At 43.1% G+C, this 72089-nt stretch overlaps 1 protein-coding gene across 3 annotated transcripts; it reads left to right on the forward strand.

Annotated features, from left to right (window-relative positions):
* Positions 1 to 4995: 4995 nt before the first annotated feature.
* LOC115400416 (zinc finger protein OZF-like) lies at positions 4996 to 29438 on the forward strand. Of its 3 annotated transcripts, none has more exons than XM_030108280.1 (4): positions 4996 to 5332; positions 12016 to 12312; positions 28178 to 28764; positions 29185 to 29438. In XM_030108280.1, the coding sequence occupies exons 1-4, from the start codon at positions 5161 to 5163 to the stop codon at positions 29284 to 29286; spliced, it is 1158 nt and encodes a 385-aa protein (XP_029964140.1). In that variant the 5' UTR covers positions 4996 to 5160; the 3' UTR covers positions 29287 to 29438. The 3 variants fall into 3 exon arrangements, with proteins under 3 accessions (XP_029964140.1, XP_029964138.1, XP_029964137.1); XM_030108278.1 differs by having other exon boundaries at positions 28178 to 28637; positions 28806 to 29438; XM_030108277.1 differs by having other exon boundaries at positions 28178 to 29438.
* The last annotated feature ends 42651 nt before the right edge of the window (positions 29439 to 72089 follow it).

Consider the following 72089-nt stretch of genomic DNA (forward strand, 5'->3'; position numbering starts at 1 on the left):
GGTCACTCCCCTTTATAAAAACTCAGACATGCACCTCTTCACAAACTATCGTCCTATAGCTCTTTTATCACAATTTTCAAAAATATTAGAAAAGCTATTCGATGCCAGACTGGAGTCCTTTATTCAAAAATATAATATATTAACCGACGGCCAATACGGTTTTAGGAAAAATCGGTCAACATCCATGGCAATAATTGATACAACTGAAGAAATAACAAACGCTATTGACAATAAAAAATACACGGCTGGAATATTCATTGACTTAAAAAAAGCTTTTGATACCATTTACCACAATATTTTAACAATCAAACTGGAAAGATATGGTATTAGAGGAGTTACTTTGAATTGGGTCAAAAGTTACCTCAGCAACAGACAGCAGTTTGTGAAGATGGGCAACTTCAAATCTTCATGCTTGAACATTTCTCACGGAGTCCCCCAGGGGTCAGTATTGGGCCCGAAATTGTTTAACCTTTATATTAATGATCTGTGCAAAGCTTCAAGGCTTTTAAAAATGGTATTTTTTGCTGATGACACAAATATGTTTTGCTCAGGCGAAAACCTGGAGGACTTGTTACATTTAATGAATATGGAAATGAAAAAAATTAAATTCTGGTTTGACTCTAATAAATTGACACTTAATCTGAGTAAAACCAAACTTATGATTTTTGGTAAGCGTAACAAACAAACTAATGTCCAAGTACAAATAGACGGAATTTTAATTGAAAGAATACACAAAACAAAATTTCTGGGTGTAATTATTGATCAGCAGATAAGTTGGAAAGAGCATATTAAATATATTGAAAATAAACTTGCAAAAAATATCTCAATTATGTATAAGGTAAAGTATCTTCTCGACCACAAATCGTTACATATATTGTATTGTTCCTTGGTGTTACCATATCTGAGCTATTGTGCTGAGATATGGGGAAGCAACTATAAAAGCTCAACATTGCAAATCTCGCTTTTGCAAAAGAAGGCCATAAGAATAATTCATAAAGCTGGTTATTTTGACCATACAAATATACTGTTTCTTAAATCCAAAACACTAAAGTTTCAGGACATTGTAGAATTTCAAATAGCTCAACTCATGTACAGAGCACAGCAAAACTCCTTGCCAGAAAACATTCAAAAGCACTTTCATCATCCATATAATGTTTATCATCTCAGAGACATTGGTTGCAAATTTCTTATTCCCAAACACAGATCGACAATGAAAAGCTTTTGTGTCTCCGTTTCAGGTGTAATACTTTGGAACAACTTAAGTCCAGATCTGAAAAAATGTTCAAGCATGAGGATATTTAAGAAAAAAATAAAAGAATCGATACTAAAGAATTACGACCTTAATGAAATCAACTAATTTGAAGATGTTTTCTTTGTCTTTGGAATTTATGATATGTTACTGATCTGACACAGGAAACTGATAATGATAAGTTTCAATTGGGAGAGGGGGTGGGATTAAATAAGCTCTGCTTCTTCCCACTCCTTTTCAGACATGTAGGATGGCATCTATGTTCTTTATGTTTGGTATATTTTGTTTGAATTGATGTCTGTTTTGATTGATGTCTGCTTTACAAAGTCGCTATTTAGATGACTTTTCAATTTTGAATTATGGTTTGCATGTTTGAAACAAATAAATTCATTCATTCATTCATTCATTCATTCATGTTTGAAGGTTCCATGCAGTCTTTTTCAACTTATTCTTGCCGTTAATTATATGCACGCACACCTAGCTCTCACATTGTGTAGTGATGAGGGCTGTTTTGGAGCTAATAATTACCTCCTGATGTATTTCTAACATACCTGTTTTGGGGTTGTTGTTTTTTTAAGAGCAGCTCCAACAAGATCTGCCACCAGAGAAGACAGCTGGAGCTTCTCCCACGCTGCACTGCGGGTCTGGATCACCATGGAAACCAAGACGCGGTTCTGCGGTCATCTGAAAGTGATTGCAACATTATCGTTCTTCACTGTTGTTTATTTCTGATAAAATAAACGTGTATTTACTCTCACAGCGGTCTGCATGCTCCTCGTTACTTCCACCTTACGACAAGTCCCAATATGAAACGACCACATGGCTCATTTATGATCCAAATATTAATTCATGATCCAAGTTATGACCAAGATCTATATTTTAAAATCAAGTATCTCCTATTGGTCATGTAAATATTATCACGGAGAATCACGGACTGAAGGAGTGTTTTTTTTTTTTTTTAAATTTAACAGATCGCGTTGCTCCGAGAAGTTTGAGCACAAATACAATTCTCTGCATTAAATAATGACTTCAGGTAGACTTTCAAAACATAACAAAATCACTAAAATAGTTTCTGAAACAGATCAGAAGCCACAATATGAAACATTTAAAAAAAAAATGACTATCGAACGGAGAAGTCTCTAAATTATAATCTACACAATGCTTCTCTAGCAATAAATGTACATTTTATCTTCATATTTTCCACTCGGTTTATGGATGTGATCTGCAGTGTTTTTGTTTAAATGCGCAATCTGTCTGTTTTGTCTTCTAAAATGCCGCCCCGCTGGTTGCTAGGCTGTTGCTATGGACTCTGAACTCTGACCCGGAAGTACGTCACGGACTGATTTTTTTTTTAAACGGAGCGAGTTTTTGATCTTAAACTAATTATATTTGTCTACAAATACGCTTCTGTGCATTATATAACAAGTTCTGTTTAATTTTAAGAGTAATATTTATTTTGAATCAGATGTGTGTTTTCATCTTCATACATTTGCTGAAACAAGTTTGTTATAAATCAAGCAATCATTAAATCGATCACTCTGTCTGCATTTATGTGTTATAACATTAAGATCAAACTTTTTAAACTGTTTTAATAGTATTCCAGTAGATTATGAAGTATTGACGTAACGACAACAAAGAAGAAAAGGGTGACAAATCGACTGATTTCTTTAAGATAGATAGAACTTTATTCATACCTTTGGTGGGACCTGACGATAAAAGTCGATCTAAAAGCAGCACAACACCAGCGTCACGTGCGCGTGTGCAGAGGAGAAGGAGCCCAATCCTGAAAAATGGACTTTTAGATAGATACTTTTATTAATCCCCACATGGGGAAATTCAAGGGTCATTTAGTAGCAACACATAAAACAGGACAGAATCATAAAAAATAGCATTTAAAAAAAACAGAAAAAAAAGAAGAATCCCGTGTACAAACCCCAGCACATACTGTTACATTAACAGTGCTCTTTATAAAATCGAATGGCAGCAGGAATGAATGATCTCCTAAAGCGCTCCGTCCTACAGCGCTGAGAGGAGACGGTCTGATCTGTGGCTCCTCTGAGCAGACAGAGTCTCATGTAGAGGCTGCCTGGTGTTACTGAGGATGGATGGACGGATGGACTGTTATGAGCTGTTAACATGGTTAGTGTGTGATTGGCTCACTAAAACTTCTTTTTGGCTGATGTTTCTCTTCATTCATGCATATTTGAGTATTCTGTAAGAATAATTAGTGCAAACTCTAGCTCCCTTCACACGACTGATGTGCAGCATGGTGGCGTACTTCAGCATGAAGGAGAACCTCTCAACACAGATGTGCTGCACTAGATCCACCAGACGGAGCTGCAGAGGCCTTCTCTCCAACTTCAGTGTAAAATACACACTGCAAGGCCTGTTTCTTTCTTTCTTCATGCTGTGAGAGCTGGATTATTGTCAGACAGTCCTCTAGAGGTGCCCCACAAGGTCATTAAACCCTCTGAGGCCTCGCTGAGACATGAAGCCTGTTATGACCTTTGACCTCTGTTGCTCTATTGCTCTTATTTGACCTCCACAGCAGATACAGACCTAAAACTTGAACTGCGAGGCCTCTGGGAGCTATAAAATCATGAACTGTTGGACTTTTTTCATAAGCTCCTCCCAAACAGGAAGTAGCTTCAGGAAGGAAGTGGGGCTTCCAAATTCTACATATGACTTTCTGGCAGAGGTGTGAACACATCCCACAAATCTCAGCTTATTTGGAGCAAATCTGACCAAATGATGATGCTTTATTGATTCTTTTAACTGGACACTGCGGCGCCCTGTATGGGCAGCAGAAAGGACTTGATGGAGTTAAACCACTGCAGATGTGATCCTGAGGGAAGACAGAACAACATACTAACATTTCAACTTCCTAAGTTGAATGGAAATGACGTTATCAGCTGATGACACTGGGGGAATCAGAGTCTGTGACCTTTACCCTCTCAGAGCCTTTGTGAGCAGTCTGGAGGATCAAATCCAGGTTCTGATATAAAATGTTGCCTGTCTACCCAGAAAATTGAAATTGTAGGAGGGGAGTTTAGGAGAACACTTTGCCAGGGTTTGAGGAGCTGCTTTTTGACGCATGAATTAACGACCACTGTGGTCGTTTGAGTTGGAGGACTTGTTGAAAATTATAGCATGTTTTTGGTGCTGGAGTCAGGATTGAGTATTACTTAGGGTTAGTTCTGCTTTAGAAACAATTTCAACAAAGAACGTAACGCATTAATATAATTTATAATAATTTAGTTTAATAATATATTTTTATTTATTCTTCAATTATTAGAAACATGACAAGGAAAATAAAATGCAGAATAGGTGCACATAAAAGCCGGTGCGTGTGGTTACTATGGTACCGGCCGAGGGTCACGTGATCAGCGCTGAGGGAAAAAGTAAGTGGGTGAGTGTCCGAATCGCCAAGGGATTCAGGGCATTATATAGTGTCTATGTAGTCCACTGTATACTATTCCCTATGTAGTGAGTAGGGAATAGGGAATAGGGGGTGATTTCTGACACAGCAAGACACTCTTTATTATGTCCAAGTAGAAGAAGAAGAAGAAGAAGAAGAAGAAGAAGAAGAAGAAGAAGAAGAAGAAGAAGAAGAAGAAGAAGAAGAAGAAGAAGAAGAAGAAGAAGAAGAAGAAGAAGTTTGTCCAAGTAGTGTTGCCGTATTGAGCTTTCGCCCTGATGCGGCGCATGCGCAGAACCAATTCATGTTACGGGGTGCGGATCAGGAAGTGGCAACAGTAAGCGCGTGTTGAGAAACTCTTTCTGAACTGGATCAGTTCTTCTCCTACTGAGGAGGTTTCAAGAGTCCGTGAGTTCACAGAGAAGAAGGAGTGTTGAGAACCGGCCTGAGTGTTTGAGTCTCCAGAGGAAACGTTTCACCTCCTGCAGCAGCAATGACTCCAGCTGAGGCTCTGAGAGAGTTTATTCAGCAGCGACTCACTGCTGCTGCTGCAGAAATCTTCACCGCGTTTCAACAAACTATCATCCAGTACGAGAAGGAGATGAACGTTCAGGACAGACTGCTGGAAATCACAGGAGAACTTCCAGCCCCGCTCTCCACAACAGGTACGTTAAAGCGTGGATGAACTGAGTCTGACTGCTGGAGGCTCCTTCCTTTTCTTCTGAAGCAGCAGACAGAAACGAGGCTGCAGCTGCTCTTCTGGCTCCAGGAGAAACAACAGGAGTGATTTTAGCTTCAGGGTCAAACAACATGTGTGTCAGAAACGCTGTTTGCAGACAGAAGCAGTGGTTTATTGAGCCTCAGTCTGAGCTAACATGCTAACTTCACTGAGGTTTCTGCAGCTTCTACAGTGAATGTTTAGAATAGAGACATGAGCAGGTCTGCTGGTGGGGGACAGACCGCTGGAGGAGGGGAGGTCCGGGCTTTAGCCTGCTCCAGTCCAGGACCAGGTCCAGGTTTTAGCCTGCTCCAGACCAGGACCAGGTCCAGGGTTTAGCCTGCTCCAGACCAGGACCAGGTCCAGGGTTTAGCCTGCTCCAGACCAGGACCAGGTCCAGGGTTTAGCCTGCTCCAGACCAGGACCAGGTCCAGGGTTTAGCCTGCTCCAGACCAGGACCAGGTCCAGGATTTAGCCTGCTCCAGACCAGGACCAGGTCCAGGGTTTAGCCTGCTCCAGACCAGGACCAGGTCCAGGGTTTAGCCTGCTCCAGACCAGGATCAGGTCCAGGATTTATTCAGTCTCAACCCTTTTTTCAGTCAGAAGTTCCCACAAGCAGAAACCAAGATTCCTTCTGTTGCTCACCACACATTGTTATCACATTCAGACATTCAGTGAGGTCCACTGCCAGCATTTAAACACCTGTCATATCAGTTATTTCAATCATTTTAGATTATGACCTTATCCTTACATAAGAGTTATCTGCTGATAGTGTTAGAGTGTGTGTGTGTGTGTGTGTGTGTGTGTGTGTGTGTGTGTGTGTGTGTGTGTGTGTGTAAAAATAAAAAAATACTGCTGCCTGGTAACTCGCCTGGCATGCCAGACTGACTTCATGTGTTACACACAAGACAAGACAAGATGTTTCCCCATATATCCCTGAGCATGGAGACAGTCTGGCATGCCAGGCTGCCTGGTAACCAGGCTGCGGTTAATTGATAAATACATCAGTCAAAGTTTGATGAATGAATTAATTTTTTGTTTTGACTTAAAACCAGTGTGTTGTGAGTCAGCCAGAGGTGAAGGTCATACAGTGACCTTTGAACTTCCCACTCTTTTCTGCTGACTGTCATAAAACAGGGAGGCTTTTTGATCAGATGTCCACATTTGGAACTGACTGAAGCCTTTGGATAACAGAGGAAACCAGAGGAACAGAGAGGTGGGGGTGGGGGGTTGGGACTGGAGAGGTCCAGGATCCTCTAATGCTTCCATGAGGACTCGGAATCAACTGATCATCAACCAGGCCCATCATCGGGCCGATATTCTGCATTTGGTGACATCGGCCTTTTATTTCTTAATCCATCAGCCGATAACAGATCAGTATGAAACGGAATTATTTTGGCAGCTGCCTCTCTGCCTGGACTCACTGCTCAGCTTCCAGCATCGTCCCGCCCACAGTACCATCTGATTGGTTACACTCGGAGCCGGCAGGGCTAACAGCCAATCAGCAGTGGAAGCTGAATGCACAGTGCCTGCAGAGCCTCAGATGTCTATGACAGTTTGTAAAAATGGGTGAGCATGAATCTCGTTGTAGGAAAATCTCATGTGGTGTACCCCAAGGTTCTATTCTGGGTGCTGAGTTGTTCAATGTTTATATTAATGACATTTTCAACGAGTCTTATCTTTTAAAATTGATCTTGTTTTCAGACGATACCAATATATTTTGCTCGGATGATAGTTATGCTTAATACTGTTAATAAGGAGCTAGGCAAAATAAAAGCTTGGATGGATAAAACCAAATTATCACTGAATTTAAACAAAACTAAAGCGTTGTTTTTTTGGGAATAGCAAAATAAATCCTGAATTAATCTTAAACATAGAAGGCGTTAAAATCCAAATGGTGTCTGAAGACGAGTTCTCAGGCGTAATGATTGATATCAGACTCAGTTGGAAGCCACATATAAGACACATGCAATCTAAAATCTCCAAAAGTATTGCAGTTATAAACAAAGTAAAATTTTTTCTTGATCAAGATGTGTTCAGAACTCTGTACTGTTCACTAATATCACCCTACCTCACTAACTGTATAACAATCGGGGCAATACTTACAAAAGTTCGCTGCATCCCCTTGCTATAGTCCAAAAACGAGCAGTAAGGGTGATACATTGTGCAGGTTATGATGATCACACTAATTATTTCTGAAGTCGAAGCTTTTAAAACTGAATGATTTGATTGACTTTTGTACTGTCTTACTTGTATATAAAGCAAGTAAAAATGTACTTCCTCTGAATATTCAAAAAGTATTTACACAGAGGGAAAGTGGATATAATCTAAGGGGTTTCAGAACTTTAAGGTCCAACCAGTGAGAACTACCAGAAAGAGTTCTTGTGTTTCTATCAGAGGCGTTAAGCTTTGGGACCGATTGAGTTTAGAGCTCAAGCAGTGTCCTAATATTCATCGGTTCAAATCAAGGTGCAAAAAAATGATGTTCACTCGGTACATATGTGAAAACAGTATATAACTCAAGTGTGTATGACTGTGGACTATTCTTGTTTGAATTTAAGGTGTGTTCAGTATATAATGTCATCCAATTTTGTTTTATGATTTTTTTGAATCACCACTGTTTGGGTCACAACAAGGGATCATGAAGGTATTACTGCATTAGAATGGGGGGCACGACTCAGTAAATAATGTGGTAAACTACTGGAATTAATTAATTGTCTTCGCTTAAGAGTACAACAACTACTTAGAAAAATTGTGAAAGTTACACCTTTTCTTCTTTCCCATTTGTACTGCTGGCGCAGTGGCGCTGGCGCCCCCTGATGGACGGCGCCCTGAGCATCTGCCTATACTGCCTATGCCACGGGCCGGCTCTGGCTGTGAGCTCCAGCGTCTGCTCCAGTGATGCAGCTCCACACAAACCTCCCCGTCCTCCTCTGATCCACCGAGACCAGGGACGGCTCAGGGACAGGGTTTGGCGCAAGTGCAGGATTTTACTCATATTCGCTGTGTTTTGTGTTGTTCAAAAGGACACATTGGTAGCTACGTGTTAGCTCTGTGATGCTAAGTTGCTACATGCTACTTTCTGCGTGAGGAGGGGGCGGTCCTCCGGAGAGAGCAGGGGAGGAGGGGGTGTGGGTCACGCATGCGCAGCATTTCAAAAAGGACTGTCACTGGATTTCTCTCTCCATGGAAAATCCTCTATACAACCTTTAAAAAAAAAATAAACATAAGTGACTTTTAACCAGCAGGGGGAGCCATGACACGAGCAGTGGTGATGGGCCCATTTGCATAGGGTGGGATCCAAAAAAAAAAAAAAAGGAAAATAAATATTTGAAATGACTGAGGGTGTGGCAGCATCGGCGTGGCCAGCGGGGGTCGCTGTGCTGTCTGCAGGGTCGCGCTGCGGTTCGCTCACTTGTAGTTGCATGCGGCGCTGCGGCATCAGGTATTAAGGATCGACCAATTATTGGCCTGGCCGATAAAGTCGACCGATATTGGGCATTTTTCTAATAATCAGCATTGGCCTTTTTTTCCACCAATATCCGATAAAAATTTTTTTTTACCGTATTTCCTGCACTATAAGGCGCACCTAAAAGCCTCTAATTGTCTCAAAGCCCAACTGTCTGCCTTATATTTCGGTGCACCTTTTTTTTTCAGAAAATACGGTAATAAAGACCACCCGGTTGTCAGTCAGTCAGTTGTCTTGACTACGGCTCCCATAATGCATTGTGATGTGATCACATGAGCAAACAACTTCTGCTTGCTTGTAGCTAAGCTAGCCAGTTCCAAAGAACGGCAAATATGAGGCAGATTCTCCGCCTCTGACCCGTCAGTCACCAGAATCACACAGTTTGTTCTCAAGTCTCCCAACCGGAGAGCACGGCACGCGGCTGCACAGCCGCGAGGAGCGGCCCGACGCCGGCGGACAGCCCGCTCGCTGGGACGCCAGGAGCGGTCGGCCGGCAGCGGTCAACCGGCAGCGGATTACAGTCAAGTCGGCCCCACGCACGCCACACATTGAAAACTGAAAAAAAATGACCGGTAAATGTGTCTGGTGCTGCTGTGGAACCGGGAGGAATCAAACACACGCCTGTCACAGACCGACCGCTGATTTTTTTTTTTCCAGTCTTCAATGTGTGGCGTGAGTGCGTGACAGAAGACGCGTGGGGCCGAGTCGGTCGGGGCGACCGGGGGTCGACTGGTTACCGTGCCGAGAACAGACTGCCTGCCGAAAAATGACTCCCCCCACGGGGGCGCGCCTCGATTAGTGATAACATTGATTTTAACATATTTTTTAGCGTTACAGTAGCTACAACTTTAGTTCAACCAGGATTCTCCATTGTTTATTTTATTATTATTTTTTATTCCTACAGTACAGGACATACAGGGGACAACATACAAGAAAATGAAGGAAAGAGTTGTGTTATCAGCAGCGACAGATAGTTGAATATTGGAGTTTTGGGGAAGTTATGGATGAGATGTAGAGCTGGGCGATATGGCCTCAAATCAATATCACGATAATATTGAGCAGTTCACCTCGATAACGATAAATGGACGATAACTACTTGGCTACTTGGGGGGGGGGGGCAATTTAATCACAGCTTTTTATTGTACTGGATTAAACTTATGACAGTTTACTGTGGGCTCAGGTGGTGCAAACATTATTATTTTATTTCTCATGATATGGGGTCAATTTTCTTGAAATCCTATTAGATTTATCAATATTAGGGTACAAAACATATCTATGTATCCTAACTTTCACAGCAACAGACGTCCAAATCCGACAGAACTCTGCTGGTAATGTAAATGTCTTCTCTGTGGGCTTTAGGGAAAATCCCATGACTGGAAGACTCTGGGAAATTATTAATGTTCCGTGGTTCCAGATGTTTCCAGTGTGATGTGGTGTTATGAGCAGCTGAGAATGGAACACAACTGGACGTCTACCTGTCCCTGAATTACAAATGAGCCCAACTTGTTTGTTTATAATCTCCTTCTCAGTTTCCTGTCCATACAGCATCGCTTCAGGAAATATCTACATCCACGCAACATAACAAGGACTCAAAACGATGTAGTTCACCCGCCAGGCCTTCAGATGGCGCTGTTACTCTGACACAGAAGCTCCAAAATAGAGAAGAAGACACGGAGCAGGACTCAGAGCTGCACATGCAGCGTGATATAAACAAACACACCAGAACATACAGCCTGTTCAATAAAAGAGCACGAGGAGCTTCTGCAGGAAATATCAGCCAATCAGCTGATGAGGAGTTTTACTGTCCCGGACAGTCGACCAGCATTAATCTGCAGCCCTGCAGGCTGTTAGCCTGTAGCCGCTAGCGGCTAAATTAGCATGTCGCCATGCTAGGTGTCCAGAGATCATGTCTGCTGGTTGGGATGTTCAGAGGGTAGAACAGCGTCGGTCTGCTCTGCTTCAGCTTCTCCTGCTGGCTGCTGTGATTTTAAACAGGAGTTGGTGGAGTCGCGTAGTGCAGCGTCTTAAAGGGACATGAACACAACCCACCTACACAGCCAAGGCGGACTTTTTTTAAATACCGAATTTACCGCCATGGGAAAAATGACGTCGGTTATCGTGATAAATCTCGGTAACGATAAATTTTCGGTATATCACCCAGGCCTAATGAGATGACTGCATTATTGTGTGTGTGTGTGTGTGTGTGTGTGTGTGTGTGTGTGTGTGTGATAAATATAATTACATGTATCAGTAATAATAATAATAACAATAATAATAAAGTAATCACACAATTATAAACTGAAAGAAAACAAAAGGCCTGAGTATAATGAATGTAGAAGTGTTTTCCACTGAGCACATCACATCTCTCTTCACTAGTCACTTCATTACTAAGTCACTGCTCTGGGCTGTGGAACAATGTCCCACCCACAGCTACATTTTGATGCCAAAATGTTCATTTTTGCTGCAAATGAATATCGGTTCAACATATCGGTTATCGGTTTCCATAAGTACCAATAATTGGCATCGGCATCGGCCCTAAAAAAGCCATATCGGTCGATCCTTATCAGGTATCGACTGGACCTGAGCACTGCCGGGCTCTGGCAGCCGTTCAAAAGCATTATGATGTACATAACTTGAAGACCAATGTACTGTATGTACCATTGTTTAAGATACTTGATTCAAGGGTGATCGTATGTAAATATATCTGCACGTTTATTTGAATCAATAGTAATTGTACATATGTGAGTATAAACTGTTTCAGTATTTAAACGTCATAAGAATTGTATTATTATGGCAGTATTGGAAGCAATCGCACTGAAGCACTTGATGTATGAGGGGTGGGATAAAATAAGTTTTCTTCCTCCCACTCCTTTTCCAGCTTTATGTACTGTATTTCATGACTAACATATAAATTGTATTGTCTACTTCTGTAAATCGACTATTTTCAGAAAAATGTTATTTTGCAACAGCTCGAAATAAATCAAATAAAATCAAATCAAAAATTCTTCAAACCTCACAGCTGCTGTCAGGTTTCTATAAAGGAGCAGTTTAATCTGTTTTTAAATGTCTCTGTTTTAAATGCAGCCTGTCGTGTCTCCTCCGTCCCTCACTGTCAAACATTCACGTCCGTCTCATCAGGGACTTTGTCTCGTTTCCTCCAGAGAGTCCACAGCAGCACAGCAGGAACCAGAAGACCAGTTCCAGTGGTGAGCAGGAGGAACATGGAGCTCCACACCTGAAAGAGAAGGAGGGTGTTGTTGAGAGGAGCGTTCCTGATGGAGGAAGTGAGGATTCCCACCACTCTGTGAGAGACTCCACCAGCCGGAGACTCTCTGCTGCTGCTGTGGAAATCTTCAGCCTGTTTCAACAAACTATCGTCCAGTACCAGGAGAAGATCGATCGCCAACGCAGACTGCTGGACGTCATCTTCCAACCTCAAATCAAGCTACACAGAATCGGTATGTTAAAGGAAAACTGGAGGATCCTTAGAACCAATCAGAATTATATGGTTCCAAATCGTAATTGGGCAGTCATAATGCCAATCACTGTGGGAATGCGTTTGCATGATGACATATCATGTCGAGTCGCCGCCTCTGTGCACGTTCTGGTTTCGAGCCGCGCATACGCAGAGCATTGTTTACAAAGTGACATGCAGTGGGAGCGATCAAAGCACCATTCAGACGCGGCTTGCTCCTCCCGGCGCCTCCGAAGATGGCCAGCCACAAAACGGCAGAGGATAGAAGAAAGGCCATAGAAAAGAAGAGCAACACGCGTGTTTTACTGGGAGGTTCCTTTACGAGGCGGCGGACATTCAAAGCACAAAAGGGATTTAGGACTGATCACGACGTGGGGAAGTTTCTGCTGGACAGGTAACATGCTGCTGATTATCCCATTCAGACGTGTTTCTGTTGCATAAACACGTAAGAAACTACTTTACGGATCGTATTCTGATGTATGAGTGGAAGAAGAGTCCGACATGATTACAGATGTGTTTTAATCCTATGCGGAAAGACGATGCTCCAGCTGCGCGGGTGTTAACAAACTGACATGCGGCTGACGTGCACGCTCCCACAGTCTTCATGCGGAGGGAGCCGCGCATGCGCAGTGCTCCAAAAATGGCAAATCGGCCATGTTGTACGAAATGGGTGGAGAATCCACGAATATGCCTTTAAAGTGTGAACGAACAGTGAGAGTGACTGCTGGAGGATCTCTGTCGTTATGGCTGTTTGCTTCAACCTCCACAGACAGAAGCAGGATCTGTGTGTTTTGTTTTTAATATTTTACTTTATTCAGCAGACTGGTGACTCCAAATACTTTCACTCTTCTTCTCCTCTTTCTTCTTCACCTACAGCACACAGCGCTCCCTCCGGTGTGGGAGTTTAATACCAGCACCGTACTCCACTTTAGGAAACACAGCATGTCCTTTTTCCTCAAGGAAATATAAACCAGAGCTTTAACAATGAACATTTGCTGTGTAGCATGAAAGTGAAAGACTAAATGTCTTCACAGCATCTCTCTGATGGCTTTAAACAAGAATATAATGAGTGTAAACCGTCTTCACTGAGCTGCTATGTGTGGTTTCCCTGTGTCTTCTGAAGTCCACGACGAGCTCCTTCATCCTGCTGGTGTTCAGGAGGAAGTCACTGATCAGACACCAGGATGTGAGGACCTGGACCTCCTCTCTGCAGGCCGTCTCCTCATTGTTGGTGATCAGTCCCACCACGGCTGTGTCCTCTGCAGAGTAGCATGTATGGTTTGTGTAGTGAATGGGAGAGCAGCCATGTGTGAGAGGTGAGCATCAAGTGTCGTGAGGACGGAGCTCTGGGTGGAGTCAGGGTTGAGGACGGAGCTCTGGGTGGAGTCGGGGTTGAGGACGGAGCTCTGGGTGGAGTCGGTGTTGAGGACGGAGCTCTGGGTGGAGTCAGGGTTGAGGACGGAGCTCTGGGTGGAGTCAGGGTTGAGGACGGAGCTCTGGGTGGAGTCAGGGTTGAGGACGGAGCTCTGGGTGGAGTCGGTGTTGAGGACGGAGCTCTGGGTGGAGTCAGGGTTGAGGACGGAGCTCTGGGTGGAGTCGGTGTTGAGGACGGAGCTCTGGGTGGAGTCGGTGTTGAGGACGGAGCTCTGGGTGGAGTCAGGGTTGAGGACGGAGCTCTGGGTGGAGTCAGGGTTGAGGACGGAGCTCTGGGTGGAGTCAGGGTTGAGGACGGAGCTGGAGGAGCCCAGGTCTCCAGGTGTCACATGCTGTGGTCTGCTGGGAGGAAAGTCCTTCATCCTGCTGCACAGGATACAGTTTGAGCATCGTCGTTCCAGTGTCCGTGGTCTCTGTAGTCACATTGTAGATCCCTGCAGTTTTGGAGGCAAATGAACTCCACGTTCCTGACAAGGTTACCTGACAAACACTGTGTGCAGGAACCCACCAATCACAGTGGTTCTTGATCAGTTTTCCAGAGCAGACCACACCCCTGCTCATAGAGTGAGTTTCTGGAAACAACATTGAAAGAAGAGCAACAAACAGGTTAAGTGTATTGAGGATGGCAGGAGTGCTTGGTTGGCATCGTGTTTATGGAAATGCTCTTGTTTCACTTTAAAACGAAGCCCTGAGTTCTTCTGTTGTTTTTCATTGATGTGATTTCACCAAACTTTTCAGTGATCAGCGATCACAACCATTCGGAATTTTCTTCCGGCCACATTTCTTCCTTGAGGACGACGGGCTCCCACTCTCCACGAGGCAGTGTGTATGTATATCAGGATGAGAAACAAAATCACAATGTCAAGTGATTATGGAGCTGCTTCCTTCATCCAGCTGCAGAGGTGCTTGATGGAACTATGAGGACTTGGTTCCCTCACTGGCCTGAACAGGGAAGTTGTGGACATGGATGTTTTTTGAAGAGGCATTTCCTGAGAACATTTGAAAGCAGGACGTCTCGTCATCCCTCCGTCTCAGGTAGCGTGGTGAACAGTTAACAGAATGTTGTGAAAATGAGAGAATAGTAGAGCCGGTCAGTCACAGCCCTTGCAGTCTGTTTCACTCTGACATGTTTGTGACCAAGATGGCGCCGGTGTATGTGGCTTGCCGTCTGCTGCTCTCATTTAGTTTATTGTTTGAGTGTTTTCCTTACTTGTCACTTTACAGAGCGAGTCTCTGCTGGTGTATGATCGCCAGTTTCTCCTCGCTCTCCGGTTTAAAGTGGGAGATCTCGCTTCATGCGACTACGGTGGGCATAAAGCCTTACCTTCGCACCTATCGGGAATCCTGGCTCACCTGTACAGGGCCTCGACTCCTCAACTCTCCCTCCCTGGCGAAAGCGTCTCCGCCGCCGTGGTGAACGCCGTGGTCAGCTGGTGACACTGAAGGTCTGCCTGGCACGGCCTTTTTCCATCTCCGACAGGACATGGATTACCCCGCTCCTTCGTGATGCCCCAGCGCTTCCTGGACCGCATCGAAGTTGGGTTGTCCTGTGCACCAGTTTAAAGCTGCGTTCCTGCTCGGCGCTGTCGGACTTTTAACCCTTCCACCGCTGTTCCTCTCTCTGCTGCCTTCAACCAGCTCTGTTCCCCTTGAACTAACTGGTCCGGTGGAGTCCCTTAGATTAGATTAGTTTATTTGAGAGGGGACAGCGCAAATTCATAAAACACATGATTATACAAGGTTAAAAAAGCCAGAATTAATCAAAAGGCTATTTTTCATCTGTAGTCCCCTGACCATGATGTAAAAAAGTCATTTAAAAAAACATTTACACGAAGACAAACAGTTAATAGAACAAACTAGAAAAAATTTGCAGTTCCTGAAGAAACTGCAAGTGTGAATGCTGAGCTGAAAATTGTAAACTGTAATGCAAAAGAAGTTCAAGAAGAAAGGTTGAAAAGGAAGTTGAACAAGTTTTGAAAATAATTGAAAAAAGTTGAAATAGTTTGAAGAGACTGCAAAGAGTTGAAAGCGGTTGAAAAGGGTTGAAAAAGTTTGAAAACACTGCAAAAAGTTGAAAAAAGTTTGAAAAGTTTGAAAACACTGCTAAAAGTTGCAAAAGGTTGAACAAGGTTGAAAAGGTTAAAAAAAAAGCATAAAAAACTTGAAAAAGTTGAAAAAACTTGAAAAAGGTTAAAAAAGCGGAAAAAGTTGAGAAAGTTCGATTAAGTTGAAAAAAGGTGAAAAAACGTGAAAAAGTTTGAAAAACTTAAAAAAAAGTCATAAAAATCTGAAAATTTTTAAAAAAGGTTAATAGTTGACAAAGCAGAAGAGAGCAGTAAACAGCAGTGGAGTCAGTGTCAGAGTAACAGAGGATCAATAGAGCTCCAGTCTGAATGGAAAAATCCAGACTAATCAAGCAGCAGCAGCACAACAGGTGTGTCTGTTGCTATGGAGACCAGCTGCACAGCAGCCATGACAGTGAATCAGTGAATCAGCACTTTTTAATGGAGTGCGCATGGTTGAAGAAATGGCATTTCTCGGGGACCAAAAGGCGAAATTGAAAAAGATTTTCACACAGTCAGATTCAGAAGTCTTTCATGAATGTAATGGTGCAGGAATCATGTCTGTAGGATCATCCATTCAGCCACGGCGATGGTGCGAACACGAGTGAAGTTTTGGATTCAGGCGTCTCGAAAATGCATTGGAGCGGAAGGGAGAAAATTCTGCACTCTCCTCAAACAAATGCCTCTGGAGAGAGAACCGTTTGAGATAGAGACAAAGTGACTCAATTGTACGGGTCGCAAGAAAAATTCCTACATTTTGAGGGGTTATTGTGCAGATTGAGCCAGAAATGTGGCCGTATGGACGAGAAAAGAATTTTTTTGGGGGTTAAAATTCAGAGCCTCCCACACTCTAATTGCCACTCTCCCACTCTAGCTTCTCCAATACACACCCATTATAAACTCCAAAAATGGCTGAAATTCTCTCCATACTTGAAGGGTCACAGCTGAATTTTGGTGAAAGATTTTGCAATGATATTACATCGCTAAATAGAGGACAAAAATGCCTACGTTTTAAAGCTAAAATGACTTGTCTCCGTGAAAGTATGACAAAGTTGTAAGGTTTCAAATTTGAAGGAGTTGAAAGGTCAGTTGAAGGGTTTTCCCATTGACTTCAATGTTAAAAATAATTTTAAAATGTTGAAATATTTCAAAAAGTTGAACAAAGTTGAAAAAGTTTAAAAAGGTTGAAGAAAGAGTTTAAAAAGTTGAATATTTTAAAAGTTGAATGGTTAAAATCGGTTAAGATTTGAGGAAGTTATAAGGTTCCAAAGTTTGAAAAAATCTCCATCCGTTAACATGGGGAAAAAAGTTGCACAAAAGTTGAAATATTTCAAAAAGTTTAAAAGATATTAAAAAGCTAGAACATAGCAGGAATGTCCTTAAAAAGCTGCACATTTTGATATCTGAATGGTTCAAATCGGACAAACTTTGTAGGAGGAGAAGCGTGCCAAAAAACGGCGGAAGAAGTCAGAAGAGGAATGTAATCGTGTGAATGCCTTCAGCATTCACACAATGACAAAGTCTAACACGTAAAACACAACATACAAAGACAACCTGTAAAAAGGACAATTAAAAGCATGTTACAATAAGAGACATAGGTTCAAAACACACGACAAGTATCTTTCGTGCTGACAGGTGTCAGTGTTGAGTAGCCACAGTTTTCAGTGTTTTTTAAAGGTCTGGTAAGTGTTTTGTTGTTTAACCTCCTCAGGTATTGAGTTCCACTCACAGACCAGGCTGACTGACCCAAAGCACTCTGCAGAGGGAGGACACAGTCTCCTCTGACAGAGCCACGGGTGACAGTACAGGTCTTTTTCTCTGACAGATGAACTTTGCGAAGGGGCTGGAGCCAAACGTGCATTGTTTTATTGATTAAACATAAAGCTGAAAATTTTTGGAAACTGTCCCAGTTTAAAAGGTTATACTTTTTTAAGATTGCACAATGATGAGAATGTCTTGGTTTTTTTGTCCAGAACTTTAATGGCTTTTTTGTATAAAGTTTGCAATGGCCGTTTAGCACTTTGACTTGCCTGAGACCAACTTGTTAGGCAGTAGTTGAAATGACTGAAAATCATTGAATGTAAAAATATTTTTGGTGCCTCAGCTGACGAATTGAACAAAAGTTTGCAAGACTCATTTTCACTTTTTTCGAAACTCTTTCAATGTGACCTTTAAAGGAGAGCTGTGAGTCAGTCAGTAAACCCAGATATTTAAATTGGCTTACAATTTGCAGCTTTTCTCCTGCAACAAATATGTCCGGGTTGTTAGAGTTACTGTTGGCTTTACTAGAAAACATGCCAACAGTTTTAGAGACATTTAGTTGCAGACAAGACTCCTGCGCTCCTGGTGCAACTTGAGTGTGTGCATGGGGATGTGAGGCCGTATTCAACAGCTGAAATTGTGTTGACAGTGCAGGGTGAGACGTTGAAGCTTCAGGTGGGCGTGGTTGACAGGCTTCCATATGATGTGCTGGGAACTGATGTTCCAATGGTGGCTCACCTGTTGAGAGCAGCACAGCAGCAGTGTATGGTGGTGACACGCAGCCAGGCCAAGGGTTTGGTGCAGCCTCTTCCAGAGGAATGGTTGCGGGAGCTGCCATTTTGGGACGTCGGTATGGAGGGTGAGGATTTACCAAGCAGGGATCGTAAGTCGAAGCGTCAGCGGAGGGAGGCGAAACAGATGGGAACCGTGCGAAAGTTGGAGACCCTACTGCCTTCAGCAGAGTCACTGGGGAAGGATTTTGTGCAGCTCCAGAGTTAAGACTGCAGCTTAGCAGGACTGTTTGACAGAGTTGACAAGGGTCTGGAGAAAGGGACGAAGCAGGAGTTCGCAGTGATAGATCAGCGACTGTATAAGCTCGGGGGAGGTGTGAAGCAGTTGGTGGTGCCGAAGCAGTTTAGGACTTCTGTGATGGAGCTGGGCCACACTATTGCTATGACAGGTCATTTAGGATGGGAAAAGACCTTAGCACTCATCCAACAAAGGTTTTTCTGGCCTGGTATTACACAGGATGTGGCTGAGTTCTGTAGCTCCTGTCCAGAGTGCCAGGTAGGGGTGGGCGATATGGAAAAAATGTCATATCACGATTTTTTTTTAAATTAATATCACGATCACGATTTTATCACGATTCTTTTTTATATTGATTTTTCTAGACGAATTTGCAAGTTTGATCATTTCCCCCCTCAATGTTAAACATATAAAACGTATAAAATGTATTTAAACATGTAAAACCCTAACAGAAAAAAAGACAATTTAAGCTAAAGAAACGGGCTTTAATTTAAATAGTACAGGTTTTTTTCTAATCAAAATATGCAATGAACACAAACATAAAAAGTCATGAACAGCAATAGAGTGCACTTTTGCAACACAAAAACTAAGCACACCAAATAGATTATTAAAAAGGGTCAATAAAAATGCAAACTTAGCTGGTTACTACTTAAAGGGCAACAATTTAGAACAAAAACAATTTAACTTTAATATCTATAACCTGAGTAAATAATACAGCTGCTTGAGAACATTTTTTTTGTTCAGAGATCTAAGCTTGTATCTCCTTTTAAAAATGAGATAAAAGATAATGAACAATAAAGTACACATTTGTAACAAAAAACTAAACACATCAAATAGCTTTTTAGCAGTTTTAATGGAATATAGTTTTAATAGTTGCGCTATATGACCACTAGAGGGCTCTGTCTCCATTGAAATACAGCCCCTCATAATGCGATTAAATCAAAGACGTTCCACTAGTTTTCAGACTAAAGGTTCGTTTCAGCTGTTAACTTGATGAAATGTTCACTAAGTGTCTTTTCACATTTCTGTGATTTGTTGTACATCAAATCCCTCATGCTAGCTTGTGAACTGCTAGCGGTAGCTCGGTAGCTAGCGTTAGCATCGGTGATAGCTTCAGCGTGTATCTCTCTCCAGCTTGTTGGGGTGTTTCTATGGCGACTGATCTCTTGTAGATCCCGTACTGCTGCTGTAAACCAGCTCTGCCTGACACAGCCTCCACCCAGCAGCAGCTCCAGTCAGAAAAGCTCCACAGCGCTCCGCTCGCTGTTAGCTGCCTTTGCGTCCCGAACGCAGCGCTGGCTGTGGCTGCGTTTTTTTTTTTTTTTTTAAATCATCGTTAATGTTGCTCAGCATGTATCTATTGTGTCTGTGGATAACTGCACTGGAGGGAATATTTAGTTGATATTATCTGAAGCTTTCAGGTAACATCATCACTCCCAAAAATATTATATATAGGTGAAAAAATAACAATGAGAACGTGACATTTTAACGATCTTTCTGATTTATGAGATCGTCCAGACGTTATAATCCTTAACGATCTTATATCGTCATATCACACACCCCTAGTGCCAGGTCACTGCTGGTATCAGACTGTCAGACAGAGCACCTTTGTGTCCACTGCCAGTGATTGAGGAGCCTTTTTCTCGGGTTGCTATGGATATAGTGGGACCATTCCTACCTAGCAGTTCAGGAAACTGGTATATCTTAGTCATCTGTGACTATGTAACTCGATATCCTGAGGCATTTCCTCTTCGATCAATAAAGGCCAAACAGGTAGCTAAAGTGCTGGGGCAGCTCATCACATGAGTAGGCATTCCTAAGGAGATCATCACGGACCAGGGAACAAACTTCATGTCCACACTATTAAAACACACTTATAAGTTTCTGGGCATCAAGGCCATACGTAGTACTCCATATCATCCTCAAACAGATGGATTGGTGGAGCGGTTTAATCAGACCCTCAAACGAATGCTCCGAAGATTTGTCAGTGAAACTGGAAAGAACTGGGATGCCTGGCTTCCATATCTCCTCTTTGCTTACAGAGAAGTGCCACAAGCTTTCACAGGGTTTTCCCCATTTGAACTGTTATATGGCAAAGCGGTGAGGGGGCCCCTGGATGTATTGAAAGAGACGTGGGAGGAACCACTGACTGCCACCCCCAAAAATGTGATCTCTTATGTCCTGCAAATGAGAGATAAACTGGCCCAGTATGCAGTAATGGTGAAAGAAAACATGGTGGAAGCCCAAAAGGTCCAGAAAGGGTGGTATGACCGCCACAGCAGAGAGAAGGAGTATACACCTGGCCAGAAGGTGTTATTGCTACTGCCTTCCTCAGAACACAAGCTACTGGCGAAGTGGCAGGGCCTGTTTGAAGTGGTGAGTAAAGTGGGGCCTGTTACGTATTAAGTCAACATGGAGGAGAAGGGGAGAGCCAATCAGGTGTTCCATGTGAACCTCCTCCAGGCATGGAAACAGAGAAAGCAGACTGTGGGGTTGGTTTGCAAAGTGGGGGATGAGGAAATCATGGAGGGTTGTTTCCCTTCTGATGAAGAGGTGGAGTCTGTGCCGAGCCTGGATCATCTGTCGGAGGGGAGAAGAGCGTAGGTCGAGCAGGTGCTGAATAGGCCCGGATTGTTCACCAAGAAACCAGGACTGACTTCAGTGGTGGAGCATGACATACATCTGCAGGACTCCACACCAATCCGGCAACACATGTATCGTATTCCAGAACGTTTGTTGAGCACATTAAAAGAAGAGGTTGATGCTATGTTGCGATTGGGGGTGATACTGCCCTCAGAGAGTGCTTGGAGCAGTCCTCTGGTGCTTGTCCCAAAGAAAAACGGCGAGATGCGCCCTTGTGTGGACTTTAGAAAAGTGAACAGTGTTTCCCGCTTTGACTGTTACCCCCTTCCGCGCATTGATGACCTCTTGGACCGCCTCGGTCCTGCCAGATTCCTGTCTACATTGGACCTCTGCAAAGGTTATTGGCAGGTGCCGCTAGCCAAAGAAGCAAGACCGCTGACTGCCTTCAGGACCCCCTTTGGACTCTTTGAGTTTACAACGATGCCATTCGGCCTGCAGGGGGCGCCAGCAACATTCCAGAGAATGATGGACAAGGTGTTACGGGGCTGTGAGGAGTTTGCAGCAGCATACCTGGATGATGTGGTTATTTATAGCCGCTCGTGGGAGCAGCACCTGAAACACCTTGAGACTGTTCTGGATCGGATTCAACAAGCTGGACTAACAGTTAACGGTTCTAAATGTGCTGTTGCCCACAAGGAGATCCAGTATCTTGGCTACAGCATTGGTCCTGATGGTTTACAACCACAGGTGGACATGGTGGCGGCAGTTCAAAACTGTCCAGTCCCTCGTGCACGGAAGGCAGTGAGGTCTTTTCTGGGCCTCATTGGCTGGTACCGTCGGTTCGTGCCAGATTTTGCGGACATTGCCTACCCTTTGACCGAACTGACCAAAACAAAAGATCAGAAACCCTTCCGGTGGACCAAGGAGTGTGAGGTGGCATTCCACCGGCTCAAGAACGTGATATGCAGCCACCCAGTGTTGGCAAACCCGGACTTTTCAAAAGACTTTGTTGTGCAGACTACCTCACAGGCAGATCCTTCAGAGTGTCATGGCGAGGGGAGGTGTCAAGGTCACATGACCTATCAACAGGGGTCCCTCAGGGGTCGGTGCTTGGCCCCTTACTCTTCTCTCTGTACACCACTTCACTTGGTGCAGTGATTCGCTCCCATGGCTTCTCCTACCACTGTATGCTGACGACACTCAGCTCTTCCTCTCTTTTCCACCTGACGACACGACAGTCTCAGCTCGGATATCAGCATGTCTGGCTGATATCTCCACCTCGATGAAGGAACGCCACCTTCAGCTAAATCTGTCTAAGACTGAACTCATGGTCTGTCCAGCTTGTCCATCTGTCCAGCCTCAGATCAGTGTCCAACTTCACTCGAGCCTACTTGTGCCCACAAACTCAGCCAGAAACCTGGGTGTCATGATTGATGACCAGATGACCTTTAAGGTTCACATGGCCTCAGTTTCTCGGTCTTGTCATTATGCCCTCTACAACATCAGGAAGATCAGACCCTTCCTGACCCAACAGGCCCCCCAGCTTCTGGTTCAGGCTCTCGTGATATCACGCATTGACTACTGCAACTCTCTTTTGACGGGTCTCCCTGCATGTACAGTCAAACCTCTACAGAGGATCCAGAATGCAGCACGTCTGGTCTTCAACCAGCCCAAAAGAGCTCATGTCACTCCTCTGTTCATCTCCCTTCATTGACTTCCAGTTGCAGCCAGGATCAAATTCACATCTCTCCTCCTGGCTTACAAAATGCTTACAAGAACGGCTCCGGCCTACCTGGATTCCCTGATCCAGGTCTACTCTCCTTCACGCCCTCTTCGCTCTGCATGTGAGAGACGTCTGGGGCTTCCAGCCCAGCACGGCTCTGAACCTCCAGCCAGACTCTTCTCCTCTGTTGTTCCCAAATGGTGGAACAAACTTCCTAACTTGGTGCGTTCCGCCGAGTCTCTTTCTACTTTCAAGAGACAATTGAAGACTCAATTGTTCAGAGAACACCTTGGGACTTAATCCGACCCCATGTTTGGGGAAGAATAGATCAGGTGTTCTAAAAACCAGCACTTATGTACCACTGACTAAGATGACACACGCACACGCACGCACGCACACACACACACACACACACACACACACACACACACACACACACACACACACGCACGCACACGCACAGTCTCGTATTTCTATCCTTGTGGGGACCTTCCATTGACTCCCATTCATGTCTAGCCCCTAACCCTGACCCTTACCCTAACCCTAACCCACACCACAACAAAGCCTAACCCTAAAGAAATGTTTTTGCACTTTTACTTTTTTCAGTAACAACAACATGGTCAAGAAAACACTGTTTCTCCTACTTAGGACCGGAAAAAGGTCCCCACAAGGCACGTCGTTCCACGTTTTGCTATCCTTGTGGGGACATTTGGCCCCAACAAGGATAGAAATACGAGAACGCACACACACACACACACACACACAAAAGGGGTGGGGGGGTAGTGGCTCCTCTTCTGCAACTTGATGCCAACTCCCTTTACCAATCGCACTTGAAGTAATTGAAGCATTTACTAATGGTTTCTTTCTTTCTTATGTCTGTATTCTTGCTTGTGTTGTACGTCGCTTTGGACAAAATTGTCTGCTAAATGAAATTGTAGAATTGTAGAATTGATACAGAGTGGTGCTTGAAGGTTTGCGAAACAGCCGCTCCCGTAGGATCCATAGATACGCGTGCTTTCAACACTGTTGCTCTTGGTGAGCCATCGCCGCTCGGACGAGCAGTTTGTGGACAACTTGCTCTTTCTTTTGAGATATTTTCTGTCATTCACTGTGCGCAATAAACTCCGAAGAGACACTCCTCCGCTGTTTCCAGCGTAGGCGCCCTAGCCGAGACACCCAACCGGCGCTTGAGATATTCCACTCAGAGAAGCCACACACGGTGCAGCGGTGCAGGTAAGCACGTCACCAAAGCACGGTGAATCCACCCCGCCAGCTGCGACATCGACCCCGACCACAGGCAGCTCAGGAGCGCTCGCCAGAGAGATGGAAAAGTCGGGGTGAATGTTTTGCTCAGTCGTGTAGCATGTGCATAAAGTTATTACCTTTAAGTTTCCAGCGGTGCTCATGTTGTGGAGTGATGTGATGGTAGGGGGTCCCTCTGGAGATGTTCCAGTCGGTCCGGGGCATTGGTGGATGTCCCCAGAAAGTAGAAGTCCCATTGTGATTATAAGCGCAAGGCTCTGGTGTGGTTTTAGAACAGACTTGGCGCATTTCCTTTCGTTGCCAAACAGATGAGGATGAATGAAAGACGCTGCCAAGACGTAGGCCCAATCCCAATTCTCTGCTTAATCCTCACTCCTCAACCTTGATCCTCAATCTCAAATTAAGTGCCTCCTAATAACAAGTGTTAAGGAATGTAAAGTCACTTGGAAATGGGACAACCCTTAAAGTCAGTTACGTCCTTGGACCACAGGGGGCAGCACTGCGCAAGAGGGTAGAAGAAAGCTGGAAGTGCAGTGTGTCCTGCAGGAAAAAAACTTTGGCCAGGGGGGAGCGTGCGGCGGGGAGTTTTTGGACCGTCGGGAGGGTGCTAGCGGCTAGCGCGACGCTTTTTTGGACCATCCGAAGGAAAAAGAGAGCGCACACGCATGGACCGCTGTTTTTTTTTTTTTTTTTTTTCCCCTCTCCGTTGTCAAGGCGCTGCAGAATTTAGCGCGGTATCGGTGGTGGTGGTGGGGGGCTGGCAGCAGTAATAATTTTGGTCAATGATCCATAACAACGCCCTTTATAACTGTAAGTACTGCGCCCTGCATTAGAAATGTTGAACATTTTGCATGTGTGACCTTGTTAATAAATGCATTCAAATGAATTATCTCGATTTCTTTATAATAGCCTTTGTAAATATTATCTGTGATAGAAAGTTAATACAATTACTCCCAAAGTAATATACACAATTTTTTATTAATAAAATAACAGCAAAACAAACTATTTAACAAGCATTCTGGGTCATCCTTAACTCCAAGGGAGGTCTCATAGAATCTCAAAATTAAGGGAGATAACGTCCCTTAGTCTCGCTCCTTTCCTCAACTTGTTTAGGAATGGGACAGCACTTAACTTCACGGGAGCGCGCATTTTGAGGAATGAGGAGTAAGATTGAGGATTAAGCAGAGAATTGGGATTCGCCCGTACTTTCCGAGTCCAGGATGCTTAGTAGCTTTGATTGCCACAAAATCCAAGGATATCGATTTATAGAAGGGGTTGGTACAATAGCAGTCCTTAAGTATTTGATTGGTATCGGTGTAGAAGAGTATACTTGCCCCTACCCCTGCCACACCCGGCGCCACCATCTTTCAAACACACACCTCCAGAATTACATCAATTACATCCACGGTTCCATTCCTCCTACCAAACAATCCTGGACTCAGTGGCTCCATTAAAAACCAGGCAGCCTGAAGCCAAACCTGAGCCCTGGTTCAATGAGAGAACTCAGGCAGCAGGAGGGAGAACCACAGAGCTGAGCACAAGTGGAAGAAGGACAAGTTGCACATTTCATTCCAAATTTAAAAAGACTGGTGGCACAGATATCAGAACACCGTTAAAGGCGCTAAGACAGAATACTTGTCAAACATTATTATGGAGAACTGACACGATCCACATATGCTGTATAGAAATTTAGACTGTTCTTAATGTCCCACAGCCTGTCTGCTTAGAACCATCCTATGAAACCTGTGAGGACTTCCTTCGGTTTTTCATTGATAAGGTTTTTTCCACCAGGGCCTGATTCTGATCCCTGACCTCTGACCCCTCTGGCTCTGTTCATTGCTCTGGTGTGTTTCAGTTCGTACCAGTGACCTTATCATCCTGACAGGATGTGGTTGCCCACATTAAGCCCTCAGGTTCCCCCCGAGGTGCTGTTCCTCCCTCATCTTTTTAAAGACATGTTTCCCAGCAGTGGTCAGCTTGTCAGAATCAGAATAGACTTTATTGTCATTGCACAGGGGGGTACAACGAAATTTTGTGGGTGCTCATGTAAAGCTACAATTCACCTCGATAAAAAGATCAAGGACAGGAAGGCTAGAGACAAAACATAAGGGACAAAACAGAAAAACAACACAGGCATTTTGGTGAAAACAAAATACAAAGATAGTGAGACCAGAGAGCTTCTCCTGATCCGTGGGAAAGAGGAGATTCGTCTACAGGTAACGGGGACTGTGTTCCGCTGCATTGTTTACTTTGGTTTTGCTCCGTCGCGCTGATGATGTCATCAACGTGGGACACCATCAGCGTGGGAAAACGCAGCGACGCGGCTCGCCAGCAGGCGGCTAGACCCGGGTCTGCAGGCAGTGGGAAAGGAGTCTAAAAAGCCGGTATTTAGCGGGTCGAAAACACGGTTCCACCTGCTAGTTGCAGTGGGAGAGGGGTATTATTGACCTGTAGCGTCTCCCAGAGGGCAGAAGGTCAAACGGGGTGGGCAGGATGTGAGGGGTCTCCCGTGATGGCTTTGGTCCTTCTGAGGCAGCAGGATGTGGAGATGTGTTCCAGGCTGGGCGGGGGGCAGCCGATGATCTTTTGGGCAGTGTTAATGACCCTCTGCACCGCCTTCCTGTAATCAGCTGTGGAGCCTGCGCACCACACACTCTAACAGTATGTCAGTACGCTCTCCACAGAGGAGTGACAGAAGGCCAGCAGCAGCTTTGTGTCCAGGTCCTTGCTGTCATTAACAGCAGTTTGTCCTCTGCTGTTTTCCCTGTACAGTTTAAACATGCATGCAACCCCTTCTAAAGAAACCTGGCCTGGATCAGGCTGTCCTGGATCATTTTAGGCCCATCTCCAAGCTCTTCATTTCAACATTCCTGAAGAAGATTGTCGACCTGCAGCTGAAAAACCACCCAGACAATCATGACATCTTCCAGTCCAGTTTTAAGGTCTGCTGGACCTGCTGGATCTGACTGCTGCATTTGACACCGTGGACCACAACATCTTAATATGCCGACTGCAGCACCTGGTTGGCATCAGTGGTTCAGGTCCTACCAGACAGACAGAGCTATGTGTGTTTGAATCCTCCTCTACCCCTCTGTCTTATGGGATTCCACAGGGCTCAATCTTGGGGCCACTGCTTTTCTCTCTCTATTTATTACCACTGGGGTCCATCCTGAGAAGAGATCTCCTTTTTCCATTATGCGGAAGACAGTCAGTTATGTCCAATTAAAAAAGAAATAAGCTTCTCATTAACACCTCTTCTACGGTGCCTTGAGGACATTAAAGCCTGGACGGCCCTGAACTTTCTAAAGTTTAATGAGAGGAAAACAGAGGTGATTGTGTTTGTTCCCAGTGACTCCTGTGAACCTCCACCTGCTGACTTGGGCCCTTAACTCTACATGTGAAGGCGATTGTTTTAAATGTGGGTTTTAAAATGAACAGTGATCTTAAACTGGATTCACAGATTAACGCAGTGGTCCGGTCCAGCTTGTTCCACCTCAGGAAGTTGGCCACAGTGAAACCCATTCTTTCACATCAGCACTTTGAGACAGTAATCCATGCATTTATTACATCTCGGCTGGATTAGTGTAACGCACTTTATGTTGGAGTCAGCCAGTCGTCCCTCGCACATCTCCAGTTGGTCCAAAATGCTGCAGTGCGGCTACTGACTGGAGGACGTAAGAGGGACACATCCCCCCATGCATTTTATTCTTGCACTTGCACTTATATTTATGACTTTGTACAGCACTTTGTGACAGTAGTAGTTGTTTTAAAGTGCTATGAAGGTAAAATTGAGTTGAGAACGCTGAGAAAATGTTGATCAATTAAATGACTTGTTCAGCAGCTGAAGATGCTCATCAAGCAATATTATAACAACTTTATGCTATCTTTAAAATGTGGAAGTTTTCAGTTTGACCACCTCGTTCCAGTTTTTTTTAGGCTTGCACGGTAGAAGTAATGAAGCGGATCTTTCATCTTGTCTTTTCTTGTCCCTGCAGAGCTCCAACAGCGACGTGACTCTCGAGGGGAGCAGGAAACAAACTACTCTCTAGAAAAAAAGGAACCAGAACCTCTAGAGATTAAAGAGGAACGAGAAGAACAAAGACCTCCCCAGATAAAAGAGGAACCAGAAGAACCAGGACCTGCACAGGTTGAGCAACACGAGGATCTGGGTTCCAGCCAGATGGGGGCGCGGCCTGTTGTGACGTTTGAAAGTGAAACCTTGAAGGTTCCTTCTGTTGAGGAGCTGAGTGACCTGAGTGACCCAGAAGAAGAACCAGACCCTGAGCAGCTCCTCTCTCAGGACTCTGAAGTCCACCATGAGAATCACCTGATTGACTTTCCAGTTTCAGAGAAGCAGGCTGAATGTGAGGAAACGGTTGGTGAACCTGTCCGTAAAAAGCCAAAACTATGTAGGAAGGCAAGAACGGTCACTGATCAGAAGAAAACTTGTGAAATATGTGGAAAAAGCTTCAGTTTGAAGTGTCATTTGTTGGTCCATATGAGGATTCACACAGGTGAGAAGCCATATTCGTGTGAAGCATGTGGAACAAGTTTCAGTAAACAGAGTCATTTGTTGGTCCACATTAGAACTCACACAGGTGAGAAGCCGTACTCTTGTGAAACATGTGGAAAAAGTTTCACTCGACATAGTTCTTTGTTTGACCACATGTGGATTCACAAAGGTGAGAAGCCATATTCCTGTGGAACATGTGGGATGAGCTTCAAGTATAAAAGTCATTTGTCGCGTCACTTTAGAACTCACACAGGCGAGAAGCCGTATTCTTGTGGAACATGTGGAAAAAGTTTCAGTGTACAGGACAGTTTGTTACGACACGTGAGAACTCACACAGGCGAGAAGCCGTATTCTTGTGGAACATGTGGAAAAAGTTTCAGTGTACAGAACAGTTTGTTACGACACATGAGAACTCACACAGGTGAGAAGCCGTATTCTTGTGAAACATGTGGAAAAAGCTTCAGTTACCAGTCTTATTTGTCAATCCACATGAGGATTCACACAGGTGAGAAGCCGTGTTCTTGTGGAACATGTGGGATGAGATTTACTCATCGTAGTTCATTGCTGCACCACCTTAAAAGTCACAATTAGATGAAGCCATGAAAGGCTCTCTTGGAGAGCTCATTCAGGAAGTTCAGCTTGATCCCCAAACCACAAACTTCAGGAGTTTTTTCTTTGTGGTCCGTCACAATAATGTGAAATTTCAAGAAATGAAGATTAAATGTTGACATGAATTCAATGGCTTTTCTTCTTCAGTGTTTGTTTTTCAGTTAACGTGGCTGAGTGGTCATTGTGTGAATGCTGAGGCATTCACACCTTTACATTCCAAATCTTTATTATTCTTCTTCCGACTTCTGACTTCTTCCGCCGTTTTTTGGACCTCTTCTCCTCCTACAAACTTTGTCCGATTTGAACCATTCATATATCAAATTGTGCAGCTTTTTAAGGACATTCCGGCTATGTTCTGGCTTTTTAATATCTTTTACACTTTTTGAAATATTTCAACTTTTGTGCAACTTTTTGTCCCATGTTAACGGATGGAGATTTTTTCAAACTTTAGAACCTTATGACTTCTTCAAATCTTAACCGATTTTAACCATTCAACTTTTAAAATGTTCAACTTTTTAAACCCTTTCTTCAACCTTTTTAAACTTTTTCAACTTTCTTCAACTTTTTGAAATATTTCAACTTTTTAAAATTATTTTTAACATTGAAGTGGATGGGAAAACCCTTCAACTGACCTTTCAACTCCTTCAACTTTGAACCATTATAACTTTGTCATACTTTCACGTAGACAAGTCATTTTACTTTTAAAATGTAGGCATTTTTGTCCTCTATTCAGTTATGCAATATCATTTCAAGATCTTTTACCAAATTTCACCTGTGAGCCTTCAAGTACGGAGAGAATTTCAGCCGTTTTTGGAGTTCACAATGGGTGTGTATTGGAAAAGCTAGAGTGGGAGAATCAAATTTAGAGTGCGGGAGGCTCTGAATTTTAACCAAAAAAAAAATTATTTTCTCGTCCGTACGGCCACATTTCTGGCTCAATCTGCACAATAACCCCTCAAAACGTAGGAATTTTTCTTGTGACCCGTACAATTGAGTCACTTTGTCTCTATCTCAAACGGTTCTCTCTCCAGAGGCATTTGTTTGAGGAGAGCGCAGAATTTTCTCCCATCCGCTCCAATGCATTTTCGAGACGCCTGAATCCAAAACTTCACTCATGTTCGCACCATCGCCGTGGCTGAATGGATGATCCTACAGACATGATTCCTGCACCATTACATTCATGAAAGGCTTCTGAATCTGACTGTGTGAAAATCTTTTTCAATTTCTCCCTTCGGTCCCCGAGAAATGCCATTTCTTCAACCATGCGCTCTCCATTAAAAAGTGCTGATTCACTGTCATGGCTGCTGTGCAGCTGGTCTCCATAGCAACAGACACACCTGTTGTGCTGCTGCTGCTTGATTAGTCTGGATTTTTCCATTAAGACTGGAGCTCTATTGATCCTCTGTTACTCTGACACTGACTCTACTGCTCCTTCTACCTCTATCAACTTTTTTAAGTTTTTGTAGTGTTTTCAACCTTTTTCAAACTTTTTCAACTTTTTGCAGTGTTTTTAAACTTTTTCAATATTTTTCAACTTTTTGCAGTGTTTTCAACCTTTTTCAAACTTTTTCAACTTTTTGCAGTGTTTTCAACCTTTTTCAAAATTTTTCAACCTTTTTCAACTTTTTTCATCCCTTTTCAACTTTTTGCAGTGTTTTCAACCTTTTTCAAACTTTTTCAACTTTTTGCAGTGTTTTCAACCTTTTTCAAAATTTTTCAACCTTTTTCAACTTTTTTCATCCCTTTTCAACTTTTTGCAGTGTTTTCAACATTTTTCAACCTTTTTCAACTTTTTGCAGTGTTTTCAAACTTTTTCAATATTTTTCAACTTTTTGCAGTGTTTTCAACCTTTTTCACAATTTTTCAACCTTTTTCAACTTTTTTCATCCCTTTTCAACTTTTTGCAGTGTTTTCAACATTTTTCAACCTTTTTCAACTTTTTGCAGTGTTTTCAACCTTTTTCAACATTTTCAAGTTTTTTTTCAGTGTTTTCAACCTTTTTCAAGTTTTTGCAGTGTTTTTCTACCTTTTTCAACATTTTCAACTTTATTTCAGGGTTTTTCACCTTTTCTTATTCAGTTTTTCTGCATTACAGTTTAACATTTTCAGCTCAGCATTCACACTTGCAGTTTCTTCAGGAACTGCAAATTTTTTCTAGTTTAACTTTACACTTTTTTTAATGTTTCATGGGGAGAAAAGCCCTTGTGCTTCTATGCAACACATGACTGCTAACAAAAAAGATCTGGAAACTTGTGTGAGATATAATCTGTGCAGCATGTCTTCAAACTGATTGCATTTGTTTTGGTGTTCATCCAACACTGTAATACTTAAACAGTAGGCCTGTCACGATGGTCAATAAATCAATTAATCGCACAATAAAAAAAATGAGGTTGGTAAGTTTTCCAGGCGCGATAAATTTACATTTTCCAAAGACACTAGAAACGTCTCATACTGACTCCTTTCGGCTCTGTAGTGTAATGAGGAGTGATGCACCGAAAATTCGGCCACCGAAATTTTTCGGCCGAAAATGACTCAAAAGTGTATTTTCGGCTTTTGGCCGAAAGAAAAAAATCACCGAAACAACACAGCCGAAAATAATTGGTGATGACGTGGCGGTAATACTAAAGCAAACCTTTTAATGCCTCATGTCTGCTTTATTAATGCCTCAAATCAGGTTTTAAAATTTATTGAACTTTTTACAGTGCACATTTGCGCAGCGTCACCTCTCACACACACTCCGCGCACTCGTTTCCTTGATAAACACGCACATACACACCAATGCACACAAAATAGTTGTATCATTAACCGTCAATGATAATCAAGAACATATTAAAATTAGTAAAATAAGTCTCCCCGGCTGCCCCCCAGGACGGACACCTTCCCACACTGTCCGTCCTCACCCTGCTCATTTGATTCTGGGACTGCAGGCTCCACAGGACAAAGGTATTTATTCAGAAAAAATGTTCGTTCTAAAATTAATTTTTGGAAACGAAAAATACATGGTTTGCTGTACTTTGATGGAGGATATAATATTTTACCTGAATCTGTAATTGGCACCTATGGAGACGCTGCAGTGCCCCTGCTGTCAATACCGTGTTCACTGTTGTGTTGAAATTTATTACATTAGTTAATTTTTTTTTTTTTTTTTTTTTACACCATTTAATGTTATTATTATTTAGTTGTAAACTGACAGCAGCCTACAGTAATTCTCTATACCTGGAGGTGACGTGTGAGCGCTTCCATGCACCACTGCAGGTTCTGCCTGGACTGGACAGCAGCTGGAGGTCGATCCGGCATTTTTGGGGCAGGATTACATTTTTTTCACTGTTTGGCCCGTGGCTGTTCTGACTGTGATTCAGAACTTTCCTCCTCTTCACTCCTCTTCAAGATCGCTGATGTCCGACACGTCTCCGCCATCCGATTCCCCCTCACTGACCTCCTGTATCATTGCTAAAGCTTCTTTCACCTTATATCTCTTCATTATGCCTGTTTTTATTGTCTTTCTTTTGGGATTTGGTTGATATTTTTGGCTGTCTCTGATTGTCTGCTGTCAGAGCTAGCTCCCTGTTCAGATGCGGGCATATAAAACAAATCAATCGCAGAAAAAAAGCCCCGCCAAGTGCGTCTTTTTTTTTTTTTTTTTATAAATCAGCAGTCTGTGAGACCGCTGTTGGCCTTTGGAGGTATAAATGCTTTGTAATATTATGTGTGTCATTGTTAGGGCCTTATTTGCTTCAGAAAAACAGTTTCCTCATTTTTTTGGTTTCAGTTTCGCCAAGAATTTTCATTTCGGTGCATCCCTAATTGTTGCATTAATTAAAAAATTGCAACAAAAAAAACGGCAATATTATCGTTTATCGCAATAAATTCTGGGACAATTAATCGTCCAGCAAAATTCGTTATCGTGACAGGCCTATTAAACAGGAGAAAGTTCAATGAAAACACACCAAAATGGCGGTTAACAGGATGTCGCATCACACATTACATGTCATCCATTCCTCAAATCCAACTTACTGATTAGTTCAAGACCACTGTGGTCGTTTGAGTTGGAGGACTTGTCATTCATCCTCCTACTGCATTTTATATAATTTATTCCGACTCCACCATCTGTTTATCTGCTCATAGTCCAAAAAAGTTCATTTGGTCCGGAAGAGGACAGGAGGAGAGAAGAACAACACATCATTCAAGCGCTCAAACAATGCGGATACCCCAACTGGGCAATACAAAAAGGAAGAAAACAGGTCCAGGAGAAGACAAAGAAACCCAAACCAAAGGCAAACAACAGAGAGAGTATGGAGAGCACCACAATGGTAACCCTACCATACATCAGGGGCATCACAGAAAAAGTACAAAGAGCAATGAAAAAACATATCATCAATACTCCAGTAAAACCATATAGAAAACTCAGACAAATACTTGTACACCCCAAAGACAGAATACAACCGGAACAAAAACGCAATGTAATCTACGAAATTCCATGTAAGTTATGTAACGAAACATACATTGGAGAGACAGGGAGGACTCTCAGCACGCGAAAAAAGGAACGCAAGACAGAATGTGAGAAAGAAACCACAACAGCACTAACACGAGCAACAAAAAGAAAAGCTGAACAGGAACAACACAAGTCGGCCATCTCGGATCATTGTAAAAGAGACAAATCCCATTATGGATTGGGACGGAGCGAGAGTCATCGGAACAGAGGAGAATAAACTCCGACGCTGGGTAAAAGAGGCTATTGAAATCCGGAAACGTGCCCCCGGGACAGTTAACCAGGACGAGGGGGCTTTTTTGCCTTCACACACCTGGGATGCTGTACTGAAGAAGTCGGACTGCAGATGGCGCTGTTCTCCCGCTTCCACAAGTGGGAGAATAGCGCCAAAACCTGTATAAATCAGCTGACAAGTTACGTCACAGCAACATCACGTGACCAACACTCTAAGGAAGATAGCTGACAGCCTTCGAAACTGTCAGGTAAACAAACAAATACCACACTGGTCTGTTTAGAAGAACTTTCTCTTTTGTTTATCTGCTCTTTAATTGACAGATTATGTATGGAAAACGAAGCATATACATTGTTGGTTTATTTTCATTTAAGAGTTGTGTTATTCAGTTTCAGGTGGGTGGGGCAGCACTTTGGGTTTAATCAATAAGTAATCTATACACACATAGAATCAAGCCACCAGTGAGTGGTCTTCTATGGTACAAGACAATCTTTCATTTATGGGCATCAAAGCTCTGAACCACAAATGTGCAAAAGCACAAAGAAAGAAATAAGCTTCCGCCCCTCTGTGTGTCGTGACAGCAAAGCACAGCCTTCACGGCAAAACGGAGAAAAAGTATTGGATCATGTCTGTAGAATAAAAATTGAAATACAATAATATTTTGGTCAGAATTTGTTCTGAAATGCATGTTTTAGAAATCGACCCATCTGAGATGGACGCATAAATCACTGGTGATCACAATAAAAATGAGGGAAAATAAAAAGTATTTTTAGCGCTTTTGTGTTAATGGGTCTAAAGATCCAACAATTCTGCAAATAAATATACAATAAAGCAACATTTTGACCAGAATGGACGCATCCATCTGCAATCATATCTGTTTGTAACGTCTTTAAGTCCAGTAAAACTCCAGTACAACTCAGAGCTCTCTTGCCCTGTGAGAATTGGTACTGAGTGGCAGATGCAGGTTGGGGGTGGGGGGTGTTTACTTTTGACCAACTCGGCCCCTTGAGAGCCCTGTGAGAGTTTGCATGGGGCCGACTTGGCTATGGGCTGACTTGACTGTATCCCGGGGTCGGGGCCGAGTTGGATTTGGGCCGACTTTACTGGATCCCCTTGCCGAGCCATCGTTCCCTCTCCTGAGCGTAGCTTCAGCTAGGCCTTGTTGGCCCTGCCTTTGTGCGTATACTGTGTAGGCGGTGTATGACCCTTTCCTCAGCTTATCGCACTGAATTTGTCTTCTGACCCACTGAGCGACACTGTTGGTGTCAGCTCGGCTGTGTCCGCACCTGCCTCATTCCCAGCAGGTGACGTCTTGTAGGACAGATGGGAGTGGGTGGGCCACCATGCGGCTGTTACCTCTCCCAGATGTGGCTCTGCTACTTTGCTGGCATGGTGATGTTGCATCAGCTGTGCAGGTGGCATGCGCCCGCTTCCCTCAGCTTCTCGCACTGGCCCCGTCTTGTCCTACCGAGCCGCACTCTTGGTGTCGGCTCGGAGCCTTTATCTGGTGATGGCCATGCTGCGACCTTCTCCAGACTTTGTATGGACCCTGCCACTGTGGCGTTGTTGGGGTCAGTGGTCTCCGCGGGGGGTCCATCCCCCTCCTGGGTATACCTTCAGCCAGGCTTTGCGGGCAGGCTCGTCTGGTGGTTGGAGGCCTCACACTAGCGTTGCGGACTGTCGGCGACCTGTCTGGCCGGACTGCAGGTCAGGTACCTGCAGCGGCCTCAACGCGCTGTCGGACTCCCTCTCATGTTGGTATCCTCCACCAGGGGGGTGGTGCCTCCATAGGGGGGCTGTGCACTTGGGGTTGCTAAAGGAAGCGACCCACTGTCCGTTTGACCCCTCGAGGAGAGCCGCAAGCCTCTGGGCCAGGACGTGCTGCCGCACTCTTGTCTGTGGGTCCTTCTGTACGTTTTTCTGCCGACCCCTCTGCTTTTGCCGAAGCTCATCAGGGAACTTCAAGATGGGCACACACACTGCTGCTGGTTTCGACCTACTGGCCGGTATGGGCTTGGTTTCCTCTGCTACACAGGTTGTCCCGCGGCAGGTCATGGAGCCTTCTCAGCAGGAGGGATCTGCTGTTTCAGCGCGGAGGCCAGGTGGGACACCCCGCCCTCACGGTCTCTGTCTTTGTGCCTGGCTACTGAGGGGCCCGACTCGCTGCTGGGCAGTGGTTCGGCGCCTGTCAGACAGACCATCTTGAATGCGAGGGCACCATCTACCAGGCTGCTGTATGTCAACAGGTGAAAGTAGCTTGCACAGTGGTACAATGGCTGGGCGTAGGACTCGGTGCTCTGCCCAGTCCCTGGGGTCCTGGACTTCCTGCAGTCCCCGTCCACCCTGAGGGTGTATGTGTCAGCAACATCAGCCCGCCATGCCCGGGTTGCAGGCCGCACGATTGGGGGCCACACTCTGATGTCAGCCTTCCCCAAGGGGGCTTTGAGGCTTCAACCCCCTCTAGAGCCCAATGGCGCCAAACTGGGGTCTACATCTGGTGCTGGAGAGCTTATGGCAGCCTCCCTTTGAACCCCTGACAGCGGTGGAACTGCAGTGGGTGTCACGCAAGACGGCATTACTGCTAGCCATTACCACGGCGAAGCGTGTGGGGGAGCCGCATGCTCTATCTGTTCACCCGGCATGCCTCATGTGGCATTCCGATGGGGATACAGTCAAGTCGGCCCCAAGCCAAGTCAGTCCAGACCAACTTGCCCCAAGCTAACCAACTCGGTCCCAGTCCATGTCGACCCCATGCTAACTGGCAGGGCTCTCAAGTCTCATGCATTGAGTGTGACAGTCACGCATTTCGTTCTCTTGTCACGCACTCACGCCACACATTGTATTTCTCAGGCTTAAAAAAAAAAAAAAAAAAAAAGGTAAATTTGTCTGGTATGGAGCTATGGAACCGGGAGGAATCAAACACGTCTGCAAGACTGTCACTTACCCACCAATCAAAAAAAGGGAAGGAGCGGGCTAAAATAGCACAACAACCAATGGAAAAAAGCATTGTTATCATGTGAGTCAGCTAGAGAGTGAGCGGCAGAGACTGATGGGATGACCTCTACGTTATGATGCTGTTGAAAGTCTCTTCAGCTGGAATGAGTTCACACCGCATTCTGCCAGGGAGTCCGTGTACGACCGTTGCTCCAAACGGCAGTTTGTGGAGCTGTCTGTCCTGGAACTGGAAAGCAAACAGAAACTGCAGCGAAAGTGGCTAAACTGGACCATGACTATGCGACCCCACCCCCTGCAGGTAAGAAACTCCGTCTGTTGTAAACAACGGATTACATACACATTTTATTGTTCTTATATATACGTGTGTGTGTGTGTGTGTGTGTGTGTATATATGTTTATATGCAAGTATATATATGTGTGTGTGTCAACAGGGTCTGTTATTTTGATAAATTGTATAAAGACCAGACCAGAGTTAATCTTTCTTCTGAATCGCCACAGGTGTTCTTGATGAGGTGGCAAATTACATGAAAGACTTGGAAGCCAAACTGGAGAGTGTTTCCCTGCCGACCCCAGCCGTCTTCAGTCAGTTCTGTGTGTCTGATGCTCAGATCAGGTTCGACACAAAATTTCCATCCAAGTGTTATGTTTTGTTTAAAACATACAAAAATGAGACGTGGGTTCCTGCTTAGCCTTTTTGAAGGGCAACTTTTTGTTTTTTTGACATCTGGACCTGATTTCTAGGTGTGTCATGCTCATATACTCACTCAGACAAACATCGTGCAGCTCAGCGTAAACTGTAACGACATAAAGTGCAGAACAACTGCTTTCTTTGCCCAGACAGTTGCATCTTCCACTCTGACTGTGTCATTGGGTGCAAGTGGTTTTAAAGGTTTTGCTGACTTGTCATAATTAACCTTTTGTCTATTCTGCAACTGTTTCATTTTGTCTTTCATTTGTTTGTGTTTCTTGGTCTTTGTGAAAGGAAGAGTGGTCCGGAGTGATCTTCCCATGAGCATTTCTGCAGGAGATTTACTAATGCTCTAATGGTGAAGCTCTGTAGCTCAGTAGTGCCAAGTAAGGATCTGCCATACTGTCTTGTGCTTTCTTCAGTAGCTGTTTGATTCTCTGTACCCCTTTTACTGCTTTCCCATTGGACTGTGGATACAGCGGGCTTGAGGTCACATGTCTGAAGTCATATTCTTGTGCAAATAGTTGAAACTCTCTACAACTATAGCAAGGTCCATTGTCACTGTACACCATCTGAGGTATTCATGTCTCGCAAAGATGGATTTCATGTGAGTTATGACACAAGTAGCAGACATGCTGGACAAAAGTGCCATCTCTGGATAGTTTGACAGGTAATCAATGACAAGCAGGTATTTTTTACCATCCAGGTGGAAAATGTCCGTCCATACTTTTTGCCAGGGTTCATCAGGAATGTCTGTCATAGTTAGAGGTTCTTTTTGTTGTTTTGCCTGGTGCTTTATACACGTGTCACAAGCTGAAACCATTTTCTCAATGTCAGCATTTATGCCTGGCCAATAGACTGCTGTTCTGGCTCTTCGCTTGCATTTCTCTATGCCAAGATGTCCCTTGTGCAATCTTTTGAGCATGTCCTGTCTCAGTGAATGTGGAATGACTACTCTGTTTTGTTTGAGCAAGAGTCCATTCACAATGCTCAACTCTGCTCTTATGTTGTAGTATGGTTGACATTCACCTTGTGGCCATTTTCCTTTCAACATTTTCATGACTTTTTGTAGACCAGTGTCTTTCTGAGTCTCAGCTGCGATTTGCTTTGATTTAATGTCAGACATCGCAAGTGACTTAGTGATCAGGTTTACATGTGCATGCACATCCACCTCTGTGGTGCTTTGCTCTTTGCATTGTGTTGTGACCCTAGAGAGAGCGTCTGCCAAGATGATGAGCTTACCTGGCGTGTAGATCAAGTTGAAGTCATAACATTGTAACTTCATCATCAGTCTTTGAATGCGTGGAGACATTTCACTCAGGTTTTTCTTGATGATGGCAATCAATGGCTTGTGGTTTGTCTTTGCCACAAATGTTGGTAGCCCATAGACATAGCTGTGGAACCTCTCAAATCCATACACAAGCCCTAAAGTCTCTTTTTCAGTTTGGGCGTACCGACATTCTGATGCTGTCATTGTTCTTGAGGCATAGGCCACGGGCTTCCACTTGTCTTCAAAAGCCTGTAATAACACAGCTCCAGTCAGTCAATCAATCAATCAATCAATCAATCAATCAATCAATCAATCAATCTCCTTATTTGAGCAACAATAATAGCATCAGTTGTCCATTTATGCAATAATATTTGAACTGTGCTCAAAAAGGAGCAGGTAGAAGTTCGAAGAACTTATTAAATCCACCCCTTCACATTTAAGAATCACACAAATTGAATCCCACACCCATTAGACAAAAAAAGAAAAGAAAAAGAAAGGAAAAAAAGCAAAAAAATACTTACAAACCTTGCATACAAACTCATACATCAGACAAGTTAAAATTACAATTAATGTATATTACAATTAATGTATATTCTTTTCAGTATAGCTTGTAGTGCAAACATATTCCTTAAATTTAAGACAGCATCTCAATAAACATAATAATGTAGGGCTTTAGACAGTATAATAATGTTCAGCCACCTGGGGTTTGGATCACATGTTTCTGAAGTAATTCTGTTTTAGTTTCTTTTTAAATACATAGCCCATAGACTTGTGGATTCTTGGATGGATGTATCGAGCTCATTCCAGATTTCAGGACCTTTACATGTAACACTGAAGCTGGTACACTTCAGCTTTCACTTTTTCCCTCTTACGAGGGTGGACCCAAAAGTTCCCGGACTGTAGTTATAACTTTTTATTTTTTAATCTTCGCAATTATTTGAAACTGTCACCTTCAAAATACTCTCCTTAGGCTTGAATACAACGCTGCACCCGAGATTTTCACTGTTCAGAAGAGTCGCCATGACCGCGCGTAACTGTGCCGGAAAGATAGAACTTCGATTTTCCCTCCCCCGCCTGTATGCCTGTCTTACCTTTCCGCTGCCGCTCCAGTTTCATCTTTGACAACAAAAAGCAGTCGTCTGGGGCCAGATCAGGTGAATATGGCGGTGGGGAGGCTGGCTGGTCACGGTTTTAGTCCAAAAATATGCTTTACGCACAACATTTGGTGCTATTTCTGTGCGTAACGGGGCGTCCTGTGGTCTGCTGTCTGCTATGATGAGGCCATTTCCGGGTGCCTTCGTCTCCCTGCTTCTAATAACCGCCTGAGGATCATCTGTCTGGATCTCTACAATACTCCCATCAGTTCTGCAATGTCATCAAAGGTCCTGCGTGGATCTACCAGGACGTCTTCTTCAGTTTTTGTGACGTTTTCCTCTGTTCTGGAAGTGGATTGTTGTCCTCTGCGTGCCTGGTCTTCGTGATATAATCCGATCACTCTTAAAGGGCCCAAACCACTCAAACACCCTAAGAATCCTTCTTAAAGAATGTCTGCAACATGGTGAGTGTTTCTGCCGCTGTTTTCCCAATAAAAAACAAAATGTTTTGACAGAGCGCATATCCGTGGATATCCGCCATCTTGAAAAATCGAAGAGCGGGGTGTCACTTTGTCAACATAAACAGTGACTGTCAGCTGACCGCATCACGGGGGAAGACCAAACCTGGCACAGTTATGCATGAGGCTATCCTGTAGCGACATCTAGCGGCCAAAGTCAGAAATTCATTGTATTTTTTTATTAATAGAATCAGTCCGGAAACTTTTGGGTCCCCCCTCGTATAAGCTGTTTTTCCCTTGTATGATGGTCATGACTGAGAGGGGTCAGAGGAATGAGTTGACAGAGTCTAAGGTCTAGCTTATATAGCACAGTATACATGATCGCAACGTTGTAAAGAGTGTTAATCTCTGAGAGTTTCAGAAGCTTAAACCTATAGAAGAGAGGATCAGAGGGAGCATTATACTCTATAATAGATAAAGATAATTTATTGGTTAAATACTCAAAGTGTTTTTTGAAATTTAAAAATTCATCAATAAATATTCCAAGAAATTTGATGATCTCTACTCTTTCCACAGCCCTGTCATTAATCTTAATCTGTATTGTTTCCACCTTTTTTCGGCTTCTGTTTGAACGAAACACAATGTATTTGGTTTTATTTATGTTTAGAGATAATTTGTTACATTTGAACCATTCATTGATTTTAATCATTTCATCATTTACAAGACTCTCTAAGCTTCCTAGATTTGTGTGTGACAAAAATGGATTTGTGTCATTAGCAAAAATGACATTGTGGAGGATAGTTGAGGAGTTTACCAGGTCATTTACATATAGGATAAATAAAAGTGGTCCTAATATGGAGCCTTGCGGAATGCCACATCTAATGATTTTACGCTGAGATTTACCATTTTTAATTTGCGCATATTGCTCTCTCTCAAATAGGTAGCTTCTGAACCAATCAAGTGCTTTCCCTCTGAAACCATAGTGTTGCAGTTTGCCAACTAAAATTTCCAAATCAATGGTGTCAAACATTTTTGATAAGTCGAGGAATACACCAATTCCACACTCTCCTTTATCAACAGCGTCATTAATTTTTTCGATGAGATCAAGGATTGCCATACATGTTGTCCTCTTCTTCCTGAAGCCATACTGAGTGCAGTGAATTTGCCTAGTTTATCCAAATAACCACTGAGTCTATAATGCACAATTCTCTCAAGTACCTTTGAAAATATGGGCAAAATTGATAAGGGTCGGTAGTTTTCTACTTTGTTTTTATCACCTGATTTAAATATCGGTATGATTTTTGCAATTTTGGTCATTTTGGGCACTTCTCCATGTAGTAATGAGAGGTTAATGCAATAGACCAGCGGGTCCGCAATTTCAGGTGCTACGAATTTTGCAATTTTACTACATATATCATCCACACCCACAGCCTGTGAGCTTTTCAAGTTCCTAATGATATCAATAACTTCTGATTTGTCTGTGGGTGTGAGAAAAAATGAATTCAAGTAATTGTCTTTAAGATATTGTTGGTAAGTGGCTCCCTCTTGTGGCTTTATATTTTTCGAAAGAGTTACACCTATGGAGTTGAAGTAGTTGTTAAAACAGTTGGACAGATCATCATCGACATTTTGATTTGCATTTAGTTTGACTTTGGTGTCAGGAAGGACTGTAGACTTTTGGCCCCAGCCAAGGACATTATTTAGTACTTTCCAGCATTGCTTTTGGTCACCACGAGAAGCCTCAATGAGCTCAGTGTAGTAACTCCGCTTACTTGCTCTTATCACTTTTGTCAACTTATTTTTGTATTTTACATATATATCCTTATTTTCAACTGTTGGACTTTTAATGTAGTATTTATATAGCTTATTTTTGTTTTTGATTGACTTCAGTATACCTTTTGCAATCCATACATTCTGCTCATTTTTATTGCTTCTCACCGTCTTTTCTGGTATTGGCAGATTAATACAGTCAGATATCTCATTGATATATGCATTATAGGCTTCCTCTGGTGATTTCTGATTATATACAGAATCCCATGACATGTGCCTAAGATTTTCAGATAATTTATTTAAATATATTTTGTTTAGCACTTTTACTTTATTCTTGTATGATTGTTTTTCGTACTTAATTGTAAGATCTATAAACAGTACATTGGGAAAATGGCCTGAAATATCTGACAGTATAACACCAGACTCCAGGCGAGCCTTCTGCATGTTCGTAATATTATCAATGATAGATTTACTGGATTCCGTTTCTCTTGTATAGGAATTTATTGTAGGGAAAAACGATGATGAATAAAGACAAGTGAGGAAATCGTTTTTCTTAACATTATTTTCAGCCAAGTTGATGTTAAAGTCACCAAGAATAAAGCAATTTTTATTGTTGTTGTTAATATAATTTAGTAATTCTTCAAGTTTGGTTATAAAACTGTCAAACTTTGAGTCTGGGGGTCGATACATTACCCCCATGATAATATTTTTTTATGTTTTTAATGTCGATTTCTATAAATAAGGAGTCTATCTGTCCATCATTAATACATATATCATCACAAACAATCACAGAGTGCTGTATATTTGCATAAATACACACACCACCACCTGATGTATTTGTTCTATTTTTAGTATATAGTGTATAGCCATCCAAATTGAGTGTGTCCACATGTGATTTTTCATTAATCCATGATCATTGTGATGCTTTGTTAGGCTTCTTGTATTTAGATGTAATAGAGAAAATGGAAATTTATCAAAAGCTGATAGATTTTCAGGCAAAACCCGCTTGCAGTTAAGGTTTTCAAAGCAGTGCTGTTCAAGTACTTCATAATTAGTGTCATTTATTTCATCAAAGCCCACACAATATTTGTGTTTGAGGAATGTCTGATTTCTGATGCATACATTATTTGGAGCACCTTCATCACAATAGCAATATTTCTATCGTTCCTATAATAAGTTAAAATCATTTGTCACTTTTTTTTTTAGCCAGTTCTAAAATTACCTACAGTCAGTTGAAATCTGTGCATCTAACAGTCACCCAATTACTCCAGTATACACACACACACACACACACACACTTTCTCTCCCTCTCTCAAATACAACCCACACGCACTCAGGGCCGGCCCTGGCTTCTCAGGCGCCCTAGGCGAGCCTGAGACGAGCCATCGGACTGGGTTGTTGAGCGGGGGATGCGGAGCGATGCCGAGCAGTGCCGGGCAGTGCGTCGGAGTGCTGCAGAGCGGGGCGGGGCACACGGAGCACGTAGCATCGGGGCGCCTCTAGTACGGTCATGCCCCCTTCCCGGACATTAAATACAGTGAATACAATTCTCTTCATAAGCAGCTTATGAAGGGAATTGTATTTAATGATTTTTTTTTATCCCCTTCATCATGCTGCCCCCTTGAGTTTGACGCCCTAGGCGGCCGCCTAGTTGGCCTGTGCAAAAAACCGCCACTGCACGCACTCACACCAACACCCTAATATCGGTACAATATGACTAGTCAAAAGCCAAAGAAAAATAACAAGTAGGACAGAACAAAATAAACCAAAGCAAAGAAATTACAAAATAACAAATAAACAAGAGATAACTAGAAGTCAATATACACAGGAGGAAAGAAAAAGAAAACTAGGTGACGGTCACTTTTGGATCAGAGCCAACAAGTACGTGCTATTAAAATCAGGCTTACTCACTTTAGTCGTGTTGTCCAAGTTACGTCCATTACAGGTGCATCAGACAGTTTATTTAGTACATGTCTCTGATTTGATTTACTAAGTAAATATAGACGTCCATCCTGAGTCCAGCTGGCTACTAGTTTATCTTTATATTTCTTGCGCAGGTCATCCAGCAGCTTGGCCCACTTCGCTGTTAGGCTCTCCAGGATATGCATCTTTGGAGCTCCAATGCCATCTTTTGATGAGTCTGTAGAAATCTTAGTCTTTCTCCTTGGATCAAAATATGCCAAGACTGGTTCAGTTGTCAGTGTCTTTTTCAGTTGCTGCCATTCCTTTTCTAGTTTGTCACTCCATTTGAACTCACTTTCATTATGTACAGTTGGAGTTGTCTCAGGTGCACTGTTTTTGACAAGTTTGGAATGAATCAAAGTTGATCATTCCTAGTATTCTCAGAACACCTTTTTTATCCTCGGGACGTGGCATCTCCAGTATAGCCCGTACTTTGTCTTTGTCCGGCTCGATGCCATCTGCTGTCAGCTTGTCTCCAAGAAAGGTGATGTCAGTCACTCCGAACTTGCATTTTGCTCTGTTCAGTTTAAGTCCACACTGTCTGACTCTTTGCAGTACTTTTATGAGTCTCTCATTGTGCTGCTCAATTGTGGATCCTCACAGAATGACATCATCCACGTACACTCTGACTCCGTCAATGCCTTCAATCATGTGCTCCACTGTCCTATGGAAAATCTCGGGAGCCGAAGAGATTCCAAAAGGCATTCTCAGGAAACAGTACCTTCCAAATGGCGTGTTAAACATACAGTATTTTGTACTGTCCTCATGAAACTTGAGTTGCCAAAATCCTTGTGATGCGTCCAATTTACTGAAAAACCTTGCTCCAGCCAATTCACTTATTTCATCCCTTGTTGGTATCTGATAGTGCTCTCTTTTTATGTTAGCGTTTAGGTCTTTAGGATCCATGCAGATTCTAAGAGCACCGTTTGGCTTGTTGATGCACACCATGGAGTTAACCCATTCGGTGGGTTCCTCCACATTTCTTCCCACTTCGAGTGACTCCATATGATCCGGTTCCTCTTTCAGCTTGTCTTTTAGTGCTGCTGGAAAACGTCCAGGTGCATGTACTACAGGCTGAGCTGCATCTTTCAGCTGTATGTTGTAGGTAAAAGGTAAGACTCCAAACCCTTTGAATATGTCTGAGTACCTGTTCACAATATCTTTCACACAGCTTGGCTCAGAACTGCTTAAAGTGTAGCCCCTTCTGACTAGGCCCAATTTCTCACATGCATTGTCTCCTAATAGTGAGTCATGTCGTTCTGGTACAACAATAAACATCAGACTGTAGTATCTTCCTTTAATTTGTACTTTAAGTCTGTATTTTCCTTTGTGTTGATTGGCTGACCATTATAAGCTTGGAGTGAACTGTTGTTTTGGTAAATGTGTGGTTTTACCTTCATAGCTTCACATCCAGCTTGCTCACCAGGTTCGCTTTGGCTCCTGTGTCCAATTTGAATGTTACCAGGGCACCATTTACCGGTAGTGTTCCTGTCCATTTGTCCTGCTCAACAGTATGGACTTTCTCCTGCTCCATGGGTGTGTCCTGCTGTGTCACCATGCCCACGAAAAAGGTATCACTGAGAGCTGTTTCCTCCAATGTGTGCACTCTCTGTTTTTGATTTTGCTTGTTCTTTGAAAAATATTGTTTAGCAAAATGATTTTGTCCTTTGCACTTATTGCATATCTTGCCATAAGTTGGACATTGTTGTTTAGCATGTTTTGTGCCACATCTTTTGCACTGATATTCGTCTGAGTCTTTAAATCCTTTGTTTTGCCCCTTTTTGTACACGCGTCCTGCTTGCCATGTAGTCACTGCTGCCGCAGCGGAGCCTTCGGCATCCCTTGCTGATGCACTGAAGGTCTTTGCATGTTGTAGGGCGAGTTCACTTTCATGGCAAATTGTCACCGCTCCGTCCAAAGTTAAGTAAACTTCACGCAGAAGTCTCTCCCTCATTTTCTGGTCTTTTATCCCAAACACGATCTGGTCTCTTATCATGGATTCTTGCAGCTCACCAAAATTGCACGTTCTTGCTTTTAGCTTGAAATCTGTCAGAAATGTATCAAAACTCTGAAGGCTGCTGCATACATGAGCGAAAGACATACCTCTCAAAGGTTTCATTCTTCTTGGGCAAACAGTGTTCATCAAATTTTCCCACAACCACATCAAACTTGTCTTTGTCTTCTTGAGTGCCAAAAACAAAGGTGTTGTATACTTCCACCGCTTGTGGACTGGCGACGGTAAGAAGCAGTGCAATCTTCCGTGCATCAGGCATGTTATCCAGGCCGACAGCTTGTAGGTACAGCAAAAACCACTGTTTGAAAGTTCGCCACTCACAGTCCACATTTCCAGTCCAATTCACGGCATCTGGCGGCTTCACACTTTCCATGATGTCCGTTTTCCTTGGCCAGCTCCTGGTACAATGTTATGCTTTGTTTAAAACATACAAAAATGAGACGTGGGTTCCAGCTTAGCCTTTTCATTTGAGCAGTGTTCAATCAACAACAAACTACTGCGCTTCTTCTACTGCACAGAGCTGGCAATATCTTAGCTTAGACAGCCCCCTTGTGGTGAAGCTGTACTATCAGCACAAGTGTGTGTTTCAGATCTTCTGGGAACACACTAGGGGTGAGCCGAATACTCGTTTTTCCGAATCCGAGTACAGCCCGAGCACTGTCTGTCATTATTCGTCCTCGTGCTGATGGGAGATCGTCATTGGTCTTTCATTCTGCTCCGTGTTCCACCGAGATGACAGGATCCTGGTGAGAGAAGCCAGTCAGTGCTGGTAAATTAAAAATTCGGTATTTAATTTCTTTGTAGCATGCATTGTGCCTGAGGAAAACCTTTTAATGTTGAAACGTCGCGCGACTGTGCACGCTCAGGGTTTTTTTTTGTTTTTTTGTTTTTTTTGTTGGGGGGTGGGGGGGGGGTGTTTAAGTTTCGTTTTCCCTCACGGTTTTTTTTCCCCCCCTTTTTTCTTTTCTTTTTCATAATAATTTGGGCTTGTGCTCCACCGGGAGGCTGTGATCTGTGGGAGAGAGAGAGATGATAACTGGATCGAGGTCCACTACGATCGGGGCTGCAGCCGCGGACAGGACCAGGAAGCTCAGCAGGGCGGATCAGAGATTTTCCGGGACACCGGGGAGATTCCGGTGGGAACCGTGGGGGAGGCAGTCCCAGCCCAGGAAGGCCTGTTCCTTTCCTTGGACTCCGGCTGGAGTCCAGACAACAATTATAGAGAAGCTGTTATGTAAATTCATTCATACACTTAAAAATATTCATGTTCTTTCTCAATAAAAATACTTGTTCTGTAAATAGATCCTTTACTCTTGTGACGAAAAATATTCAAATCTTTATTCTGAGGCTGTTGTGTGAATAAATAATTATTTGTATAACTTTAAAAATGTTCATGTTCTGACTAAAAAAAAAATCTGTACATTGTATCATTGAGACTGTTCTGTACATAGTTTTCAAATTAATAAATATAGCAACTTCTGAGCAATCCATATCAATTTCAGACTTAAAATAGTGCACCAATTTCTGCCCCCACCCGATTTCCTGTTAAACCATGCTCACTTCCGGTTTAGGCCACGCCCCCTCCGAGTACAGATACAGATACAGATAATTTGGATGGGTAAACAGATACAGATAGTGGTGTACTCGCTCATCCCTAGAACACACTGCACCATCTGCTCCATTGTTTTCTATGAAAATGTATGTGTAAATAAAGTTTGATTGATTAACATGTAACAGATTCTTTTGTTAGTGTTCCTTTGTGGGTATAGGATTTGAATTTAGCCATGCAACCACATATGAAAAAGTGAAATGATACACACTGCAACAAGCACACTTTTAATTAATTCAACGGAGGCTTAAAATGTTTAATCAATAAACAATCCATTCATTTGATTTAAACACATATACAGTACAATACAGGCCAAGGCTATGTTCTGAACAATTCATTTAACGAATGACATATCAAATGAGCTGTGTAATCACCATGTGTGCTTTTACAAGTATGTACAATGTTAGATCACTATGTAAAACAGTAAAATAATAACCAATGTGATAAAATATCAAAATAATAAAAATAATTATGTTACAGCAGTGCAGCAAATATTTACAACAGACAACGTATAAGTTAGAGAGGAAATGCTGAGACCAAGGAAGAGGAAGAACTGGGAATTCAGGAGCCAAGTGGTGCTGGATAAGATCACTGGATGTTTCAGGTGGACAAAGGTAAGTAATGGGTCATCCATGTGGAACAGGGCCACATTTAGATGGAACCTGCTCTATTTCAGACAAGCCATCCAACACAAGAGCAATGAGGGGCTGGGGTTGTTCCTCACACAGCTTGGGTCCAGTCGCCATCAAATCAGGGTCAGGAAATGGTCCTTAAAAAAAAAAAAAAAAAAGATACGAGGGGGTGCCCAAAAGAAACCGGAATTTGGTCAGAAAATAATAATAATGAGTTTTGACTTCTGGCCGTCAGATGTGCTGCAGGTAAGCCTCCTGCACATCTGTGAAAAAGCTGAGCTCCCAGAGTGACACTGACGCCTGTCAGGCGCTATTTATAGTAACAGAGTGCAGAGGAGGTCTGCAATTTTTCCAAAATGGAGACATTGACTGTGAAGCCAGAGCAGCGCGCAAACATTAAATTCTGCTTTTGCTGGAAAACAGCAGCAGAAAACACTCACCTTGTTGCAGCAAGCCTACAAGGATGATGCTCTGGGGAAGACTCAGGTCCATGAGTGGTCCGGGGGTTGAGAAGGGCCGGTTGTCGGCGCGTCAGGTCCGCTCAGCCGTGAAAACAATGCTGAGCTGCTTCTTGGCTGTCCAGGGTCTCGTCCACAGCGAGTCTGTCCCTCCAGGTCAGACTGTAAACCAGGACTACTACAGGAAGTCCTCAGACGCTCCGTGAGGATGTGAGGAGGAAGCAGAGCGTCGTGGCGGAGTGGAGCCGGTTGATCCACCACCACAGAGCGCCAGCGGACACGGCGCTGCGCCTCACGCAGTTTCTGGAGAAGAATGAGACGAATCTCCTCTCCCATCCGCCTGATTCGCCAGATGAAGCCTCCAGTGACTTTTTCTTGTTCCCCAAGTTGAAGAAAGAGCTGAAGGGACAGCGGTTTGCAGACGAGGAGGTGACAGAAAAATCGCAGCCGGCAAAAAATGGCACTTTTACGCACGGGTCTGACGACGCATTGGTGAAGTGGGAGACACGGCTGGAGCGCTGCATTAATGCAGATGGGGATTATTTTGAAGGCGACGGTGATGTTTTATTTTGAAATGTAATAAATAAAAAGTTACAATCAAATTCCGGATTCTTTTGGGTACGCCGTCGTTCATAAAGCCTCCACTTTTTTGGTGCTTCTATTTTGGGAAAATGTAGTTACAATTGGCCATCATTACACAAATGCATTAGCATTTAGCTGTTGCAAAAGTGAATTTTTTTTTTTTGTTTTTTTTTGTAATTTAAGTTTTTATTAGTTTCCACTTTTTAACAAAAGACAAGCAAAAGAGGAAAAAAAAATCAAAAGGAAAGTGACTGGTGCGAGTCTCTCCCACCCCCTTCCCCCCACCCTCACCCATCCCCACCACAGGTGCAAATCTACAAAGCAATAAAATAAAAACATCAGGTTCAAATCTCACTCCCAATAATTTGCTGGGGGGAAAAAAATCCCAAAAACCTAAACAAATCCAGAGCGGTAAATTTCAGTCTAAGTAGGTCTCTGATTTGCCTTGATGTAGGACCAAAAATCGTCCCAGTCAATATCAGTCTCCTCTGCTCCAGGTCTCAGTCTGTGAAGCATCGATTCATAAGAGGCTGTGTCCGCCATTGCCTTGAGCCAGTCTTTCAATTCTAGACATGCTGTGGTTTTCCAGTGTCTCAGGATTATCCTGGGTGCTGTTACCAGTCCAGTAATAAAAATGCTGAAGATCAGCTTGGGCATTCGAGATTTCTCCCCTAATAAACACAGTTCAGGTGTCAATGGCACCTGTAGGCCAGATCAATTGCTCAGTACCTGAGTAACTGTAGTCCAATATTGGATTACTAAAGAGCAGTTCCACAAAGAGTGCAAAAATGTCCCTACTTCTATTTTACATTTCCAACACAAGTTGTCCGACGTAAGCTTCATACTGTATAGTGTGACCGGGGTATGATAATATCTATGTAGAAGTTTAAACTGTATACATTTACTTTCGGCTCCTTTGACATATTTCCCATTATCTGACAAAATATATGCCCATTGTTCATTTGTAAACTCTACTTTCAAATCTTTCTGCCATAGAAGTTTAGTATTTGTTGGCTCAAAGCTGCGACTTTCATTCAAAAGTCGATAAATCTGTAAAGCTGTGTGGCGATCCCATGGCATGCGAACAGGGGTGGGGTGGGATTGAAATTCAGCGCGGGAGCTGCGTTTTATCCGATCATATGAAGAGCGGGGAGAGTTGTTGCGCACGCGGCCCGTGAGAGTGGGCTCGGCGGTGCAGCCGCGTTTTGGGTTAAGACAGACAGACAACAACAAAAAAAAAAAAACTGGCCACCGGCCCGGAATACACCGGCCGTTCGGGACACCGCCTGAACCTCCCAATGGCCAGCCCGCCCCTGCATGCGAATATACTCCAAAACAATATTTTCACTATTTTCTTTAAATTTTGAGGTAATACAGTGTCTAATTTGTAAGTATTTCCAAAAATTATCTTACCCTTCCAGGTTAAATTTCCAAACAAGGTCTGCATAAGACATAAACTGGCCGTTATCATCATATACGTTTTCAATACTATTTATCCCACGGGAGTGCCACTTCCTCTAGAAAAAGGTGCTTTACCAATACAGAGAGCGGGGTTATTCCAAAGGGATGCATACTTTTGCACTTGGTGATGGAGTTTAAGCATTTTATGTACACTTAACCATACCTTGCCAGAGTGTGCCAACACTGGGTTTGTTGTATCAATTTTCTGAGACAATTTATATTTGGGATCAAACGGTAAGCACATTTCTTGTTCAGTATTCAACCATTCCAGTCCATGCTTGGTTTTTTTCCCAGTATTTACTCAAGTTGGCCATTTCAACGGACAAAGAGTATAAAGTTGCATCTGGTAAGCCTAAGCCACCCTTCTCTTTAGGTGCATACAATTTGCTCAATTTAATTCTTGCTCTCTTACCTTCCCATAAAAATTGCCTAATCAGATTCTCATACTGTTTAAAAATAGCAGGCGGTATAGTAATTTGCATCATCATAAATACATAATGAAGCTGTGGAGCTACAATCATTTAATTTTACCCCACAGTGTCATATTAAGCTTTGCCCATTTTTCTAAGTTTGTCTTCATTTTTGATAAAACTGGATTAAAGTTCAAATTAAGGAGCTCATCCTGATCCAGACTGAGTTTGATCCCCAAGTACTTCATGCCTTTTGGAACCAATTTAAATTTAAATTTATCTATCATATAGGAGTAACATTGAGAAGATAAGGGCATAGCCTCAGACTTTCCCCAGTTAACAGTATAACCTGACAACTTTGAAAATGACTGTATTGTGTCCATCAAATGTGGCAGAGAAGCTTGTGGATCAACAATAATGGCTAAAATATCATCTGCATAAAGCAGTAGCTTGTTTTGTTGTTGACCACTTAGGGCCAATCCCAATTCTACCCTTTTCCCCTACCCCCTCAGCCCTTGACCCTACCCCTATCCTTCTCCTACCCCTTTTAGAATAGGGCTTAGGGCTAGGGCTATCTTTGCAGCACTATGAATTGGGATTCCCCTTTCGAAATAATTTGCAGCAGTGGTTTCCCCCTCCTCTGTGTCTGAGCCAGATTTTACAAGTTTCAGGTCCTATAACAACACAAAATTATGGATATTAGAATAGAAATTACTTTAGAAAATACTTTAGATTTTTAACAATGGTATTATTATTTACCTTATATTTCTTTTTCAGGTTCTCCCACTTTTTTGAAGCTTGCTGGGCAGTAACTTCCCCTTCCAAGCCATTTTCTTTTCTGAATTTCCTAAATTAATGCATATATATTTATATAAACACGTTTTATTACTGACATATCATAGTTTAAACGAACAATATAACTCATTCCCATTGTGTTTTGGCGCTGTATTTTGATTTCAAAAACTTTTCTTCATTTTCACCTCTAAACTGAATCAGAAGTCGGGTTTCATCGGGAGTCCCTGTGTCAAACATATGACATTAAAAACATGATAAAAGATGACGTTTATACAGTGAGTAGTGCTCTTCAGAAGTTACCGCCGGAAACGGTGCTACGCAGCGTTAAAACGTTAATCCATGCCTGGGACACTGTCACGTTAGTATATCTATCAATTTCAGTGAAGCAAATGCACTTTTTATAGCTTTTTAAATAGTATACAGAAAGCAAGCTTACATTTGTGCGACTCCTTGGTGGGCGCCATGTTGTTTTTTTTCTGGCCAATGCAAAACTCCGCCTACCCCTATTAAGAATAGGGAGCGTCGATGCAGACTTCTCTGAAAGGGGTGAAATAGCCCTTCCCCTCTCCCCTACCCCTATTCAAAAAGTAGAATTGGGATAGCCCTTAAGCCTCGTGAACGCGCATATCATAGGGGTAGGGCTGAGGGGTAGGGGTAAGGGGTAGAATTGGGATTGGCCCTTAATATTCCTTTAATTTCCTTATTCGATCGAATACTCACAGCTAAAGTTTCGATGAATATAAGGAACAAAAGGGGGCTCAACGAACATCCTTGTCGGGCGCCACGTGACAGACCAAAAAAGGATGAAATTACGCCATTGGAAATCACAGCCTTTGGCTCCTTATACAGTATTCTCACCCATTTAGTAAAATGTGGACCAAAGCCAAAATTTATTTAGGCACAATAAAGAAATTGCGATTCAACTTTGTCAAACGCCTTCTCAGCGTCTGAGGAGAAGGCTGCAACTGGTACTGCATTGGACTGACCCAACCACATTAAGTGTAGTAATTTTCGAATATTATCAGAGGAGGACTGTGTTTTCATAAAACCTGTCTGATTGGGATGTATAATACTATTCAAAACTCTTTGCAAACGTAAGGCAAGTATTTTAGTCAGTATTTTACAATCCACGTTTAGTAGGCTAACAGGTATATAATCAATCAATCAATTTATTTTTGTATAGCCCAGTATCACAACAACAGTTGCCTCAGACGGCTTCAAGATGATACATTGGTTGGTAAAAATAAAAAAAGTGAATAAGCATAATGTTAATATGTCAATATTCACAGTAACGACACAAAACGAAGCAACCTCCGCCTTACACCCTCACATCCGGCAAGAAAAAACTCCAAAAACCCAGTGGGAAAAGAAGAAATCTTGGGGAGAACCACAGTATGGAGGGATCCCTCTCCCAGGGACGGACAGCTTTGGCAACAGCTAGCATGAGACAATAAGAAGTAAGCCTAGGACAATGTTGAGGACAGTCCGTTGGACGGTCCAGCACAAGAACCACGGATCCCAGCAGTAGAACCGAAGCCAGTCCACGGGCAGGACCGACAGGAGTGTCCTCCCGGTCCGGACGGAGCTTGTTCGTAGGCCCTCGTAATAGTGGAGTCAGCAACTGAAACTGGAGAAGACTCCCCTTCGAAGGGGGGGACAGCAGGTGAAAAGTAAGGAGCCCCTAAAGGGACATCAAAAAATTATTTTTTTAAGGGAGTTTTACGTGCGCACGTAATGCTTTTACGCGCGCACGTAAAGTTCTTCACGTGAGCGCGTAAAGCTTTTAAGGGCGCACATAAAGTTGTTTACGTGAGCACTTATAACTTTTAAGGGAGCACGTAAAACTCAACTCCTGTCTGTAACGCTCCTGTCCGTGCGGATCCCTCCGCAGACATCTGCACAGCGTTGGGTGTACACCGGTCGCACCGCTATACGCATGCTCCGAAGCGCTACAGCAAACAAACCAGTACCGAAGTTAATGTTGAAAAGTGAGTCTGTGAAGCCATCAGGCTGTAGCTTAGTCAATAAAAGACTCCCAGGCCAGCCTCTCATTTATTAATCGATCATAAAACGGCACAAGGGTGCACGGCCATATGAAAGACGAGATCGGCATTTGTGCATAGCTCCTTTTATATTTGCTTGTTATATATAAAGTTAGATCTTGGATTTCTGGTATTATTCTTATTAAGATTTATTATTCTTATTAAGATTCACAATTATTCTAACTCTTTATTTGCACATTTCAATCGCTTTTTCGCACCCCGTGTGTTCTAGCCTCTGTAACTTGAAATTTCTCCGTGGTGAGATAAATAAAGTGTATTCTATGCTATTATGTTCTATTTATCAATATGATCATGGTATGGAAAGATGAAATCTGGTCTGACATCATGTACACAAGTTTGAGTCAGTGTGGATTTGCGGTGCAGTACAGAAAAACCTGGCGGAGCGTAATTATAAAGCGAACCTCCAACATGTCGTAAAACACAAGCAGCACATATTCAGTACAGATTCAAAAGTGAATGTATATTAAAAAAAAGTAATGCTCTTACAGCATATCTCATAAAATTTCCTCTTGTGGGATTAATTTTTATTTTTAACTTTCAATAACTCTGATGGATCCTGCCACGGAGAGCGCAGTTTTAACAGTGTGCACGCGCTGCTGCAGAGCGCATCAGACGCTCAGATCCAGCAGGGAAAGGTGCTGTTTAGCCCCGAAATGGTGTGTGACTTTATTTTGACCTGTGTAGTTTTAGACAATAGTGCACTGGCTGATGGAGTTACTTTAGATGCACTGGTGCCATGAGAGGACTTGATGTAGGAACCAGGAGAGGCTCGGACTGGAGGCTGGACGGAGGAGACCGGACCTGAAGAACCATGACTGAAATGTAAATATACTATAAGTTTAGCAAACGGTTTATCTAATCAGTGATTTTATTCTGGAAAATAACTTAAAGGAGGTAATAGAAGTAGTTAATGTAGAACTTAACAAGATAGAATAGTGGTTTGACAGCAACAAATTAGTTTTAAATGTTAAAAAAAACTAATTTCATATTGTTCAATGATAGAGAAAATAATATACATATATCAATTAAAATAGATGGTATTCAAAGAGTACATAAAACAAGATTTTTAGGTGTTATTATTGATAAAGACCTTAGCTGAAAGTCACATATAAATTATATTAGAAATAAAATAGCTAAATCGATTGCAGTATTACATAAAGTAAAAGCAGTTTTAAATCAGTCAGCATTACTTAACTTGTATAAATCACTAATTATTCCATACTTAACTTATTGTGTGCACATTTAGGGGACGACCTGTAAAACTTATGCACAACCGCTGTTCATTTTGGGGAAAAAAAAAGGCTCTGAAAATTATAAATAATAATAGAAATAGAGACCTATCAAACCCACTATTCATTAAGTATAATTCTTTAAAATTTGATGATATAGTTGACTATAAAATACTTCAGATATTATATAAAGCTAATAGGAACATGTTACCAGGAAATTTTCAAGAAAGATTAAAAAAAGAGAAAGCTGTTATAATCTAAAAGGGACTGACGTTTTTCAAAAACCCAGATTCAGAACAAAAATAATGGAACTCGCTGTGACTGTTAAGGGAACCAATCTGTGCAATGCCCTTCAGAAAGAAGTGAAAGAAATGCGAACAATCACAGCATTTAAAAGAAATGTAAAAACTACATTACTGGAAAATGATGCGATGTTGGACACATGAGATTATGTGTCCAACATTGCTTAATTTTATTCTGACAGAATGGAATTGGTTTTTGAATTTTGATTACAGATGATTGAAATTAGAGACGGAATATAAGCGGTTGGATAAAGAAGAGGTAGATAGAGAAAAAAAATAATAGGTGTGTGTAATGAGTGTAAAATTCGGTGAAAAAGATTATGGTGTTTGTAAATATTGTGAAAATATGTAAAAGTATGAACTGATGAAAGAAGAGGCAGACAAAAGTTATTCTTCTTTCTGCTCTGTTTTCATTCATTCATGTATTACTTTCTTTTATGTATATTTTTGTGTTATCTTTTGAATGAAAATAAATCTATAAATAAAATAAATAAAATGTGATGCCAGTAGCCCAGATATAATATATTAGCTGACGGAAGATTACATACAGACAGTGGACGTTTAGTCAAACATTTTATTCAGACTTCTACAAACTGTCATTAATTTTGTTCAGTGTATTATTGATTATTGGTTCCCCAGCCTGGTCACTATTGCGGTCAATGAATGGCAGATTTCTGTTTATCTTTCCAGGATCTCTGCCGTGATGACGGCTGCTCTCGGTCCAGCAGCAGCCGCTCGGTCCCGTGTCCTGCTCAGCACCGGTCCGGTACCGGGTGTGTGTGTGTGTTGGGGGGGCGGGGACCTGGCCATGGTGCAGCTGCTGTATGAGACATAAATAAACGAAACAATAAAAATATGAGCTGTGTAAGTGTGTCAGCCTCATTATTTGTTATATCAGGGTTACATGAACGGACCTATTCAAACCTCAGCCGGTGTCCGTTCGTCCACGGTGACGCTGCTCATTGCGGCGTGATCTTCCTCCAGACAAAGTGTTTCTGTCCTCCTTTAATTCCAGTTTTTAGTCATCCACAGAGCCCCTCCTTATTTACCTCCACCTCAGACCTGAGAGGATCGATATCCAGAATCCAAAAAAGTTTCTTTTTTTGCCAAAATTGCGGGACTTCTGAACCATGGAGGGATCCGCGCAGACGGGAGCGTACGGACGGGAGTTGAGTTTTACGTGCTCCCTTAAAGGTTATAAGTGCTCACGTAAACAACTTTAAGTGCTTCCTTAAAAGCTTTACACGCTCATGTGAAGAACTTTACACGGGCGCGTAAAAAACTGTGCATGCGCACATAAAAGCTTTATGTGCGCACGTAAAACTCCCTTAAAAAAACAATTTTTTTGATGTCCCTTTAGGGGCTCCGTAGAAAAGCAATGAACGGACTAAAGGGAATAACATTCAGACAGAGGATAGGGCTCAGTGCACCGTACTTCCCACAGCATTCTAGCTCCTAGGGCAGCTTTGTGGATAGTTTAGTATTTAAACTAGTATTTAGTTAGTTTAGTTTAGTTTATATATACTGTGCAGAGAGCCCAGGCTATCCCCAGAAGGTGCACCACTATATTACATATAATGTGATGGATCCGTGATGTCCTTGTCTTTTTTTTGGTATTAAGGATATCAGTGCTTTATTAAAAGAGGGAGGGATCTGTTCTCTTTCGAAAGTTTCATTGTACACTTTCTGCAAAACAGGCGCAAGAATGTCTATATAGGTTTTATAGTAAGTTTGGTGACCGCTCTTTTGCTGTTCTTGGCCCGAAGCTCTGGAACTCTCTTCCTCTGGATTTAAAGTCTATCACTGCACTTAATGTTTTTAAATGTCATCTGAAAACGCACCTTTTTCATTTAGCGTTTGATGTTTAGCCCCTTTTAGTACTTTGTGTCTTAAAGTGTTTTTACTTATTTATTTTGTTTTACTCTGTTAAGCGCCTTGTGCTCCGTTTGGCAGTTGGAAGGCGCTTTAGAAATAAAATTTGATTGATTGATTGATTGATAGTACTCTGCCAGAAAACCGTCATGGCCTGGGGATTTAAAGGTTTTCATTTTTGAAACTGCTTTTCTGATTTCCACTTCCGATATTGGAGATTCAAGCAGATCCACCTGTTCCTGAAGCATTTTAGGTAGTTTAAGTTTGGAGAAGAATGTTTTCATTTCTTTTTGACATTCCTTTTCAGGTACCAAAGAAGTATATAAAGTTTCATAATACTGTTTGAATACCCCATTAAAGGTGCTGTAGGCAGGATTCGGCATCTCCGCCATCTTGCTTAGGTTTACCTAATTTGACCCATCTAAGATGGCGATTTGAAACCCAGCACAGCCAATCCTGTCCTGTTTTCTCTGACATCACGCCCTTATGCAAGTTAAGCCCCTCCCACAAGAATGTGCGACGAACGCCCCTCGACCAATCACGGTTAGAGCCTCATGGGCTCTTCTGATTGGTCAAAGATACCTGGAGCTGTCAGATTCCTTTTCAGCTCAGAACAGAGACAGATGGAAAAGCTGCGCCCTCGCGGTAGTGCTACACTCCTAAAGGATTATCAATTGATACTCTAACATTTAATCCAAAGAAAACACAGAAACATTAGCAATGACTAGCAAAATCCTGCCTACAGCACCTTCAATATCTTTAATATCAGTTACCAAGTCATTTCCTCGTTTAATAGCAGGAATAGTATTCAAAAAATCTTGCTTGTTCACTTATCTTGCTAGCACTTTCCCAGTTTTTTCCCCTCCCTCATAAAAAGAAAAGTGAAATGTTGAATATTATTACCTGCATATGCCTGGTACAATGTGGACCGAAGACTCTTGCCAGCTGTTGTTGGCCTTCGCACCACCACATCACTCACATGTGTTCTGGATGAATTCCCTGAAATCAACGGTGAAATATGTTTATTTTTTGCAGAGAATTGTGGTAATACACAGTCTGTGTGTGTGTGTGTGTGTTGCTTTTTTTTTTTAATTTCATGACACACACAACAAAAGACAACAAAAACACAAGCACGTAAATAAACTACCTTAGTAAACACCCACCTGAGTTCTCGGTCTATGCCATGGTTGTAGACTGCTTGTGCAGGCCAGAGATGGAGGGACAGTCTGCAGACCATACTGTGTATAATGCACTGTCTGCTGGAGTAGGGCCACAATGTGGTTGCAAAACCGTTTTCCTGCTGCACAGCTACAGGAAAACGCCATCAGACATCCCCTGTCAACATCAGACATCCCCAGTATTAATGACCTTTGCCTTCTCCTGGTGTGGGCGGCCCCACTGGTAGTGTTTTCCCATGATGCCTAGTGCCATGCCTCCTCTGCTTTGCTGTGCGCAAAAATTGGGAGTATGTCTGTTTGTGTGTGTGTGTGTGCGTGTGTGTGTGTGGTGTATACTTATTGATGGTGCGGTTTTTATTCTTTTGTTTTCATTACTGTTTTTTACTGTTCAGCACTTTGTGTTGTTTTATTAATATGAAAAAGTGCTTTACAAATAAAGTTTGATTTGATCAGCAAGTGTCATCTGTACAAAAATGGATAAGAATGATGAACATGACATCATGGAGATACGTCACTGTCAGTGGTAAAAGATGGTAACAGCTGATGGCAAGGGGACTCTGTAGTGCACCCACCACAATCCTTTTTTCCCCAACATAACTAACTTTTACAATATATTTTTACACACACACACACACACACACACACACACACACACACACGACTTTATTCAGTACAACAGAAATACACAACACAAAGCTGGTTTGGTTGAGTGGTGGAAGGGGATGCACTCTTCTGGCCACAGGTCTATTATAGAAACAGATAACATTGCAGTAGAGACTTATAACCTATGGAATGAGGTGGAATGATAGATAGATAGATAGATAGATAAAAACTTTATTAATCTCCCAAGGGAGAAATTCCTTTGTCCAGCAGCACACAGATCATTCACATGCAAATAAATAACAGTACAATAAATACAAGTGCTCGGATTGTACTTGGTTTGGCTCAGGCACATCTGTTATACAGCCTGATTGCTGAGGGGATGAACGACCTCTTGAAGCGCTCAGTTCTGCAGCGCAATGACAGGAGCCTGTTACTCCGCTCACTTTTTTGAGCTGCAACTGTGTCGTGCAGTGGATGTTTGGAGTTCCTCAATATACTCTGCATTAGAGCCCCCATCCTCCTCTCCAAGACTGCTCCAACAGAGTCCACCTTCCTCCCCATCACAGATGCACACTTCCCTATCAGTCTGTCCAGCCGATTGCTGTCTCTTTTTGTCATACTGCTACCCCAACAGACAACCCCAAAGAAAACAGCACTTGCAACAACAGACTGGTAGAAAATGTACAGCATGTCACCACACACGTCAAAGGATTTAAGTCTCCTCAGGAAAAACAGCCTGCTCTGTCCTTTCTTATACAGGGCCCGAGCCTGCTCCGACCAGTCCAGTTTGTGGTCAAGGTGCACACCCAAGTATTTGTAGGTGTGAACAACCTCAATACTCTCTCCGTCGATAATGACAGGTTGATGAGAGGCTTCCTGCCAAAGTCAATGATCATCTCCTTCGTCTTAGAGGTGTTCAGAATGAGACCATTGTCCCTGCTCCAGGTGGTGAATCCCACAATGAGCTCCCTGTACTCTTTTTCATCCCTACCCTTCACACATGCCACAATTGCAATGTCATCTGAATACTTCTGCACATGACACGCAGCAGATCTGTGAGCAAAGTCAGCAGTGTACAGTGTGAAGAGAAAGGGGGATAGTACAGTCCCCTGCGGTGCACCAGTGTTGCTCATCAGGGTCCCAGATACACACCCCCCGAGCCGGACGTATTGTGACCTCAGAGTCAGGTAGTTGTGGATCCAGTGAACAAAGAGAGGATCCACTCCCATCCTCTCAAGCTTCCCCTTCAGTAGCTGAGGCTGGATGGTGTCAAAGGCGCTTGTAAAGTCGAAAAACATCAACCTCACAACCTCCAGCTCCCTCCAGAAAGGAGAGCGCCTGATGGACCATAAACAAGACCGCATCGTCCACTCCCATGCTGTCCTGATAGGCGAACTGAAGGGGGTCCAGCCCCCCCTCCACTTGAGGTTTGAGCAGCCGGAGCAGCAGCCTCTCAAAAGTCTTCATTACCACGGATGTTAGGGCCACTGGTCTGTAGTCCTTCATCCCTGCAGGCCTTGCCACCTTGGGCACTGGGACAAGGCATGAGGTCTTCCACAACACAGGGACACATCCAGTCTGAAGACTCCGATTGAAGATGGTTTGGAGAGGCACAGCCAGCTCTGACGCACACTCCTTCAGCAGCTGTGGTGATATCCCATCAGGCCCTGCAGCTTTCCGTCCATGGAGCCTCCTCAGCTCCACACGTACCTCCTCCACAGTGAAGGCCGGCGCGTCAGCAGAGGTGGAGCAGCCGCTGGGTGGTGAGGAGGAGCAGGTCGCAGCAGCAGAGGTGGAGCAGCCGCTGGATGGTGAGGAGGAGCAGGTCGCAGCAGCAGAGGTGGAGCAGCCGCTGGATGGTGAGGAGGAGCAGGTCACAGCAGCAGAGGTGGAGCAGCCGCTGGGTGGTGAGGAGGAGCAGGTCGCAGCAGCAGAGGTGGAGCAGCCGCTGGGTGGTGAGGAGGAGCAGGTCATAGCAGCAGAGGTGGAGCAGCTGCTGGGTGGTGAGGAGGAGCAGGTCACAGCAGCAGAGGTGGAGCCGCTCCCAGGTGGAAAAGAGGAGCAGGTCACAGCAGCAGAGGTGGAGTGGCCGCCGGGTGGACATCCGTTAGTGTGTGCGTGCGTTTGTACAGAGTCAAACCGGTTGTAAAAACGGTTGAACTCATCCGCCATGTCCACATCACCAGGAGCTACACATCCCTTCTCCTTGAAACCAGTAATGGTTCTCATGCCCTTCCAGACCTCTCGGGAGCTCTTATCCTGCAGCTTCCTCTCGAGTCCTGCTTTGTACTCCCTCCTGGCCCGTCTCATGGCCCTCCTCAGGTTATGTTGAGCAGTCCTCATTCTCTGCCGGTCACCAGACTTAAAAGCCTCCTTTTTACAGTTCAGCAGATGTTTTGTGTCACTTCTGATCCACGGCTTGTTGTTTGGGAAGCAGCGCACGGTTCTCAGGGGCACTACTACATCCGTGCAGAAATTTATGTATTCTGTGACACAGACCACGCTCTCATTGATGTCATTGTCCAAGTCTGAACCCACAAGCAGATTCCAATCTGTGGATTCAAAACAGTCCCTCAGCTTGGCTGTTGTCTCAGGGGTCCACTGCCTAAAAGACCTCCTGACCGTAGGCAGTCTCATCACAGATGGTTTGTATGATGGTCTGAGGTGTATGAGATTGTGGTTGGACTTTCCAAGGGGAGGCAGAGACACGGCAGAGTAAGCAGATCTTACATTCACATAACACAGGTCCAGAGTGTTATGTCTGGTTGGACACTGCACATATTGAGTGAAGCCGCCTAAATGAGGGCTCACATCAACATGGTTGAAGTCCCCTGAAATAATGATGAGCGCCACTGGATGTGAGGACTGGATCCTGGACACCGCCTCCTGGATGACGTCACACGCTGACGTCGCGTCCGCACGCGGCGGGATGTAAACAATAATGGCGGCGACCAGGTGAATCTCCCTCGGGAGATAATATGATCTTAATCCGACCGCCAGGAGCTCAACATCACGGGTACAGATTTTATCTTTCACCGTGATGTGACCGGGATGGCACCACTTGTTGTTGACCAGCGCGGCAAGTCCTCCACCCCTCGCTTTCCCGCAGGATTCCGCCGCTCTGTCCGCTCGAACGAGTGTGAAGCCGGGGATGCTAACAGCGGAGTCCGGCAGGGTCTCATTCATCCAGGTCTCCGTGAGCAGATATAACGAAGCTTCCCGGTAAGCACTCTCGCACTTGATCAGGGCTTCCAGCTCATCGCGCTTGTTGGGCATAGAGTTTACGTTACCCATTACAATAGATGGCACAAAGGGCTTGTACCTCCACCTTTTAGCTTTTAGCTTAGCGCCGGCTCGGCATCCTCGGAAGGGCTTCTTGATCTCGCGCGGGATCGGATGCTTGATTCCCCTCGATGTGCGCCTCAGCTCAAGGAGCTCATCCCTTGAGTACTTGTACCAGCACATTCCAAAACAGAACAACCACCAAAAACACAAAAAACACTAGCGCTGCTCGGACTTGCTGCCACCGCAGTTGGCGCATGCGTGCCACAGTGTGTGATGTGTGATAGGTTGGAGCCATCCCATTTAGGATTTTGTAAGTGAGGAGAAGGATTTTAAATCTAACTCTAAACTTGATAGGAAGCCAGTGAAGAGATTTTAGAACGGGAGTAATGTGTTCACGTCTTCTAGTTCCGGTTAATAATCTGGCGGCCGCATTTTGAACCAACTGAAAGTTTTTTAACGGTCTTTTTGGGCAGGCTGCAAGAAGGGAGTTGCAGTAGTCCAGTCTAGTGGAAACAAATGCATGGATGAGTTTTTCTGCATCGCTTCTACGTAGAATTTTTCTTATTTTAGCTATGTTGCGCAAGTGGAAATATGCTGTTTTACAAGCCAGGTTGATGTGTGCTTTAAAGGAGATATCCTGATCAAATAAGACCCCGAGGTTCCTGACAGTAGAGGAGGAGGATACACTGACGTTATCTAAGGTGATAATCTGTTCAGATAGACACTCTCTCAGTTTATGGGGGCCTAGTATAATGACCTCTGTTTTGCCAGGATTAAGACGGAGATAGTTCGTAGTCATCCAGGATTTAATTTCTCTGATACAGTCACTAAGTATGTCTATTTGATTAGTTTGATCAGGTTTCATAGATAAATACAGTTGTGTGTCATCTGCATAACAATGAAAATTGATATTGTGGCTTCTAATTATGTTCCCTAAAGGAAGCACATATAACAGAAATAAAATTGGCCCGAGCCTTGAGGAACCCCATAACTGACCTGGGAGCACGGTGAGGACTGTTGGTTAATGTGAACAAATTGGTACCTATTAGATAAATAGGATTTGAACCAGCAGAGGGCTTTTCCTCTGATGCCAACCTCACATTCTAACCTCTGCAGGAGAATATTGTGGTTAATTGTATCAAAAGCTGCACTGAGGTCTCGGAGAACCAGGATTGAGACTAGACCTGCATCAGCCGCCAATAGCAAGTCATTAGTGACTTTAACTAACGCAGTCTCAGTGCTGTGATAAGCTCTATATCCTGACTGAAATTTCTCAAATAAACTATTGTCCTGTAGGTGGCGGCAAAGCTGTTTAACCACAACTTTTTCCAGGACTTTTGAAATAAAAGGCAGATTTGATATCGGTCTGTAGATGGCTAGAATATCAGGATCAAGATTAGGTTTTTTCAACAGTGGTGTGATTACTGCGAATTTAAATGACTGTGGCACATAGCCATTTTCTAGAGATGTATTTATTATAGTTAAGGTCGTATTTAAAATAACTGGAAGAATATCTTTGAAAAGCTTAGTTGGAATGGGATCTAGGAGACAGGTCGAAGTTTTAGAAGACATTACAATCGAAGTAATCTCAGCCCCATTTACTGGTGAGAAACTATCTAGTATTTCAGGTATTTCAGGTGGCGGCAGTGGCTGGTTTCCCTGAGCTTGATCTGAGGAAAGTGCTTCATTGATTTTACCTCTGATGGTTATAATTTTAATCATTAAAGAATTTAAGAAAGTCATGGCAGTTTAAAGATTCTGGGATTACTGGTTCCACTACAGTATGACTGTTTGTCAGTCTGGCTACAGTGTTGAACAGAAACCGAGGGTTATTTTTGTTTATTTCTATTAAACAAGAGTAATATAATTTCTTGGCTTTAAAAAGAGTTTGTTTATAGCTTAGCAAGCTACATTTCCAAGCCTTCAGAGATTGTTCCGATTTAGATTTACGCCACAGTCTTTCTAATTGCCGAGTTTTTTGTTTGAGAACACGGGTTTCAGAATTAAACCATGGAGCAACGCGCCTGGGTCGATTGGGTTTTCAGCTGCAACGGAGCCACTACGTCAAGGGCAGATTTTAGTGAGTGCATAGCACTGTCTTACAAAACAAAACTGGGATGCAGTCTTTGTTGATGATGTTAATGAAGCCTACAATGCTTTTATCAATACAGTTATTGATTTGTATAATAAAAATTGTGCATTAATAACAAACAGAAAGAAAAGTAATGATAAACCATGGATGACAAAGGGAATAAAAAATGCTTGCAAAAAGAAAAATTACTTATACAGAAATTTTTTGAAAGAACAAACAAAAGAAGCTGAAAACAAGTATAAGAAATACAAAAACAAACTAGTATGGATAATTAGAAATAGGAGGAAAGATTACTACAGTGAACAACTGAATGAAAATAGAAATAATATAAAGTCAACTTGGGGAATATTAAACAAGGTATTAAACACAAAAGAAGAAAAAAACTTCTATCCAAAGTACTTTGTGAAGGAAAATATTGAAATATATGATGAAAAAGAAATTACAAATGAATTTTGTGAATACTTTGCTAATGTGGGACCAAATCTCACAGTGAATATTTCAAAAAATTCTAATATAGATGAAAATTTAATAAATAATCACATGAACAGTATTTTTCTTGAAAAGGTGGAAAAGGAGGAAATCTTAAAAATTGTACAAAACTTTGGAAATAAGAGGTCGACTGATGGTGAGGGGTTGGATATGATCATTGTGAAAAGTAAAATCGAATTTGTAATTGAGCCATTCACTTACATTTGTAATCTATCATTAACCACGGGAGTTTTCCCTGATAAAATGAAATTGGCCAAAGTTATACCCTTGTATAAAAGCGGTGATAAACATAACTTCTCTAACTATCGTCCAATCTCGTTACTTCCACAGTTTTCAAAAATATTGGAGAAGGTATTCTCAACAAGACTTGACAATTTCTTACAGAAACATAAAATTTTGGACAATAGTCAATATGGTTTTCGGGCTAATCATTCCACAGCACTGGCAATAATGGAATTCACTGAAAAAATTGCAACAGAGATCGATAACAATAATTATTTTTTAAGTATTTTCATTGATTTACAAAAAGCTTTTGACGTCATCAATCATTCAAAATTACTAAAAAAAATGAGTATGTATGGTATCAGAGGAGTAGCTCACCATTGGCTTTCAAGTTATTTGGAAAACAGAAACCAATATGTACATATAAATGACACTAAATCTGAACTATGGCAAATTAAATGTGGTGTGCCCCAAGGTTCGATACTTGGGCCAAAGTTATTCACTTTGTATATGAATGATTTTGCTAAAGTGTCCAACCTTGGGAAAATTCTATTCGCAGACGATACCACATTATTCCATTCAGGTAAAAGCATACAAGAAGTCACAAAAGTAGTGAATGAAGAACTGGAAGTAATAAAACATTGGTTTGATTTAAACGGATTAATCCTAAATGCCAAAAAAACAAATTCTATGTTGTTTAATAATAAAAAGGAAAAAGTGAAAGTAAAACTCGAAATAGATGGAGTTGAAATCCATCGTGTAAGAGAAACAAAATTCTTAGGAGTGATGATTGATGACGATCTAAAGTGGAAATCTCACATTAATTATACCAAAGGGAAAATTGGGAAAGCCATTTCTGTGTTACATAGAGTCAAGTTTTTTTTGAACAGTTGTGCTTTGTTAACATTGTATAACACTATGATTTTGCCTTATCTCATGTATTGTGTTGAAGTGTGGGGCACGACATGTAAAACTTATTTACAGACAATATTTATACTACAAAAAAGGGCAATAAGGATAATAACAAATAGTCACTATCGAGAGCCGTCTAACCCATTATTTATTAAACTGAAAGTTTTGAAATTTCCCGATATTGTTGATTTAAGCATCTTAAAAATAATGTATAAGGCAAAGTGGAATTTATTGCCTGTGAACCTTCAGAATATATTTGAAATAAGAACCAGTATATACAATCTTAAAGGAATAGACGTGTTCAAAAAACCCAGATTCAGAACCAAAATCAAAGAAAGAAACATCGTGGTAAAAGGAATGAACTTATGGAATGTTCTGAAACAGGAAATCAAAGAGTGTAAAACAATTATAACATTTAAGAAACATATAAAAAATTCCATACTAGAAAAATATGTAAATGAAAACTAAGCTGTTGCGGGTGAGAACATTTTTTTTCTTTTTTTTATTTTTTGATTTAATGAATATGAGTTTTTGAGTATTGTTAAATTGTATTTATTCAAATACTGTATGTAAAGGGGCAGATATAATAAGATTGTTCTTCTTTCTGCTCCTTTTCTTTCGTTTGTTGGTGTCTAGATTGATGACATTGATGTATTTTCATCTTTTTTGTTTATTGTCTTTGTGTTGTTTTAAACGAAAGAAACAAATAAACTAAACTAAACTAAACTGTCAACAAACTGATCACTATTATCTCCACTGGTCAATAAGCTCATTTCTGTGAGTTCACAAGGTAATGCAACAAATGCAGGCTGGATCAATTCTTTGTACCGAGCCACAGATTTTTCAGATAATGTCCGTATCAACTGAATTTTATCTTTTTGAGCAGAGTAATCTTCAATCAAAACCTGAAAAGTAATTAAAAAATGTTCTGAGAGTATGGGGTTCTGAGGGAGAACATTTAGGTCACTAACCTCTATCCCATATGTTAAGACCAGATCCAGGGTGTGCTTGTGACTATGAGTGGACTCATCAACATTTTGAGTGAAACTGATACTATCTAATAAGAGACCTGATTTAAAAACGTAACATGAAGCAGCCGGATGGAAACCAGATTATTTACCTGTTTGACAAGATGCGCATCATATTGGCCGTGTCCGCAATCGGCCCCGGCTCCCGCATTCGGTAGTGAGCGTTCGCCACCTTGTCTGTGTGAGCCAGGTAGTAGGCCAGCCCGGTCTTTTGCTCGTTGCTTAACATGCTGTTGGCAGCAGTCTCGACAGCACGGCGGACCTCCTGGCTCGTGATATTGGGCAGTTTGTAACTGGAACGACAGAGAAATTGATACGTCTTCAGTTCATCTCGTGACCTTGGAACAACTGTATGAATCATAAACTAGGAAAAGGTTTGTAAACGCACTGCTCATGCAGGCGCCGCAGGTCAGTGGTGGCGCTCCTCAATGGTTTGCCATTGGTAGCCAGGAACAGGTAGTTATGAGCCTCGTCATTGGCGGCAGCGGCATCAGCTTCATCCCTTATGTCCTCGGGCCTGACGCACAGGAAGTACTGGTCGATGAGCTGTGGGGAAAAAAACAGAAATTTTCATAAAGAAATGTTGCAGAAACAAAGAAAAAGGAAACAACTGCTGACATAGATCCTGCTCCACATTTAAGAAGAGTGATGTTACTTGCAGCAGCTTCCTCCTGGGTCAGGGCAAACGCTGCCACCTGCCTGTTGGCTGCCTTATGTGCCTTGACAGCCACGACGAGCCGCCCCTTGCACTCCTGCTTGGCCAGCCACTCAGTGACCTGAGAAACAACCAACAGCACATGAATGATCGGAATCAAGTCACTCGATTGTTGTCGAGATGCCCACTGCATGAACTGGGAAAGCACTTACGGTCAGTCCCTCCACGGCTCCAGGCCTCTGGAAGTGACTGAGGAGGAGAATCGATTGGCAATAATATTTACCACGTCTTCTCCTCCTCAGAAACCGGCTCCCCGCTCAGCAGGCATCCGTAAACGTCGAGCGCATCCTTCTTGGCCACCCGGAGGAGATTCTGGCACTCGTGCACCCCCGTCTTCACCCCAACAAAGTACTCATGCCTACAAAGAGAAAGATGCAGCAGGTGAGGAGGAGAGGCTGAAACATAATGATCTGACTTTTAAATGGAACCACACAGAAAAGGACGGTTCGGAGAATGAAAGCTCACTTTTTACGGCACTGGTCCTTGCTGCGCGACTTGGATATGGGCTTTCGCAGGACATTCAGAGAGTTTTCGAAGTGTGTGCATCTGTGCAGGAACCCAGGGTCTGTGCTGCTGTACTGATACTTCAGGAAGTTGATGAAGAGGATCAGGCTCTTTATGTAATTAATTCTGGTGGCTGCCATCTGTCCCACCCTCTTCAGCGCGGTGAAAAAGTTGCCCACCACCTCTGTGCGATCCAGGAAGTCTAGTGAGACCTTGTTTCCCTCTGGCTGGAGGTAGCGTAGAACCCTGGACACGTTATCTACCTGTGAAGGCACGGTGAGACAAACACACAGTCAGGGACACAGAGAAGCTTCATTCATCTGCAAAAGAGCATGCAGAGAGAGCAGCTGAAACCAGCCTGGCCAGCTTGAGCGAAAATAACAGGATTTAAAACCTACGTCCTGTTGGCAGTTTGGGATCTGACGCACAGACACCAGATGCTTTTTAAAGTTGTGCAGCTCCTTCGCCTCGGGGGGGAACTTGGCATACAGGCCCTCCTGTTGCATGCGTACCCTCACGGTGGTGGAGAATTTGGGGGTGGCCCTGAGAAACTGCAGAGAAATTCAATTCATACATGTCCACAAAGGTCACAACCGACTGACTTCTGCCTGTGTGTGGAAGTAAAAGCACTCACTGTTGCCGGGTGGGGTCACCGGAGCCGCTGCCCTCTTCCTCAGAGGCTTGGGCGGGGCTGCCATCGCCTGCCTGCTGCAGGAGGAACTGGGTCTGCAGTGGGTAAAGGCTGCTCAGAGCTGCTGGTCTCCAACTCCTCCTGGTCCATGTCCGTGGGGGCGTTGAGGATAAGGAAACCTCTCCTGCGCATCTCTTTGACCATGGCCTGCCTGGAGGGAGTGTGAGGCATCAGCTGGCTCAGCTGGGCCAAGTCCCACAGCCTGCCCTCACGAGTCCAAGACTTGGTGGAGGCTTTGGCCCTGTCCAGCTCCTCCTGCTGCTCTGCCGGGGTCCTGCCCTTCATGCAGACCCTGGTCAGATGGGTTGAGAGGGCCTGGGTTGGCTTCAAGCAGTTCAGGCAGTGCAGCCAGCGACGATCCCTGGAACAAACAGATCAAACTGTCAAGTCCACCTCTGTTTCACACCAAAGGACACGAGGACAACTCCATTTGATTTCCAACTCCAGGTTTATTCAGAATGGGAGTAGGAATTAGCAATAGCAATAGGTTGAAAACCTTTAAAGACAGGAAAAAAATCAAATTAAAAATTTGTTGACTTTAACCACAGAACCAAAATTTGAACATTAACCATTCAAGCTCTCAAACTCAACAATAAGTCAACATTCCAATAGAGTTCAGAAACATATGGATATATTCAAATTTTTTACTTTAAACTTTTCTTCACTCAAATGAACTTTCTTAATTCAAACTGCAATGTCAAATAAACAAATGCCTCAATGTTTTTACTTTGAATTCAAGAGAAATTTCTCAATTGAAACTCCAATCAAAAATCCAGAAAGTCCAAACCATTCCACTAGCCAACACAAACCACAACCTCAAACCCTCAAGAAAGACATCATTTTTACACACCATTGGCATCTTTGGCTTGAAACCATGAGCGGGCTTGTGTCTCTCTGCTCTTCTTCTCAGAGACTGACTGAGCTTCCTCAGACCTCCCCAGGTGCTTTGAATCTCTGAGTGATCACTGAGCTCCTGCCAGTCCGGGATACAGTCAGGTCGACACCACTCCAAGTCGGCCCCGGCCAACTCGGCACCGCCCCGGGATACAGTCAACTCGGCATCAAGCCAAGTCGGCATCAAGCCAAGTCGGCATCTCGCCAAGTCGGCCTCGCGGGCGGGGGGGCTCTCGAGTGGCCGAGTTGGTCGGTGCGGACTTGACTGTAAGCTGCTTACCAACTCGGCCAAAAGCGTCTTTCTTTTTTTTTTAATCACGATGGTGGATAATGTACCTGGGAGCTTCATGTTTGACGTCCGAGTAGCTTAGCTACAAGCGCGCAGCGCTTAGCGGCTGTCTGGTCATGTGACCTGTCCCAAGGCATTCTGGGAATCGTAGTGCAGCGATGCCGGCTGCGCCGCGACGATTTGCAGTTTTTTTCGTGCCGGCAGCGCCGCTTCTCCTCACGTAGCAGGCAGGGGACTGGAGGACAAACTGTGTGGTTATGGTGACTGACAGGTTAGAGGTGGAGAATGGACCTGGAGCTTCATGGTTGACGTCCTGTTTGAACCGAGTAGCTTAGCTACGATAATTTTATTGTAATGTTCTCCACCCCTGAAGTTTGGTCAGCCAGTACAATTAATTTATTTTTACCCAATCAGTGGAAACCTAGGAAGACCGAAGCTGCATGACGAACTCGATCATACTTGTTGTATTGCATCCCAACCACAACATAATACCTGTATTGCATTATGCTTATGCTGATTTGTTCATTTCTGATCAACATTGTTAGTTTATCAGTCATTATTCTTTTCTTTAACAAACATTGTCATTTGCAAAAGCATGTATTTTGTTGTAAATGTTGTTTGCCCGCCATCTAGTGTGCGTCAACAGTAATAGCAACTGGGACTGTAATATCAAACGATTACCAGGAGTACATGTTAAGCTGTTCATGTGGTTTCTTGGCGTTCATAAGCTCATAAACGTAGCCCTCCGGTAAAATATTATATACATTTCATTTCACTGAAATGACGGTCGTCATGTATACATTTAAATCACGTGTCAAACTCCAGTCCTCAGGAGTGGTGACCCTACATGTTTTAGATCTAATTGTAAATCTAATTGTACTGGCTGACCAAACTTCGGGGGTGGAGAACATTACAATAAAATTATAATGCAGGCGACTGGTTTGATCATGCGGCGTTCGCGGATCACATGCCGGTCACATGATCTGGTCACATGACCAGACAGGCGCTCGCGCTGTGCGCTCGTAGCTAAGCTACTCGGTTCAAGCAGGACGTCAACCATGAAGCTCCAGGTCCATTCTCCACCTCTAACCTGTCAGTCACCATAACCACACAGTTTGTCCTCCAGTCCCCTGCCTGCTACGTGAGGAGAAGCGGCGCTGCCGGCACGAAAAAAACTGCAAATCGTCGCGGCGCAGCCGGCATCGCTGCACTACGATTCCCAGAATGCCTTGGGACCGGTCACATGACCAGACAACCGCTAAGCGCTGCGCGCTTGTAGCTAAGCTACTCGGACGTCAAACATGAAGCTCCAGGTACACTATCCACCATCGTGATTAAAAAAAAAAAAAGAAAGACGCTTTTGGCCGAGTTGGTAAGCAGCTTACAGTCAAGTCCGCACCGACCAACTCGGCCACTCGAGAGCCCCCCCCCCCCGCCCGCGAGGCCGACTTGGCGAGATGCCGACTTGGCGAGATGCCGACTTGGCTTGATGCCGAGTTGACTGTATCCCGGGGCGGTGCCGAGTTGGCCGGGGCCGA

This window comes from Salarias fasciatus, chromosome 14, assembly GCF_902148845.1.
Source record: "Salarias fasciatus chromosome 14, fSalaFa1.1, whole genome shotgun sequence".
Classification (NCBI taxonomy): Eukaryota; Metazoa; Chordata; class Actinopteri; order Blenniiformes; family Blenniidae; genus Salarias; species Salarias fasciatus.

Excerpts from the sequence above, each read along its gene's own strand:
- LOC115400416 (XM_030108277.1), top strand. The coding sequence starts at position 5,161 with ATGACTCCAGCTGAGGCTCTGAGAGAGTTTATTCAGCAGCGACTCACT. Across the intron at positions 5,333-12,015 it reads AGCCCCGCTCTCCACAACAG|AGAGTCCACAGCAGCACAGC; the intron begins GTACGTTAAAGC and ends CGTTTCCTCCAG. Across the intron at positions 12,313-28,177 it reads AATCAAGCTACACAGAATCG|AGCTCCAACAGCGACGTGAC; the intron begins GTATGTTAAAGG and ends TTGTCCCTGCAG.